Source organism: Chiloscyllium plagiosum, chromosome 5 (assembly GCF_004010195.1).
Source record: "Chiloscyllium plagiosum isolate BGI_BamShark_2017 chromosome 5, ASM401019v2, whole genome shotgun sequence".
NCBI lineage: Eukaryota > Metazoa > Chordata > Chondrichthyes > Orectolobiformes > Hemiscylliidae > Chiloscyllium > Chiloscyllium plagiosum.
The window spans coordinates 72,328,145-72,400,233 of NC_057714.1; the positions used below are offsets into that span (position 1 = coordinate 72,328,145).

The window sequence follows — 72,089 nt, forward strand, 5'->3', positions numbered from 1 at the left end:
ACCTAGGGAAAGTGAGCACTGCAGATGCTGGAGATCAGAACTGAAAATGTGTTGCTGGAAAAGCGCAGCAGGTCAGGCAGCATCCAAGGAGCAGGAGAATCGACGTTTCAGGCATGAGCCCTTCTTCAGGAATGGCCAAAGAAGGGCCCATGCCCGAAACATCGATTCTCCTGCTCCTTGGATGCTGCCTGACCTGCTGTGCTTTTCCAGCAACACATTTTCAGCTAATTATAACACCTACCAAACTCAAGTTTCTACTTAAATGATCCCTTCCGATTTCTTTTAATGGACCCTGTGGACAATTTTACAATTGTTTTGTGAGTTTTCACGTATTATCGTTTCATAATTCTGAGGGCCTAAATTTTCTCAGTTTTAACAGCTTGAATACTTCCATTAAAGATCTCTCCGCTTGGAAACCGTTCTACTGAAGTGACTGGTTCCTCTGATCAGAACTAAAATAAAATTAATTTCCGCTGCTAGGAGAAACTATTCCATCTTCCAATCTAAAGTCCAGATTCTTCTGACGTAACTTGGAACTTGCTGTTCTGAAGTCAAAACTAAACAAATTGCCATTATGTGCTTAATCTTCCTGTTCTAAATACAATGTTCCTGAAGAAGGGCTTATGCCCGAAATGTCGATTCTCCTGTTCCTTGGATGCTGCCTGACCTGCTGCGCTTTTCCAGCAACACATTTTCAGCTCTAAATACAACATTATAAACATTTAATCCAATAAAACAGCAAGAGTCTGGTAGGCTGTGAACTGAAGTTACATGCCTTCTGATCAATGATTTATTTAGGTTACTGTTCTAAAATGACTTTGACTTGTTAAACAAACCTTACAGAACTGCTAAAACAGTTTGTCTCTATTTTAAAATCCACCTTCTCAGAGTGATGGTAATGATAAATAATGGTACGCAATAACATTGCAAGGTTTGTGAAGGTTATAAAAAGGAATATTGTAAAAAGGAAAGAGTAAGAGAAATGTAAAAAACGAAAAGGAAAAAATAAACATAAGTAAATGTTCGTTCGCTCAACAGTTCATCAGTTACAGTCAGAAATAGGGGAAATTATAATGGGGAACAAAATTTGACCTGCTTTTACAAAGGAGGATGCAAATAACATTCCAAAGTATGAGGGAACTCAAGATCAAGTGAAAGGGTGGATCTAATTGAAATCAGTATTGTAGGGAAATGCTGTTGAGAAAATTGATGGTATTAAAGACTGATAAATTCACCAGGGCCTGATAACCTACGTCCCAAAGTATTTAAGAAAGTGGCCCTAGAAATAGTGGATGGATTGATATTCATCTTTCAAAATTCTAGAGGCTCTGGAACAGTTCCTATGGATTGGCGTGTAGCTATTGTAATCCCACAATTTTAAAACAAGAGTGAAACAGAGTTACAGGCAAGTTAGCCTGACATTGGTATTGGGGGAAATGCTTGATTTCATTATAGAAGATTTTACAACAGAACACTTGGAAATCAGTCACAAGATTGGACAGAGTCAGCATGGGTCAATCATAAAAGCGAAATCATGCTTGACAAATCCAATGGAATTTTTTAAGGATATAACTAGTATGGTTGATAAGGGGAAGCCAGTGGATGTGGTTTACTTGGACTTTCAAAAGCTTTTGATACTGTTCCATATGAGAGTCTAGTATGTTATATTAAGGCAAATGGGTTTGGGAATAGGGTTCTGACATGGACAGGATACTGGTCAGCAGACAGAAGTAATTTTCCAAGTGGCAGGTACTGACTAGTGAGATAACACAAGGACCAATGCTTGGACCCCGGCTATTCATAATATATATTAATCAGTGGATGAGAGAACTAAATGTAATGTCTATAAATTTGCAGATGACACAAAACTGGGTGGGAGGTGAGCTGTGAGGAGGATGTCGAGATGTTTCAGTGTGATTTAGACAAGTTTACTGAGTGGGCAAATGCATGGTAGATGATGTACAGTGTGGATAAATGTAAAGTTATCCACTTTATTAACAAAAGCATGAGGAAGATTATTATCTGTATGGTGATAGTTTGGGAAAGAGGGGTTGCAACGGTCTGGGTGTTCTTGCACACCAGTCACTGAAAGTAAGAAGTTGAGCTTTTGTGGTACAGTGGTACAAACCAGTCTTTGAGTCATAAGGCCCATGTTCAAGTCCCATCTGTTCCAGGGGTATGTTGGTCTGAACAGGTTTATTAAAAATATCTGCAGATGAAGTAAACTTTGCAGAAAGCAATTGGTATGTTGGCCTTCATGATGAGTGGACTGAAGTACAGGAGCAGGGATGTCTTGCTCTCTATGGCCTTGGTGAAATCGCACATAAGAACCAGGAGCAGGAGTAGGCAAGTGCCCCTTGACCCTGCTTCGCTATTCAATGGCTGACCTCATCTCAGACTCAACTCCATTTTCTGGCCTCCTCCCCTTACCACCTGGAGTATTTTTTGAACATTATTCATTATTGGAATTCGGGCATTTCTGGCTGGGCCACCATTTATTGCCCATCATAGTTACCCTTGAGAAGGTGGTGCTGAGCTGCCTTCTTGAACCACTGAAGTCCCTGTGCTGTAGATAGGCCCACAATGCTGTGGGGGAGGAAATTCCAGGACTTTGACCCAGTGACACTGAAGGAATGGCAATATATTTCCAAGTCAGTGGATTGAAGGGGAACTTGCAAGTGGTATTGTTCCTCTCTATCTGCCGCCTTCTAAGTGTAAGTGGTTGTGGGTTTGGGAGATGCTACTAAGGATCTTTGGCAAATTTCTGCACTGCATCTTGTAAATAGTACACATTGCTGCTACTGAACATCAGTAGTTGAGAGAGTAGACATTTGTGAATGTAGTGCCAGTCAAGCAGGTTACTTTAGCCTGGATCATGTCACTATTGAGTGTTGTTGGAGCTATGCCCATCCAGGCAATTGGGGATTATTCTGTCACATTCCTGATTTGTGCCTTGTAAATGGTGGACAGACTTTGGGGAGTCAGGAGGTGAGTTACTCACTATAGACTGGTACAAAAAGAGAAGTCACATGGTATCAGAGGTGAACTGGATACAGAACTGGCTTAGTCATTGGAGACAGGTGGTAACAGTGGAAGGATAATTTTCAGAATGGAGGGTTGTGACTAGTGGTGTTTGGGACCTCTGCTGCTCATGGTCTACATATGTGATTTGGAGGAAAATATGGCTGGTCTAATTTGTAAGTTTGCAGACTATACAAAGGTAGGTGGAGTTGTGAATAGTGAGGAGGATTGTCAGAAGATACAATAGGCAATAGATCAGTTGGAGGCATGGGCTGAAAAATGGTGGATGGAGTTTAATCTGGACAAATAGGTCGTGATGCATTTTGGAAGGTCAATTGTAGATGGAAATTATACAGCGAATGGCAGAACCTTTAAGAGTATTGATCTGCAGAGGGATCTGGGTGTGCAGGTCCACAGATCACTGAAGGTGGCATCAGTAGATAAGGCCTGTGGCATGCTTGCCTACATTGGAAAGGGCATTGAGTGTAAGGATAGGCAAGTTATGTTACACTTGGAATATTGCGTACAGTTCTGGTCACTATATTACCAAAAGGACGTGGATGCTTTGGACAGGGTACAGAAGAAGTTTACCAGGATGTTGCCTTGTGTGAGGGATTTTAGCTATGAAGAAAGGTTGGATAGACTGGGTCTATTTTCATTAGAATGCAGGAGGCTGAGCTGTGCCCTGATAGAAGTTTAAATGATTGGGGATGGAATGGAATGTATGAGTCATTTTCCTCCGGTGGAGGGGTCAATTACTAGGGAACACAGGTTTAGGGTGCGAGGGGGAATGTTAAAAGGAATGTGCAAGGCCACCCATTCCTCTGTTTGGGAGCTTTGCACCGAGCATAGCAGTTCTGCATTCTGTGTTTTTTTTGTTTTTGCTTTTTTTTTTATCTATTAGTTATTTGCTTATTTATTGGTGTTGCTTTGCACAGTGTTAGGGTTTGTTTTGTATTATATGGTAGGTTAGTAGTTAGTAGACAGTCGTATTGTAATTTGAGTTTTTTTTCTTTTTATTAAACTGATATTTGTTATTGATTGTATCTTTCAATATTTGTATATGTTTGTAAAGTTAAAAAAATTGCTAATAAATATATTTATTCAAAAGAAAGGAATGTGCACGGCAAGTTTTTCACACACACAATGCCTGGAACATGCTGCCAGAAGAGGTGGTGGAAGCAGACACTCTTGTAGCATTCAAGAAACACTTGGACAAATACAAGCCGAGGAAGGGAATAGAGGGATAAGGATCCTGTAAATGAAGACAGTTTTAGTATGAAAGGGCAAACTGTGTTGGCGCAGGCCTGGAGGGCGGAAGGGCCTGACTTGGTGTGTGCTGTACTTTCTTTTGTTCTTTAAGCCTCTGACCTACCCTTGTAGCCACTGTTTATATGATGTTCAGTTTCAAGTCAGTGGTAACCCCTAGGATGTTGATTATGGGCATTCAGTGATGGTCACGTCATTGAATTTCAAGGTGTGGTGGTTAGACTGTGTCTGATTGGAGATGGTCATTGCCTGGCATTACTTGGTGTTGTGAATGTTACTTGCCACTTTTCACCCCAAATTTGGATATTGTCCATATCTTTTTGAATTTGAACATGGACTGTTTCAGTGTCTGAGGAGTCACAAAGGATTTGATTAGATTACTTACAGTGTGGAAACAGGCCCTTCAGCCCAACAAGTCCACACCGACCCTCCGAAGAACAACCCACCCAGACCCCTTTACCTAACACTATGGGCAATTTAACATGGCCAATTCACCTGACCTGCACATTTTATTTTTGGACTGTGGGAGGAAACCCACGCAGCACTCGGAGGAAACCCACGCAGACACGGGGAGAATGTGCAAACTCCACACAGATAGTTGCCTGAAGTGGGAATTGAACCCAGGTCTCTGGCGCTGTGAGGCAGCAGTGCTAACCACTGTGCCACCATGCCACCCCAATACTGAACATTGTGCACTTCTATGTAGTTTTGATCTCCTTGTCTGAGGAAGGATGTTCTAGCTTTGAAGGAAGTGCAACAAAGATTTATCAGACTGATTTCTGGGATGACAGGACTGATGTATGAAGAGAGACTGGATAAGTTAGGACTATATTCACTGGAGTTCAGAAGAATGAGAGGATGGTGGCTCATAGAGATTGATTAAATTCCAATGGGACAAGACAAGAAGGATGTTCCCAAAGACTGGGGAGTCCAGAACCAGGGATCAGAATGTAAGGATATGAGAATAGTGGAGTAGGTCAAAGGGCTGAATGGCCTGCTCCTGCACCAATTTTGTATGGGCCACCAACATTTTGTCAATAAACCCTGATACCACTGCGATTAAAAACAAAACCTCAGGGAATTTTTTAAGCAGTATAATTTTACATTTGCATGAATTTTATTATAATTTAAACTATTAATCAAACTTTTTAAGGATGTTAAAAATTGCTGTTATCTTGCTGCAAATAAATGTCTTATGCAAAATAGTAAAAACCAAAATGAGATGATGATTCAGTCATTAGTGAGAACTCTGTAGTTGAACTTCATTGGCAAGCGTGAGAATTCTTTCCAGTCCCTCCTCGATGAACCTTCATGTCGCAACCAGTGGGACATGCCCATTAGAGTAAAAAAATAACAAAACATAACCCATCCATTCAAGAAAGGAGGGAGACAGAAAACAGGAAATTACAGACCAGTTAGCTTGTCATCTGTTGTGGGAAAGGTGTTAGAATCAATCATAATGGAGGTTATAACTGGACATGTGGAACTACTTAAGATAATCAGAACGTGCCAGCATGGTTTTGTAAAATTGAAATCATATTTCGCCAATTTATTGGAATTTTCTGAAAGAGTAATGTGCAGTGTGGATAAAGGCAGTCTCTTGATCAACTGTACTTAGCTTTTCAGGCGTCAAATGGCCTCTTTCTATGCTGAGGTTGCCTATGATTTGAGTTCATCAGAGCAAACTATTACTATATTTATGTCAGATGCCTTACTATGAGTACCAGTTTTCTGTTATAGCAGTGTGGAAACATTATGCTAATGATTTTAGTGATCATCCCACAAAATCTTTGTTTTATTAGCTCACACAGGCCATGCTCAAATAGGGTACTTTTCCAAAACACAAAGCAATATGCCACCTGTAAGCCATCATTTTGCAATTGGGTAACACTTGCTGCACAGTCCTGAATGCACTAATAGCTGTATGAACAACTAATTTAAGATAATCAAACTTGCAATGTGACTCATTTAGTGATATGCAAGAAGTGATATGCATTCATGTGTAGGGGTCCCTTTACAAACAAGAGGACCATATTTAAGCTTTGTGCCTTTTTGAATTACCAGAAGCTTGGGAGCTTATCATTTCCTGCAGCTTTCTCCTTAGCAACGCCTTCATTAACCAAGGTTGATTTATCAGCTTGTTTTCACTCTTTTCGCTTATGGTATAAATTGTTGTGATCATTTGAAATTCAGCAATCTTACGTTTGCTGTGATGATTGTAAGACAAAATGTTCTAGTAATATGTCTCTCTTTTCAGTAATATTTAAGTTCTTTATGATGAAGGGGCTGGTTGTTGTAAATGGTAATTTTCTCCTTATTTTATCTAAATTTGCTGACAGAAGTCCTGGAGGGGAAACTGGGGCCAGAAAGAAGAAGAAAAAGCAGAAAAAGAAGAAAGAGAAGCCTAGTTCTGCGAGCACCAAGTCAGATTCTGCCTCTGATTCACAGGAAATCAAAGTTCAACAGCCCGCTTCAAAAGTGAAGTCATATTTTTAATGTCTTACTAACTTCTTTAAAATGTATTCAGAAAAGTAAAATATGCTTGATTTCTTTAGTAAATGTGCCTTTAACTATGCTTAATGTGAGCACAATTTGCTAAACCTCAAATTCCTGCTCGTTTTCTTTGTTTCCATGTAAATGGACCAATGCTTAAAACGTGAGATAATTTATTTACTAGTTTGCTCCTGAGATGACTGCTAGTGTAGAAGCTGTACACATTAATAGCAGGCTTCTTTGACAGCATGGTTTGGTATTGACCTGATATTTCTCGGTTGAATTTGCTGCCAGGGCTACCTTGAGCATTTTCGTTTCCGATTTCATTCAATTTTGTCAGTACCTTTATGTACCAAACAATAATATAACTTTTTGGACTGATGCTCAGTCATCATCTGTCAGAGTACTATTAGATGTAGAATTTGATCATTTCTTCTGAAACAAATGAAGCATCTTTAAATTAGTTGTTACATTTTGCAGGCATAACTTTGTAGCAAGCTCTTTAAGCCCCAAGTGATCATTTTTCTTCAATTGTTGAAGTATTTATGTTTACAGATGTTTTTGTTTAAGTTGTATATATTCCCATTTTCACTCTTGAACCACACCATGTGCGCACTGAAATGACTGTGACCATGTGTCTAAATGGTTCTTTCTAAATTTAGATTTGAGCAGGTTTTTTTAATTTTACCCCTGCTGAACTTGGAATATGATGGTTTGTGAGATGATTTCAGATCTTTTTTGTACCTTTTCTTTCAGCAAGACACTTTTTTTTCCCAGTCTGATTCAAAATCTATTTCCAAGAAATATTTTCCTTATTGAAATTTTCACTTTGCTGGTGAGAAGTCTGTTGAGAAATAGTTTTTGAGCTGTACTGTACCTAAATCATGTTCTAACCTGAGGTCACCATCAAGTTCCTGCCTTCTCAATTTCATCCCTTCACCTGAGGCATGGTGACCTCCAGGTTAAACCACCACCAGTCATCTCTCGGCATTGAGAGAGCAGCAACATGGTCCTCTGGGACTGTAGCAACTTTACCGCAATCATTGCAGGAAAATGTAAAATGAGATGGACTAATTATAGCAAATTTCCTGAACTGAGAAGTTTATGTTGTTACTCTTTTTTTTAAACAATGCGCAATGCTAAACTCTTAATAGGTGACTTGGAGTCATACAACAAAAAAAAGACCCTTCGGTCCAACTCATCTGCGCCAACCAGATATCCCAATCTGACTTAGTCCCATTTGCCAGCATTTGGAACATATCCATCTAACCCCTTCCTATTCATATACCCATCCGGATGCCCTTTAAATGATGTAATTGTACCAGTCTCTACAACTTCCTCTTACAGCTCGTCCCATTCACGCACCATCCTCTCCATGAAAAAGTTGCCCCTCAGATCCTTTTTAAATCTTTCCCCTCTCACATTAAACCTATGCCCTCTAGTTTTGGACTGCCTCACCCTAAGAAAAAGACCTTGGCTATTCAACCTATCAATGCCCCCCATTTGTAGGTCATTTTAAAGCTGTACAAATAACTGCTGGAAGAATGGAAACTTCTTGAAAGATGTGTCAATATTCATCACAATCAGCAGCCTTTATTTTTAGTTGTCATTCAGTTTCCTTTTCCTCCTTTTTGATTAATGCTGTGTATGGTTTACGGGTCTCAAAAATCACTTTATTTATTGATAGGCTCCTTCCAGATGTAAGAGCCAAAGCAGTGAATCCCAGAAGCCTACTTCCAGGCTTTAACGATGCACAGTCTATTTTTATTCAGTAATTTCTGGGCTGGTCCGGTTTACCAGTTTCATTCTCCTATCATATCTTGTATCATGTGTAGTAGTGCAATGGAGAAGTAATGCAACATGTGAGCTCCTCAGCCCAGGAGTCTGGAGCTTGTCTCTCTGCTTTCTTTTTTCCTCTTCCTATGATTTTTAAAAGATGCTTCCATTTATTATGGTACCTTCCCTTCTTTTAACAACTTCAGCGGAAGGCATCTTCTCCGGTCCAGGCCCAGCAACAATGTGGCTTCCAGCGGCCCAGAATGGCAGTTTAAGCCTGTTGGGTGGTCTCCTGGTGTGGCGGTCTTGTCAGGGATGGGCGGTCTTGGCCTGGCATGGAGGTCCTGTCCCAACATGGAGGTCTTTGGTGGCTTATGGGTATTCCAGCAGCCCAATATGAAAGTCTTGTCCCAGCACGAGGTCTCATCCATGTTTTGGAGGTGCTTCTGTATCTTCCAGCGGCCCAGCATGGAGGTCTCAGCTCGGCCCTGAGTGGTGATTTCGACCTGGTTTTCCAGCATACCCCAAATTCAGTAGCTGTTTATCGAACTGTGGTGAACGTTTTCTTGTTACTTGCTGTTCGTGACTTCAGTTATTAATTTGGGCATCGTAGTATGGCGACTTCAAAAACTTTTCACTGCATTTTGAATGCCTGGACTGTGTACAAGGTTTTTTTTAACATCAGAATTTTGAGGAACCAACCAGAGGAACAGGTCATCCTTGATTTGGCTTTGTGTACTGATAAAGGGTTAATTAATAATCTTTTGTGATAGGTTCTTGAGGAATAATTGACCATAACACAATAGAACTCATCATTATGACAGAAAGTGAAGTCATCAAATCTGAAACTAGAATTCTTAGGTCTTAAAAAAACGTACCAAGGCACGAAGGATTACACTGGCTGGGATACATTGTGTAACTTAATTAAAAGGCATGACAGAGGATAAGCAATAATTAATAGTTATTGAACAAAAGTGTGCATTGTAACCGTTAGACATTCTTTTCAAGAGAAAGAACACAACAGGAAAAGTTGCCCAACCATGGCTAACAAAAGAAATTGATGATACTATTATATTGAAACATGATTTGTAGTTGTTGGAAAAAGTAGGAATCCTGAGGAAAAACAACAAGAGAGGGGTCCCTAGACTTGAAACGTTAACTCTGCTATCTCTCCACAGATGTTGTCAGACCTGTTGAATTTTCTCCAGCAATTTCTGTTTTTGTTTCAGATCTTCAACATCCACAGTTTTTTGTTTTACTGTAGCAATCCTGAAGACTGGGAGCAGTTTAGGATTCAGCAAAGATTGAGAGTAGAAAAATACAGTGTGTGAATAAACTTGCAAGGAATGTAAAAGCAACTTGTAAAAGTTTCTGAAAGTGTATAAAAAGGAAGAGAAATGAAGGTCCCTGACAATCTGAAACAGGAAAATTGATAATGAAGAACAAGGAAATGGCACAGAAATTAAACCACTTTAGTTCTGGCTTCATAGATTAGAACCCTGATAACTTCACAGATGCTAGAGAAACAAGGCTCTGTTGGGAAGGAGGAATTGAAGGAGACTAATATTAAATAAAGTAAGTGGAGAAATTAAAGGGACTGAAAGCTGATAAATTCCCAGATCCAAAAAATTTACAACCTAGTGTGCCAAAGGAGGTTGTCAAAGAAATAGTGGATGCATTAATTGTAATCTTCCAAAATTCTGTAGATTTTGGAATAGCCCTAGCAGATTGGAGGTGGCAAGTGTAACCCCACCGTTTAAAAAATAAAGTTGGGAGGAAAGCAGAAATTTATAGATTCATTTACATCAGCAGTAGGGAAAGTGTTGAACTCTATATAACAGAGGTTGTGATGGTAGAATATCATGGAAAATGTCACTGGTATTACACAAAGACAGCAAGGATTTACGATAGTGAAATTATGTTTGGCAAACCTTAATGGTGTGCTTTTCAGGATGCAACTAGCAGAATAGATGAAAAGTGTTTGTGGTATATTTGAATTTTAGAAAGTGTTTGGTAAAGTTCTGCATAGGAAGTTAGTGTACATAATTAAAGTAGATGGGATTGGTGGTAATATACTGGCATGATTAAGAATTAGTTAACAGACAGGAGTTGAGAATTGGAATAAATGGGCCATTTTCAGTGTGGAAGGTAGCTGATGGATCAGCACTCGGGTTCCCTTCTCTCAATGTATATCAATATTTTGGACCTACCAGTTTGTTGACCACAGAAAAGTTGATTCAATTGTGAGTTGTGGGGAAGATGTAAAGAGGTTTTTACATCAATTTCGACAAGTTGAGTGAGTGAGAAAATTATATTGATAATTGTGGTGATGTCCACTTTGGTAGGAGAAACAGAATCCTTAATTGTCTAGAGAGCATTTAAGAGTCAACCACTTTGTAGATCTGGAGTTGCATATACACCAGACCAGGTAAAGATGGCAGATTTCCTTCCTGAAAGGACATTAATGATATATGACAACTGACAGTGATCACATAGCCACCATTAGACTAGCCATTTATTTCAGATTTTTACTGATTTCTGATTTCACTGTTTGCCATGGTAAGATTTGTACTCATGTCCACAATATTAACCTGAAGTTCTGGATTGCTTGTCTAGTGACAGTACCATTATTCCACCATCTCTCCTGTGCTGAAAGATTGGGTAAATTTGATGTGCACAGGGACCTGGGTGTCCTTGTACAGTGGTGACTGAAAACAAGCATGTCAGGTGCAGCAAGCTATTAGGAAATGGTTCTTTTGCTTTCATTCCAAGATGTTTTAGTAGGGGATCAAAAAAGTCTTGGTGCATTTGTATAGTGCCTTGAAAGCCCATGCTTGTAATATTAAGTGCAAGTTTGATCTGTTTACTGAAGAAAAGTTGTACTTGCCAAAGAGGGAATACAATGAACTTTCACAAACTGATACCTAGAATGGTAAGTTAGTCATATGATGTGAGTTTGGATCTATATTCACTGGAGTTTAGAATAATGAAAGGGTATATAATTGAACCACGTAAAAAAAAAATCTAGTGGACAGACTTGATGCAGAAATGATTTGGTTAAGGATTTGAGACCATGTTCCCAGGAAATAAGGTAGACCATTTTGGACTGAGTTCCGGAGAATTTTCTTCAGTCAGAAGGTGCTGAACCTGTGGAATTCTGTACCGGAGGAGGCTTTGGAAGCCGTATTGCTGTTTGATTTCTAAAGGCTAAAGGTGGCGATGAGCATGACATTGAGCTAGAAAGTCAGCAATCATCATGCTGAATGGCAAAGTGGTAAATAGCTTACTCTTGCTCCTGTTTTCTATGTTAAGAACTACATTTTGATTCTGGTGTGATGTGGGCTGTTGCATTGATTTTTCTGCCACTATGAAGCAGATTGTTCAACAAACTGGAATTTCACCAGGACACTGGTGATATTATTTACATGAACTGCACCCTGGAAAATTTATCAGACTCAAATATAGGCCTTTGGAGTGGATAGAACCCACACTTCACCAAAGATGTGCTGAAGTTCTGCCCGTTGATCCCTCAGAGTGGATTTGTCACTAGCTGTTTGGTATTATTAGCCTCTTAATCCTTCAAGCTTTATTTATTTTTTCCTTTATAATACTCAACTTTTTTATTTGTATCTTGCAAAATGTATAGTAATTATAAGAGAATACTAGTAGAATATTTAAAACATTTACTGCGACAGTTGGTACTACAACTGACTTTAGAGTGGGTATGTTATTAAGTATCAAGCAGGCAAATACTCCAAACCTAATGCAGACTAAATGTTATCTTCAGCCCCGTTTGAACAATTTACTCATTTTGGTGCCCTTTACAAAATAGAATCTCTGTAATTTTGCGCACTGATGCGTCATTTCAGTATGTCAAAATCCTTTGTTAGATGGGCCGATAGGCTGAGAAGTGGCAGATGTAGCTTAGTTTAGAAAAATGCAAGATGCTGCAGTTTGGAAAGACAAATCAGAGCAGGACTTATACACTTAATGATAAGGTCCTAGGGAGTTTTGCAGAACAAACAGACCTTGGAGTGCAGGTTCATAGCTCCTTGAAAGTAGAGTCGTAGGTAGAAAGGATAATGAAGAAGGCGTTTAGTATGCTTTCCTTTATTGATCGGAGCAGTGAGTACAGGAGTTGGGAGGTCATGTTAGGGCTGTACAGGACATTGGTTAGGCCACTGTTGGAATATTGCATGCAGTTCTGGTCTCCATCCTATCAAAAGATGTTGTGAAAGTTGAAAGGGTCCAGAAAAGATTTACAAGGATGTTGCCAAGATTGGAAGATTTGAGCTATAGGGAGAGGCTGAATAGTCAGGGCTGTTTTCCCTGGAGCATCAAAGGCTGAGGGGTGACCTAATGGAGGTTTTAAAAATCATGAGGGGCATCGATAGGATAAATAGACAAAGTAATATCCCTGGGGTTGGGGAGTCCAGAACTAGAGGGTTTAGGGTGAGAGGAGAAAGATATAAAAGGGACCTAAAGGTAAACTTTTTCACGCAGTGGGTGGTGCGTATATGGAATGAGTTGCGAGAAGAAGTGGTGATGGCTGGTACTATTACAACATTTAAAAGGCATCTGGATGGGTATATGAATAGGGTTTGGAGGGATATGTGCCAAGTGCTGGCAAATGGGACTGGATTAGGTTAGGATACCTGGTCGGCATGGACAAGTTGGACGGAAGGGTCTGTTTCCGTGCTGTACATCTCTATGACTCTCTTCAGTAAATGAAGAAAAGAAATCATTGTTAAAGTAATGCTGATTTTCTTTTTTATTTGTTTATGGGATGTAGGTGTTGATAGTAAGGCCAGCGTATATTACCCATTTCTGCCTTCTTGAACCACTGTAGTCTGTACTATACTATAGGACATTAGACAGAGATATCCAAGATTTCAGTCTGGTGACAGTGAAACAATGGCAATAGTCAGAATTAAAAATCACACAACACCAGGTTATAGTCCAACAGGTTTATATGGAAGTACAAGCTTTTGGAGCATTGCTCCTTCGTCAGATAGCCAGCAGGGCAGAATCATAGGACACAGAATTTATAGTAAAAAAAAAAATCAAAGTGTGTTACAACTGATGCGATGTACTGAACGCACCTAGAATGCTGTTTAGTCTTTAATCACTTAGAATGGGTTGCTGGTTTTGATTCATTAAAATGTAAATCCCAGAAGTTCTTTCAAGTCACATACCCGAGATAACTTAAGGTTTTATAAAAAAGGTGAATCTCAGCTCAGACAGTGCATTAAAGGTGTGAGTTTAGAGTCTGTCTGTATTCCAACCTTGAGTCAGACTGCTTCTATTTCCAAAGTAAGAATTATAAAATGTCACATGAACTGATTGTTTACAGATTGTGTGCTTGCTGAACAAAATAGAATGTATCTGCAAATATAAATCTGCAAATGCACATTCACCTCATAGACTTATATGTTTGGGTTATAAGCTGGCAAGTTTGTTTTCAGCTCAATAAGCAAACATAAAACCTGAACCTCAACCTGAGCTACAAATCTTCTCAAAAATTGCAAAAACTTGTATGTGTGCCTGCGTGCATGCATGAGAGGGAGAGAATGTGTGAGCGTGTGCGTGCTTGATAGAATGTGTGCACGTAGGTGACGGAGTATATGCCTGTGGCGGGGGCGTGTGTATGTATGTATGTATGTCTGAGAGTGCATGTGTTTGAGAGTGGGTCCACGTGAGTGTGATTGTGTATAGGAGTTTGTGAGAATATAGTATAGTGGAATCACCTGTAGTGTGGCATGAACCCAAGATCCCAGTTGAGGCCGTCCTCATGAGTACTGAACTTGGCTGCGAACAACATTGGCTGAGTCACATGAGTACCTGCGACTCACATGGTAGGTGGTGTCCACACATGTAATGGTTGTATCCATTGTCGACACTCTGACACATCTTGCAGTGGTTGTATCGTGTTATGGTTGATGTCCTGAAGGCTGGGCAGTTTGCTGCAAGCAGTGGTCAGTTTAAGATTTGGCAGTTGTTTTAAAGGCGAGAAGTAGAGGTGTTGGAAAGATCTTGGCGAGGTGCTCTTCCTTATCGATAATGTGTTGAAGCTGTGAAGAACATGGAGAAGTTTCTCCGCTCCTCGGAAGTACAGGACAATGAAGGGTACCCTATTGGTTGTATCTCTTGTCTGCCTCCTAAGGAGGTCATTACAGTTTCTCGCTGTAGCATGTCAGAACCGGCCAAAGTTGTCTATGTCATAAGCTGCAGGCAAGGATGCCCTGAGGCATGGTACCTTGGCAAGACCAACAGGTATTACAACAATGGATGAATGGACACCACACAACTATCACCAGAGAGGGATGTTCCCTCCAGTCAGGGACCACTTCAGTGGTCAAGGACATTTGGCCTTAGATCTTTGGCTGACCATCCTCCAAGGTGGACTTTGGGATAGGCAACAATGCAGAGTTGGTGAGCAGAGGCTGATAGCCAAATTCGGTACCCATGAGGACGGCCTCAACCAGGATCTTGGGTTCATGTCACACTGCAGGTGACCCTACTGTACTATGCACACACACATAAGCACACATACACATGCACTCCTACACACGATCACACTCACACTCGTGCAGACTCTCTCTCTCTGAGACACACACTCCCACACTCAAGCACACACCCTGTCACAGGTATATACTCTGTCACACGCGCATGCATATACTCTCATGCCACACATGCACTCGCATACTCTCTCTCCTCTCTCACAAGAATACTCCATCACATGCGCATGCACACACTCTCATGCTACACACACACACTCACATACTCCCTGACTCTCCCTCTGCCTCACAAGCATGCACACACATGTACGTCTATGGGGTAAATTATGCATTTGCAGATTTGTATTTGAAGATTCATTGTATTTTGTTCAAAAAGCACACAGTCTGCAGGCAGTCAGTCCAGGTGGCATTTTATAAATTCCTACTTTATAAATAGTCTGACTCAAGGTTGGAATACACACAGACTCTAATCTCACAGCTTTAATGCATTGTCTGAGCTGAGATGTCACCATTTTTATAAAATCTTAAGTTATCTCAGGAATGTGACTTGAAAGAAGTTCTGGGATTAAAATATTAATGAATCAAAACCTGCAACCCATTCTAAGTGATTAAAGACTTAACAGCATTCCAGGTGTGTTCAATACATCGCATCAGTTGTATGACATTTTGATTTTTGCTGTAAATTCTGTGTCTTATGATTCTGCCTCACTAGCTACCTGATGAAGGAGGAATGCACCAAAAGCTTGTACTTCCACATAAACCTGTTGGACTGTAATCTGATGTTGAGTGATTTTTAACTTTGTCCACCTCAGTCCAAAACTGGTAGCTCCACGTAAAAGTCAGAATGGAATACAGCTCGAAGAGGAACTTGTTGATGATGTTCCCATGCACCTCAAATCCTTTTTTCTTCTTGGTGATAGAGCTTGCATGTTTGAAAGCTATTTTTGGAGAAATCTTGGTGGTTGCTGCAGCGCATCTCCTAGAACATATGGCAACTATGACAGACTAATGATGGAGGAAGTATATGTTTAAGGTGAAGAAACATTAACATTGGCATTTGCTCCAAATTATGTGACAAGTTTGTGCATTATCAACACAGATAGGAATATTTTAGGCACATTGTTCAGTCTATTATAGACTTGGATTTATGCACTGGTGATTTTCTGTTGAAACCATAAAATGTTTTTCAGCACTATTCTGTCATTTCTATAGGACCCTATTTCTGGTTTTGGCATTGTAGTAGCTTCATGTAAGCAAGTTAATTCTGAAGTTTTAAAATATAAAGCTACTAGCATCCCCAGTATTCTCTCTTACCACGGCTGCTGAAATATACATAGATGAGCAGATTTTCTCCATGTAATTTCTACCAGGGTGGCAGGGGGAGGTAACATAGTTAAAACTTGACCAATACATCACCTAACCTCTGGAGTACACTTTAGTGAAGAATGGGGATAGAGAAAACGTTTTAGTTCGAACAGAACAGGAGAACGTCTCCTTGCCCTGCTGTCCAGTGTTGCCAAGGTCAATTGTAGAATTATATTTCTGTTTTGAGTAGGAGCATCTATTGCAGGTAGAAATTAAAAGTTTAACTTCCTAGATTATTTGGGCCATTAAGTGATTCCCATTATGAAGGTGGATCTGAATGAGGTCTGGTCAAAGTGGATTCTGTACTCGTCTATGTTGACTCCATTGCTGTTTATTTTCACCAGTGATTTAAATTATGACATTAGTGTAAGTATTTGTAAATTTGCAGATAGCATGAAAATGTATGCACAATTACGTTAACAAAGACAAAATTAGTAGAGTGAATGTTTGTTTAGATAACAAGTTACTGTGGTGTTGCCATAGTTCTATAGTGCCATTAATTTAGGAAAATGTCCAAAATGCTGGACTTCTTTTTTAAAAAACATCTGTTTTTTTTAAAACTGATGTTCTTTCTCATTAGAATCCCTCCGTTCCAATGCAAAAGCTTCAGGACATTCAAAGAGCAATGGAATTGCTTACAGCATGCCAAGGCCCTGGCAAGAGTCTGGAGGAGGCCAGTCAACACAGATACCACTTCTGGGACACCCAACCGGTACCCAAACTTAGTACGTTTAACAATATTCTGACTGACCACAGTACATGTACATGTAGAAGTCTTAGTTGTTGTGAGGGGTATTACTTCAGCATAGGAGCCCTTGTAGTAAAGGAAGGATTCCTAAGTGACTCCTGTATTTTGTTGCTGAAGACAAGTTGTTAACAACATGAGGTTCCTTAATACATAGTTCAGAGAAAAATTCAAAATCCATCATGACTATTTGAGGATCTGAATTCAGGTTTTAAAAAGTTGATTTTAAAATTAACTAGCTCCAGTAAAAGTGAAGCAAAGTTTGATTCTTGTAAGAGACCAGTTGGTTTGCTGAAGTATTTTAGAGAAGAAAACTTTCCTCTTTTGGCCTATGTGTAATTTCAATCTCTCATTGATGTGGTTGACTCTTAACTAACTCTAAATTGACATGGCAAGCCACTCCGTTATTTCCATCTTCAACTAGATTTGGGCAGTAAATGCTAGTGTTGGTGAAAATGCTCAGATATTGACAATGATTTTAGAAAAGAATGGCATCAAAATAACAATTATTTGAAAAAAAAGATTGATATTGGTCAAATATTGCTTGTCATTATAATTTTTTTTAAGATGTAGAAACAGGTTTTTATGTAATTTTTTGTATTTTTATATTAAAATGGTTTCATGAGGAGAAAAGCTCCTAGTTTAGGGAAACAAAACAAAATCATTGTACATTAACTGAATAGCAATAGATTCCAAGTCCTATAATAGCAAAAGAAAATTCTCTGATGTCAATTTGATAAACAGCGTTTTATTTTCAACTAATGTTTCAGTTCTGATCACTATATTCTGTCTTTCAATCAAATCTCAAATTTGTTATACGACCATTGATGTTTGCAAGGTAGGAAAGCAACTATGCCAATTTGTTTAGTCTTGATTTGGCGATGCCAGTGTTGGACTGGAGTGTACAAAGTTAAAAATCACACAATACCAGGTTATAGTCCAAAGGTTTAATTGGAAGCACACTAGCTTTCGGAGTGTCGCCCCTTCATCAGGTGGTAGAGTCCTCCACAACCACCTGATGAAGGAGCAGCATTCCGAAAACTAGTGTGCTTCCAATTAAACCTGTTGGACCAAAACCTGGTGTTGTGTGATTTTTAACTTGTTTAGTCTGTGTGCTATCATTTCTCCAGAAATTTTAGTACCAAGAGAGCCCAGTACTATCCCCATATCATATATTTTCCTTTTAAATACTTATTTTCTTTTCTTACAATGGTTACTGCCTCAGTCATGCTCTATGGCAAAGCATCACATGTTCCAATGGCCTGTTTAAGCAACATAACTTTTCCTTAAGCTTTTCTCATTTTCATATTGACAATTCTAAATTGATTGTCTTCATCACAATTTCTCCTTCTCTGTTCAATATATTAAAACAATTCATACATTTAGTCTTCTGTGCATCAGTAGAAATAGCACCAGTATTTCAAGATTCTCCTCATAACTGTAAATGTATTCTTCGTTCCAGGAATCACTCTGTTTAATTTACATTGTAATTTCTGCATATCCCCGTGCACTATTTACAACGATATTAGAAGTCACATGACACTAGCTTAGAGTCCAACAGGTTTATTTGAAATCACAAGCTTTCAGAGAGCTGTTCCTTCATCAGGTAAAGTGAAATTTCACCTGACAAAGGAGCAGCACTTTGATAGCTTGTGAATGCAAATAAAACTGTTGGAATCTAACCTGGTGTCATGTTACTTCGGACCTTACCCACCCTAGTCCAACATCGGCACCTCCATAACATGTACAACAATTGAGGTAAACAAGATAATGAGAGGAATGGATAGAGTCAATAGCCAGAGACTTTTCCCCAGGGCAGGATGGACTGGTACGAGGGGTCATAGTTTTAAGATATTAGGAGAAATGTGTAGAGGGGACGTAAGAGGTAGGTTCTTTACGCAGAGAGGTGTGAATGCATGGAATGCGTTGCCAGCTGTGGTGGTGGAAGCAGAGTCATTAGGGACATTTAAGCGATTGATGGACATGCACATGGATAGAAGTGAGTTGAGGGGTGCATAGGTTAAGTTATTTTATTTTGCATTAGGATTAACCCTCGGCACAACATTGTGGGCTAAAGGGCCTGTTCCGTGCTGTACTTCTCTATGTTCTAATGTCAAATGTGCAAACTGAAATTATTGAAATCTAATGTTGATTCTATAACTATAGCTGTATAAGGAACTCTCTGTTTCTGATGACCTTTAGGGAAGGATGTATGCCATCTTTATCTCCTCGTGCCTGTGTGTGATTCCAGACTTTTAGCAATATATTTGACTCTTGAATGTTCTCTGAAATGGCCCAGCAAGCCACTCAGTTGTATCCAACCACATAGGACGTCTTACTATGCTGGATACACAGCATTGTCCATGGCAACTCCAATCACGTCAATCATGCAAAACCCTCTTTGGTAACATCTGGGAGCTTATGATAACATTGGGGCAGTGTCCCATGGACAAGTTAAGCAACAGCGTAACATAGTTATTTTTACAAAGATAGTTTGTGCAGTGAGTATCCCAAACACTGCCACTATAATCCTCGTATGTCCTACCACCAGGATAAATTTACCAAAGGTGGCAGAATAAAGGCTTATATTTGGGAGGGAGCAGCCCCAGGGTGGCACAGTGATTAGCACTGCTGCCTCACAGCGCCAGAGACCCGGGTTCATTTCCCACCTCAAGCGACTGTCTGTGTGGAGTTTGCACATTCTCCCCATGTCTGTGTGGGTTTCCTCCAGGTGCTCCGGTTTCCTCCCACAGTCCAAAAATGTGCAGATTAGGTGAATTGGCCATGCTAAATTGCCCATAGTGTTAGGTGAAGGGGTAAATGTAGGGGAATGGGTCTGGGTGGGTTGCTCTTCGGAGGGTCGGTGTGCACTTGTTGGCCCGCAGGACCTGTTTCCACGCTGTAGGTAATCTAATCTAATCTACTCTAGATTCCTCCTCATTGTCTCTGGATCCCATGAAGCCTCATGGCATTATGTCACAAATACATTTAAAAAAAAGCTGCTAAATAGAACAGATTTTAAACTGGTTTAGCAACTGATCACCAGACATCCATGGGGTGCTTTGAGCAGTCAATAGTAACAGAATTGAATGAAGCAGTTGAATGCTGCATGACCTGGCAAATCTTCTCTATCATTGCTGTCAAGCCAGAGAACAGTGTGGCTGAATGAAGAATGCTGGAGGACATGCCAGGAGGAACACTGGATCTAAAAATGCTACAGCATGGAGCTACTTACAAACCAAATAACAAAAGCAGCATGTGATAAGTAAGCTTAGTGTTCTCAAAACCAGAAGATCAAATCAAAGCTGCTTGGCTGACAAGTGGCAAATAACATTCTCACCACACAAATGCCAGGCCATCTCCAATAAGAGACAGTCTGACTACTGTCCTTGACAGGTGTGATATTTCGGAAACCTCCACTATCGACATCTTGGGGGTTACCATTGGCCAGAAACTCAACTGGTTTTGTGATATTAAATAGAGTGGCTGCAAGATCAGGTCAGAGGTTAAGAATACTGTGGTGAGTAACTCACCTCCTGACTCTCCCAAGTCTGTCCTCCATCTACAAGGCAAGAGTGTGATGGAACACTTCCCACTTGCCTATATCACATGGACTGCAGCGGTTTAAGAAGGTAGCTCACCACCACATTCTCGAGGACAACTGGGGACAAGTAATAAATACTGGCTAGCCATCAATCCCCACATCCCATGAGTGAATAAAAAATGTCCTGCCAGCCATTAATATGGTGGATGGCGTAAAGATCTTGTCTTTGTTTTTCTATATTTTTAATGTGGACTGAAATAAGAAAAGAACCATTTTACAAACCAAGGATTAATGGTAGATTGCAGCGTATTTTGAAAGCAAATAGTCTGAGACTCATTGCAAACATAATTTAAATTGAAGTGTTGTCTGTTGTTGAGCTGAAGCCAAACGGATGTATAAAAATGAAGCTTTGTGTGGCAACAGAAAGCTGATTCATCTACTGACTAGTCACCAGTAGCAATGATTTCAGGCCTTCTGCCAACAACTGTGTGTTTGGTTTTCCGCTAGTTGAACAGCTTGGGACTATGAATAATATAGAGAGAAGCCATCAGACCTCCACTAATTCCCTCTGTTCGCTGCAGTAAAAGTTATTTTAATTAATAAGTCCTCTTATAATTACATTTTATAAATATGAAATAGTCCCCTATGTTTCCTGCAAACCAGTGAAAGCTTCAAGGAAGGGAAGATTGCGAAGCAGCATTCTGACCAGTGCAAGAATCATTTCAGTGACCTTGTAAACAGAAATCACTGAATTGCCTTCCTATTCCTTCCCTCCATTCATAAGGATATTTTGTGTGGGTGTGTATGTGTAAGGGGGACTTACATATGAACAAACCAACAGGATATTCAACTCTGCCAATTGAGCCTGCTCGACCATTCAATGGCTGATCTGATTTTAACCTCCACTCAACATTCCTGCATACCATCAATATTCTTTTATCTCTTTGAGAATCAAGTATATCTACCACTGCTTTAAAAAAATTAAAGATTTTACATTCACTGCCTTTTGAGGAAGGGAATTCCAAAAATTCAAACATCACAGCTCAGATATGGGAAAATTGTCCTGCAGTCAACATTACAGTGAAGCATTCTAAAAAAGTTACTTATCGTTAGTTCTTGTTGAGTCAAAAAAAACGCATCACACAGTCTCTATTTTTATTGGCTGATATTGGAAAGGGAGGATGTGCAGCCTAATCATAACCTTATCACAGGCAGGAAGCTCAAATCAAATATCAGATGCTTGTTTCATCAGAAGTGAATATTGTTTATTAGTTTAAGCCTGTTATCAAGTTTTTAACATGGTAGACATGTTGGCACTACAGTTAATACATAAAATGCAACGTCATTAACTGATAGCTAAATAAATAATTAAAAACTCACTAAGAACGGCAGTACAGGTTGTATGTCAAAAGCTACAGTATGATGGAGTTGAAGGACACTTGGGACTGGTATTCTTGTGAACAGCATAATTAGAGAAGTAGAGCAGGCTAACTCATGGGGGCAAGAGCCCAAATTTTAGAAGTTGATGTGAATAAGTTGAGGGGAATGGCCACAGAGAAAGGAATCAATGTGGGAAATGACAAACCGACAATGACAGGAAGGGACAGAGAATATAGATCCAAGAGCAAATCAGATAACTAGATGTTACAAAAATAACAGAAGCACAAAACTTAAGGCACTGTATTTGAATTCAAAACAAAACAGATGTATCAGTAGTATAAATTGATATAAATAAGTATGATGTAGCGACTGTTACTGCAGTGTGGCTGCAAGACGAGCTAGAATGCGATCTGAATATTGAAGTGCATGTGATGTTTAGGAAGGGCATGAAGCTAGGAAAGGGTGCAGAATTGGCTTTGTTAAATAAGGATGACATTAGCACAATAGAGAGGGATGAATTAAACTCAGGAAACCAGGATATAGAAGCAATCTGGGTAGAGATGAGGATTGATAAAGGCAACAGGTCACTTGTGGAAGTTGTGCATAGGCCCCTAACAGTACCACATGGTAGGAAAATGTATCAAGGAAGGAATAATGAAAGTTTATCAAAAGCATACAGTGATTATCTTTGGGGATTTTAACCTATATGTAGGAAGGAATCAGATGAGAAAAAATAGTCTATGTGAGGAATTCATTTAATGTTTTCAAGACAATTTCTGAGACCTGGATGTTATAGTACCAACCAGAGAGAAGGGTATGAATAGACCTGGCTTTTGACTAATGAGATAGGATTAATTATGACCTCATAGTGAAAACACCCAAGCATGGTAGTGACCCTAATATGATTGAATTTTCCATGCCATTGAAGGGAGAGAGTGTGTGTCTAAGAGTACCATTATGAATTTTTAAAAGGGCAATAATGAGAGAATGAAAGCAGCACTTAATCACCAGTGAACTGGTAGTTTAGGTTAGAGGATAGGTAAATAGCAATGCAGTGTTTTGAAATGTGCAATTGTCCATTTTGGCAGAAAGAATAAAAAATAAGCATATTATCTTAAATGGACAAAGTTAAAAATCACACAACACCAGGTTTTAGTCCAGCAGGTTTATTTGGAAGCATTAGCTTTCAGAGCGCTGCGCCTTCATCAGGTGGTTGTGGCGGCACTCCAAAAGCTCGTGCTTCCAAATAAACCTGTTGGACTATAACCTGGTGCTGTGTGATTTTTAACTTCGTTCATCCCAGTCCAACACCATCTCCAAGACATACCTTAAATTATAAATGGATGCAGAGAGATCTAGGTCACCTGGTGCATGAATCACAGAAGGTTCATATGCAGGTGCAGCAAATAATCAAGAAAGCTAACTGGATGTTATTTTTTATTGCAAGGGGAATTAATGTAAGAGTAGAGAGGAATGCTATACTGTACTGGTCACCATCCCTATTGAAGGTTGTCAGTGCTTTGGAAGAAGTTCAGAGAAGAGTAACTAAACTAATACCTGAAATAAGCAGATTGCCTTCTGATGAGAGGCTAGACAGGTTGGGCCTGTATCCTTTGATTTAGAAATGTCAGAGATGACTTAATTAAAACAAATAAGATTCTGAGGGGACTTGAATGTAGAAAGTTTGCTTTCTCTTGTTGGTGAATATAGATCTAGTGGTCAGAGTTTCAGAATAGGAGGTTGCCCATTTAAATTAAGATAGTGAGGGTTGTGAATCTATGCAGGTCTATAAGAGAGTTTACTAATTAAAACTAATTTCCTCAGATAGTTATTTGGCAAAAGTTAAATTGTTTACCTTTAGCTACATTTTAATGATGTGGAATAAATAGTAATTTTTGTCAAGTGCAAAAACTTAGCCTTTGCTTTCTATCAACCTGGGTGTCAAAAACATAAATTTAGGCATTCTACGTACTTTTTCTGATTGTTAACTTTCGTGACAATCTCTGAATAATGGGATGAGATTTCAGCAAACAACCCCACTGAGGCATAACAGAAGTCAAATGACTAACAGGAGAAGGAGATTGCACTGGTATCATCCTCAGCAAAAGGGGAACCCAAGCACCATGATGCACTAGACAAGAATGAGGCATTTGCAATGACCTTCAACCAGAATTGACAAATGAATGATTCACCATAACCTTTACCTGAGGTCCCTAGGATGCCTTTAGCCACTCCCTGTGATATTGGGAAGCTGCTGAAGGCATTGGATACTGCAAAGGCTCGTAGCCTTGACAGTGTTTCAGTTTAGCTGCAGCATCAGCATTACTTGGCAATATGGAAATTTGTTCAAGTATGCCATGACACAGATAAGCAGGACAAATCCAGTTACCAATTACCACCCCATCAGTTTATTCCCACTGATCAGGAAGGACTACTTGCTTAGTAATTGCTGCTTTAATTGGTTCATCCAGTGCCTATTTATTCCTGAACTTATTATATTCTTGATCCATGAAGGTTCATTTTCACACGTTTCGTCACCATACTAGGTGACATCTTCAGTGAGCCTCCAGATGAAGCACTGCTGATGATTCCTGCTTTTTATTTATATGTTTGGGTTTCTTTGGGTTGGTAATGTCATTTCCTGTGGTGATGTCATTTCCTGTCCTTTTTCTCAGAAATGGGATTTGTTGATAGAGTTCCGGTTGGAATGTCATGCTTCTAGAAATTCTCGTGTGTGTCTCTGTTCGACTTGTCCCAAGATGGATGTGTTGTCCCAGTCGAAGTGGTGTCCTTCCTTATCTGGATGTAAGAGACAAGAATCCCTAAAAACGTGGCATTCCAACTGGAACTCTATTAACAAACACATTGAGTTGGGCCCCATTTACCACCCCCTGAGAAAAAGAACAGGAAATGATATCACTGTAGGAAATGACATCACCAACCCAAATAAATCCAAACACATAAATAGAAAGCAGGAATCATCAGTGCTTCATCCTGAGGCTCACTGAAGAGGTTACCTAGTATGGTGACGAAACATCTGAAAATGAACCCTCCAGCACAGCGAGCAAACCTTCATACAGAACCTCAACCTGACCTACAGATCTTCTTAAAACTCACTAGTCTTGATCCAAACATAGGCAAACAGTTGAACTCAAGAGGGAGGTAAAAGTGACTGCAGTTGAGTATGGCACCAAGGACCCTTGCAAAACTGGAGTCAGTGAGAATTGGAGAGAAATGTCTCCACTCATTGTGGAGTTATACCAAGTACAAAGAAGATGGTCATGGTTATTGGAGATCACTCGTCTCAATCCCAGGGCATCACTGCGTGAGTTCCTAGGCTCAGTTATTTTCAGCTTCATCAAAGAACTTCCCACCGTCACAAGGTCAGGAGGTAGAATGGTCACTAATGTTAGCAGTGTTCAGCACCATTCACAACAGCTCAGATACCGAAGCATTGTGTTCATGTGCTGCAAAAACCTGAATTAAATTCAGGCTTGTGCTCAGAAGTGGCAAATAAGATTCATGTAAAGCAAGTACCAGAAATGACCATCTCCAAAAGGAGAGAATCTAACTATCCTCAATTGACATTCAAAGGCATTTCCATCGGTAAATCCCTCACCATCAAAATCTTGGATGTTAGAACTGATCAGAAACTGAACTGGACCAGACATCTAAACACTGTGCTGTCAAGAGCAAGTTGGAAGGTAGGAATTCTTCAACAAATAAGTCACTTTCTATCTTCCCTATGCCTGTCCAATATCTTAGAGACTCAAAACAGGAGTTCACAGAATGTTATCCACTTGCTTGGATGGGTGCAGCTCCCACAGCATTCAAAATAAAGGACATCACCCAGGACAAAGCAGCCCACTTGACTGACACCTTATCCACCACTTTCAATATCTACTGCCTTCACCACAGATACCACAGTAGCAGCATTGTACAGTATCTGCAAGGTGCACTGCACCAACTAATCAAACACCTTTGGCAGTGCCTTCTAAATCAGAAACCTTGGCCACATCGATTGACAAAGGCAACAGATGCATGGAGGCAGCACTGCCCTCAGGTACCTCTCCAAGCCACACTTACTAACTGACTTGGAACTGTCTCACTCTTTGTTCACTGTCACTGGGTCAAAATCGTGGAACTCCCTCCCTGACAGCATTGTGAATATACCTTGCCACCATAAACCCTGCCATGAACTGTAGCAGTTTAAGAAGGTAGCTCACCAGCAACATGTACATTTCGTTAATATTTTTTAAAAGTAGGTAAAACAGCAAAAATAAAACTTGTCACTATTCTAACTCACTTAGAATTGAATGTAGTGTAGTGCTACTGTTAATGCAGCTCAATACTTGGTCTCCTTTATTAACTAGAATTTTGTATGTTTTGGCTTTCGGGGAATGGTTTATCAGCATTTTTACATTGTTTATTCGATCCTTACATTTTAAAGTATGACAATATCAAAGTTATTTTATTATGATTTAATATTAATGCGTGAAGCTCAGTAAAGTAAGATATATTTGTCTAAATACTTGGTGAATTTATGTGTCAGTTTCTATGTTCAGTTCCCCACAGCTTCATGAGCTATGTAGAATTGGAAATATAAATAGCTACTTATAATTCTACAAGATTTATAAATAGTAGACAAATAGTAGTAAACTTCCTTTGATAAGGTCCTAATTGGAAGAATGGATCAAAAGGTAGGATGGTCCATGTGATTCAAGGCAACAATTTGGACGTAAACATAGAAGGTATGATTAGTAGGTGTGCAGATGACACACAAATTTATGGTGGTGTTGATAGTGAGCAACATAGTCTCAGGCTACAGTGTGATATTGATCAGCTAATAAATTGGGCAGAGGAAATTCAATTGTGATAAGTGGGAGATCATCACCTTGGGATGTCTAATAAGTGAATGATATACACAATGAATAGAACGTACCAAGAGAGAAACAAAGGACATTGGTGTGCAAGTACATAGAACCCTGAAGGTGCCAGCCCAGGTAGGCAGAGTGGTGAAGAAGGCATATGGGATGCTTACCTTCATGAGCTGCAGCATAGAATATGGGAGCAAGGAAGTCTTGGTACAACTTTATAAAACATTGGTCATGCAACAGATGGAATATTGTGCACATCTGGTCACTACACTATCATAAGGACGTGATTGCACTGGAGAAGTTGCAAAGACAATTCACCAGGATGTTCTCTGGGATGGAAAGCCTCAGTTGTGATGGGAGACTAGATAGGTTGAATTTGGTTTCCTTGGAGAAGTGGAGGATGAGGACGGATCTGATTTGTCTGTGCCATCACAATTTTGTGTATCTCAGAGTAGATTGTGAGAATCTCTTACCCATAGCAAATGTGCCTAAGACCAGAGGGCATAAGCTTAAGGTGAGGATCAAGTGGTTTAGGGGAGATCTGAGGGAAAGAAAAAACCTTCATTCAGAGAGTGTAAATAAATGGAACATGCTACCTGAGAAGGTGGAGGTAGGTGCTCTCGGAACATTTTGAGAAGCATCTGGGTGAGCACTTAAAATACCAGGGCTTAGTGGGCTATGGACCAAGAGCAAGTAAATGGAATTGTAGTTTTGTGTTTATTGGTCAGCATAGATATGGTGGGCTATGTCTATGACTGTGTAGCTCTGTGAGATTCTAAAATTTAAATTACTTAATTTCATGAAATTGTGTGTGTACGAGGAAAACAGTGGGCAGAATTGACTTCTCATACTTCTGGACTTCAACAAAATTGTGTCTGCACATTGACTGCTTAGGTTAATGAAATAACTCCCTTGGTTGCAGCATTGTAGACTGGCACAGTTACTAATGTGATTTACTTGTTTGATTTAGAGTGCCAGTTTTAGTACGGAGCAAGATGGAAGGTGGTAGAAGGAGGAAATGGCACTTGAGTGTCTCAGTTTTTCAATTGGAAATAAAAAAGCATAAACAGTTTGGGAAATTTTGCAGAACCCACCAGTTTGAATTGTTTATATTTAAAGGAGAATAAGTTTCAAAGCTAATTGATTGGGATATTCGTACCAAATAACATCTCAATTTAATTTTATGACTTTACAACTAGTCATAAAAATTATTGTTGACCTAGTCTGTCTCCTCTATCTAAACATGATTGAATTATGTTAGCATCTACATTGCATTACTGGTACTTTATGCCTGCAGTGAATTTATAAAAGAGAGTTCTCTGTTTTGGTCCCTGCAGATGAGGTTGTGACAACTCATGGTTCTATTGAACCAGATAAAGAGAATATTCGTCAAGAGCCATATTCATTGCCTCATGGCTTCATGTGGGATACTCTGGATATGGGCAGTTCTGAAGAGGTTTGTAATTCAAATATTTTACATTTGTACAAAATAATTGATAGTTTGTTCTATTTTTCTTATAAATAGAACTTTTTAACAAAAGTTCAGTTTCCATATTATTTGTACATTATCCTCCCCTTTCCTTGTTCCCAGCTGAGAAAACAGGGCAATGTGGGAAATTTACTTGATCTCTTCCATTAGCTGGGAGGGGAGTGGGGCTTGGAATTGTAGTGAGCTAGTCTTGGAGGAAGTGTTGAACACAATCTGAATCCACTCCAGTTTGTTGAGAGGAAAGTCCTTTCTTTCTGCCTGGAAAAACCTTGTTCAGATATTTCTTAAACAACCTGTACAAAGATGTAATGACATACCTCAAGAGCTGGTGGTACTTGAATCCAGGCTTCCTGGCTCAGATGTAGGGGGACTACCACTGCACCACAAGAACCCCAAGTTTCCTGCTCAAATGATTTTGAGAAATTCAACTTACATGCCAGAAAATGAGAGCCCTCCACTAAATCGAAGCTGTCTTGGGGGTAATTGATATAGGAAATTAAAATCAAACCCTTATTAAATTGGTGGATGTGATGTATATGCACTTCAATAATTCATTCAACAAGGTTCCCCAGGGGAGACTGGTTGGCAAGGTTAGACCTCATTGAATTTCAAGGAGAACTAGTCATTTGGATACAGAACTGGCTCAAAGGTAAAAGACAGAGGGTGGCGGTGGAGGGTTGTTTTTCCAGAATGGAGGGCTGTGACCATTGGAGTGCCACAAGGATCGGTGCTAGGTCCACTACTTTTCATCATTTATATAAATGATTTGGATGTGAGCATAAGAGGTATAGTTAGCAAGTTTGCTGATGACACCATAATTGGAGGTGTAGTGGACAGTGAAGAAGGTCGTCTCAGATTACAACAGGATCTTGATCAGATGGGCCAATGGGCTGAGAACTGGCAGATGGAGTTTAATTTAGATAAATGTGAGGTGCTGAATTTTAGGAAAGCAATCTTAGCAGCACTGATACAGTTAATGGTAACAACCTCGGGAGTGTTGCTGAACAAAAAGACCTTGGAGTGCAGGTTCATAGCTTCTTGAAAGTGGAGTCGCAGGTAGAAAGGATAGCGAAGAAGGTATTTTATATGCTTTCCTTTATTGGTCAGAGTATTGAGTACAGGAGTTGGGAGGTCATGTTGCGGCTGTACAGGACTTTGGTTAGGCCACTGTTGAAATATTGCATGCTGTTTTGGTCTCCTTCCTATTGGAAAGATGTTGTGAAACTTGAAAGGGTTCAGAAAAGATTTACAAGGATGTTGCCAGGGTTGGAGAATTTGAGCTATAGGGAGAGGCTGAACAGGCTGGGGCTGTTTTCCCTGGAGTATTGGAGGCTGAGGGGTGACCTTATAGTTTAAACCTCATGGTTTATTAAATCATGAGGGCATGGATAGGATAAACAGACAAAGTCTTTTCCAGGGGGTGGGGAGTCCAGAACTAGAGTGCATAGATTTAGGGTGAGAGGGGAAAGATAATAAAAGAGACCTCAGGGGCAACTGTTTCATGCAGAGGGTGGAACGTGTATGGAATGAGCTGCCAGAGGAAGTGGTGAAGGCTAGTACAATTGCAATATTTAAAAGGCATCTGGATGGGTATATGAATAGGAAGGATTTGGAGGGATATGGGTCAGATCCTGACAGGTGGCACTAGATTGGGTTGGGATATCTGGCATGGAAGAGTTGAACCAAAGGGTATGTTTCCGTGCTGTACATCTCTATAACACTATATAGGTGAAGTTGGATCAAAATTTGCAGCATACGTTTAGAATTGTATATAGTAATACCTAAGAGTAGTTTGTAACATTATTTCAAGAAACATCATAGCCTATATATTGTGGCCGTCCTGAATCAGATTGGAACTGTCCAATTTTGTCCTTTATCTGCTTCAACTAAAGAAGTTGATTTGATCATTAAACTCATTACTGTTTGTGGAATTTATTATAAACCAATTGCACTGCTGCATTTCCCTATATTACAACAGTAACTCCCTTCAAAATACTTTACTGGGTTCCAACAAAATTTAAGATGTGGTGGTTCTGGTGTTTGACTGCAATGGTACTGCTAACAAAATTAAGTGATAGTGATAATGACTAGGGACTTGCTGTCGTAAGCGTGGTGGAAGCAGAGGCAATCAATGATTTCAGAAAGGAAATTCGATGGCTACTTTAAGGAAATAAACTTGCAGGTATACAGGTTAGCGTAGAGCAATGGATCGATGCTGGATTGCCAATTTTAAAAAGTCAGTCTGAGATATCAGTCATCTGCTATTAAAAGCCGATTAGGTGCCCATTTCTCTCATTTGTACAGTAACTACAATTGACTTGTTATAAAGTCACACCAAGTCTACATTTTGATTTTTATTCTAGGAAATATTATTCCATTTCACGTTTTAAATAAAATCTAAACTTGACGTACAGTTTCTGACGAGTGTTAGAGTTATTGGGTGTTAAAATGTTTCACAGAGTTTTGAAATTGAACACTTGGTTACTGACATGAAGCATAAATTTTTTTTTGGAACTGAGCTTTACTGGAATGTTCTTGCTTTCAGCTGAAAGAATTATATACATTGCTCAATGAAAATTATGTGGAGGATGATGACAATATGTTTAGATTTGATTACTCTCCTCAGTTTTTGCAGTGGTGAGTACACAATTCTAGTTACTGATGCCTTTTGGAAATTTTATTTTAATTTGATATTAATTGGGATTGTTAATCTAAAAGTTGCATGTTCTTTCAGGGCACTTCGTCCTCCAGGCTGGTTACCACAGTGGCACTGTGGAGTTCGTGTATCTTCAAATAGAAAATTAGTAGGATTCATTAGTGCAATTCCTGCCAATATTCGTATTTATGAAACGTAGGTTCTCCTATTTTATTTGTTTCAAATGTCTTTAAATTGTTTCACTGATTATTATGTCTGTTTTCACATGTGTGAGCTCTGATAGTGGTGCTCACGTCAATCTGCTACAATTATGTTGCTGGCAAGCTCTCTTTGGCATTGGAGATTTGACTTTAGTTGCAAAAAGGATGGATTACAAAAGTAAGGAAGTCTTGCTACACTGTACAGGGCATTGGTGGGATCACATCTGGTGTACTGTGTACAGCTTTCATCGCCTTTCTTAAGCACTGATGTATACTTGCTTTGGAAGCAGTTCAGACAAGATTCATTGGGCTGATCCATGGGATAAAGGGATAATCTTATGCAGAGAGGTTGGGCCTAAATTCATTTGCATTTTATACAATTAGAGATGATCTTATTTGAAATATAAGATTCTGAGGGGCATAAGAGAGAATCGTTGCCCTGGTTAGGGAATCTAAAACTAGGGGCACAATTTAAAGATGCTGATTCTCAAAGGTGGAGGGATTTCATCTTTCAGAGTGTTACCATTCTTGAGAATTCTCTTCCTTTGAGAGCAGTGGAGCTGAGGCCATGGAATATGTTCAGGTCTGAGTTCAGTAGATTTTCAATTGATGAGAGCTATTGAGTAAAGGCAAGAAAGTGGTGGTAAGGCTGCAATCTTATTGAGTGTGGAGCAGGTTTGATGATATGATTGGCCTGTTCATGTTCCTATTTCTTGTAATCTTAGTATTATGATTTTAATTACTGTATTCCTAATGCTTCAGTGCAGCTTTGTACCAAATTCAGGCCACAGTCAGTTTGTGACAGCATTCACCCAGCTGACAAAAGTCCTTCATTAATAAATGAACTGCATTTTCTTGCAATATTGTTTCTAAACGCAATTAAATACCAATACCACTTGAACATACCTGGACTTGGGGTCGCATATAAAATAATCACCTTGCCAAACTTCATTTCAATCTTCATGTAATAGGCTGGGTTTTTTTAAAATGTGTATGAATAATAATTTTAAAATTGCTTGTTAATGTTGAACAGCTTTGTTACATTAGGTCACATTTTGCAGTTTGGCTAACATGGCAACTGTAACCATATTGTTGCTACTAGCAACAACGTTATTATCTTACAATTGCCAGTATGCAACACATGAATGCATTTTAAATAAGTTATAAGTCATGTAAGTCATTTTAATTCAATGGAAAGAATAATTGTTTTTTGATTACAATGCTAATCTGTACAATACCTATGAATTAGTTTTCATTGGCAGTACAGTTGTCTAGTTGGTATTTATGATGAGATGTGCAGTGATTTCCATTTTCCTGGAAAGAAAGCATGAAGTGAATATTTTAATTCCGTGCATTAATCCTATTTTTACTAGTCGACACCTGCAAATCATTTTGAAGTGAGGTATCCCTATTATGACAGTACAATAAAACTGTTCCCATCTAATCCCTCTGTTGCTATATCCATCATCTTTCATATCATCCCTATCTTCCCAATTTCATGCTTCCCTTGCATCTGCCCTTCCCATGCTACCTCCCCTCCCACCTAGTCCCATGTCAAACCTCCACCCTTTCATGCTACCCAGCACCTCCAGTGCTGTCTATTTTACCCATCCTTCCCAGTTCAACCAGCAAGGGTACAGTGAAAACAGTGTAACAATAAGTCATCTGCTACTGAGGAATGTTTTAGAAATGATAGATCAGGACAAAATTAACAGTCAAATGGACAAATTCAGTTTAATTAAGGAAAGCCAGCATAGACTTATTAAGATCAAATCATATTAAACTAATTAATTTTTAATAAAGTAATAGAGAATGGATGGGGTAATATGGTTGTCTGGAATACATGGATGTCATAAAGATATTTAGTAAAGTACCACATGACTGACTTGTGAGAAAATTTTGAATTTTGTGGTGTAAGAGGAACAAAAGCAACATCAACATGAAATTGGCTGAGTGGCAAGAAAAAATTTAATGCAGAGAATTGTGGAGTGATTGGAGTGACTGCACTTTGATTGGAAGAGCATGAAGAGGCAATGTATAACAAAGGGTAAAGTTCTCAGGGTGCAAGAGCAGAGGGTCTTCAGGATATGCAGGTTCACATTGTTGAAGGTGACATGGCAGGTTGAGTGGTTCACAAACTGTCCAGGATAATGGGGATTATAAATGGGGCATAGGAGAGAAAGCAAAAAAGTTAAGATAAACCTGTATAAAGCATTGACTCAGTTTCGGCTGGAGTACTAAGTCAAGTTTTAAGCACTACACTTTATTAATGACATTAAGACATTCAAGAATGTGCAAAGAAGATTCATAAGAGTGGTTCAAGAGAAGAGAAACTTTAGTTGCATGGATAGATTAGGATTAACTGGGGTTATTCTCATTGGAAAAGAGAAGCTTAATGGGATATTTGATAGAAGTGTTTGGAATCATGCAGTGTGGAGAGAATAGGTAGAAAGAAACTGTTTCCATTGGCTGGAGAATTGAGAACATAGGACACTAATCTAGGGAGATTGGTTAAAAAAAAAGCAATGATGTCGTGAAGAAAATTTTTGTACCTCAATGTGTAGTTGAAGGTCTGTGTTGCAGTGTCTAAATGTAGTAAAAATAGATTTAATCATGTCTTTCAAAAGAGAACTGGGTAATTGTCTGAAGAGAAAACATTTACTGTCATATGGGGAAAAGGCAGGAGAATGGGGTGAACTCAGTTGGTCTTTCAGTAAACTAGCACAGGTATGATGGACTGAATAGCCTCCTATGCTGCTGTATCCATTTTATTATATATAATGGTGCCACACTGAGTATTTCCCCTGAGGAATATAGTCGGGCACGGTGAAATAAAAATGTATATTATATGCTGAAACTTTTATTCAAATATTTATCATAACAGTGATGAAGGCACTAAGAATATTTACGGGTCTGTTTCCTATTACTTTATTTTTATGTTAGATGCATAATTTAGTGTTTTCTAATTATTTCTGTCAGCGAGAAGAAGATGGTTGAAATTAATTTTCTTTGTGTGCACAAGAAGCTGCGGTCAAAACGTGTTGCTCCAGTTTTAATCCGTGAAATTACACGAAGAGTGAATTTGGAAGGGATCTTTCAAGCAGTGTACACAGCAGGAGTGGTTCTTCCAAAACCTGTAGCGACATGCAGGTAGTATGCTATTGTTGTTGAAAAAATTACACTTCATAAATTGACAATAAGTGATACATCAGCATATTTATTAGAGCTAATATAATGATTGTTGTTAAACTTTTTTGTCTGTATACAAGTCATTGATTTTATTTTCAGTATTTTAGTAATAAGTGATGGATTTAACGTCAAAGCAATTAGAAGTGAATTACTTTCTAAAGTTCAGCAGTCGCTATGTAGACAAATTCATCCATTCTTTACCAGTAGTCCCACAAACAGACAAGATGTGAATAAACTAATTTGTTTTTAAGTACAGATGTTAATTGGTGTGGGAGAGAGGGATATGGTGAGGCTGGATCAGATGCTGTTTGGAGGGTCAGTGTGGACTTGATGGGTGGAATGGCCTGCATCCATGTTAAAGGAATTCTTTGATGATTCTATGATTTACTGCTCTCACCACTCAGCAGTTGTGATCAGGTTTTAAACTTAATTTTCTTAATTAGAAAAACTGATCCTATAATTCTTTCAGGCTGTATTTAGTTTGCCGTTAATGTTCTTGGAAGTTTGTGATCCATTGCATTGATGCTAAGCTACCAATGAATATTATTTATGTTTAATACTGCTGTTATATTCAAAGGTATTGGCATCGATCTCTAAACCCTAGAAAGCTGGTAGAAGTGAAGTTCTCTCATCTCAGCAGAAACATGACTTTACAGAGAACTATGAAGCTGTACAGGTTACCAGATGTAAGCACCACAAACCACATCCTTCCTAAAATAGATACTGTGGAAATAGTGAGGCCCTTTTCTAATTTACTACTTAATGCCCCTTTCCTAAGGTATTTATTTCAGTGAGAGAAAAATTAGGCCAATTAGGTCTGCAATACTTGGTAATTTGTCCATTTTAAATTGTATTTTATACTACAGTATTTGTTTTGTCAAACTATTGGGTAGAATAATTCCTTGTCACTGAAATAATTACCTTATAAAGCATATGCAGTGGCGTAGTTGTTGGAAAGTTAGTTTTGAAACTAAATATTAACATTATGCTAGTTGTCATTGATGGCTATGCTCGTATTGCTACAGCTTTGGGTTTAAATAAGTTTCATGGTATGAAGGGAAGCCATGCAGCATTTTGGGTAGAAGTAGCAATACCAAATTCTGTTTATCACAATGACAATTCTATTATCTCTTTTCTGCTAGACTCCCAAAACAACTGGTTTGAGGCCAATGGAGCAAAAGGACATGAAAAAAGTACAAGAGCTGCTCTTCAATTACCTGAAGCAATTTGAGCTTGCTCCAGTGATGAATGAGGAAGAAGTAGTCCACTGGTTGTTGCCCCGTGAAAACATTATTGATACTTACGTGGTAGAGGTAATGCAATTGTATTGTTTGTCTGCATGTGTAGTGACTTTCTGTTTTGAAAACAAAATAGGATAAACTTTTCATTTACTCCTCCATTCCTTGACAGTCAGCTAAACCAACCAAGAAAAATAGTCATGTCGATCAAAAGCCTTATATGAAATTTAATCCAAGGATCAATCATTTTCTTTAAGGGGTAAGGAAAGATAAACAGGAACAAAACAGAAATTGGACCTGAAGCATTAACTCTGCTTTCTCTCAAAGCTATTGCCAAACCGACTGAGTATTTGCAAATTTCTGTTTTTGTTTCAGATTTCCAGCATTGACATTTTTGTTTTGTTTTTCAGGGTTTCTTTTAAGAAAAACTTTCTAAAAGTGAATCAGAATTTTTTTGTTGAATTGGGTACTTTGTTTTAAAAACTTGTATATTATATACTTATAATAAAGAATATGTTGTAAGGTAGTCTTATTGTGCATCACAGGTATAGAGTATTATAGATTCATAAAAGAATTTATTCAGAGTTTGATTTGTTTCAAAAATTTAGGCACTGCTTGAACTCATGCTGAGGATACTGGCAGAAAAGGAAGCTATGTTGCTGAACACCATTTGACAAAGGAATACACTCATGGCAACATACTTTAAAAGCATTTGATACAAAATGTAGAATATTCTTGTTCGAGAATTTGCTGTTTTTCACCATCCTACTAGTTTTACACAGTGATGGGAGGAATGCACTCATAATTAAGCCCTGCCTGTTGAACAGGATTGTGGTGATAGTGTCTGGAAGTTATGATTCTGAGAATATGACTGTTGTTTGACTAGTCTTTGGAACAGCTGTCCTAATTTTTGTGTTTTCATTCAGATGTTGGTAAAAAGGATTTGGCAGATTCAGTGGGGCTGTGATTTGCATTATTATTTCCTGTCGATTCCAGGGTCTGTCTGAGTCCATTTCTTTCTTTAGAGTTTGTAACAGTTGATACAACTGAGTGACTTGCTACACCATTTCAGAGAGCAATTGAGAGTCAATCATATTGCTTCATCTTGAACACTACAGTAGTGTGACTAAGAAACGAACTCAAGATATTTGGGTAATCTTTGTCAGCTAGTGACAAATTATCAGGAGGTGGGCAAGATAACTGAGCTAGTTGCCTGGTGCAGTTGGGGACCTGATTGATCCCTCACTTCTGTGGATGAAATGCACTACTGAAATGAAAAATGCCTCCTGTTTGCAATATGACAATTAGAGGCCAAAAGAGAAAATGCTGGAAAATCTCAGCAGGTCTGGCAGCATCTGTAAGGAGAGAAAAGAGCTGACGTTTCGAGTCTAACTGACCCTTTGTAGCTTTGACAAAGGGTCAGTTAGACTCGAAACGTCAGCTCTTTTCTCTCCTTACAGATGCTGCTAGACCTGCTGAAATTTTCCAGCATTTTCTCTTTTGGTTTCAGATTCCAGTATCTGCAGTAATTTGCTTTTATGACAATTAGGAGGTTGGCAGTCAGAACCTGCTGCATAATTTAACCCTTAGAACCTATTCTTTTGAATGTACATTGCACACTTTCAACAAGATCAATTCATCTTTCCTGTCAAAAGGAATCTGACAAAGGTTCTACACAACTGCAAAATGACTTATTCCTTTTTATATTCCACACTCATTGAGATAATTCCATTAGCCCTGAGTACCTTTGTACCTGTTTGCTGACCTTTCATGATTTGTGTATTTGCTCTCCCAAATTACCTTGCAAACAGTTGAACTCTGTTTGCTCACTGACTTAACCTGTCTAGTCCTAGTGTCTGTTGGCATGGTGATGGTGTCCCTACATCCTGGTTCAAATACCCTATTGTTGTATCGAAAAGGATGGATTAAAATAACTATCTGTCTAGTCCCGTGTAACTTTCTGCCCCATCTTTCCTACTTAGTGTCGCTCTTAACTTGATATTTGCAAACTTCAACAAGTAAACACTCCATTATTTTATTCAGTTCATGAATTAATAATATAAAGAATAGATTATTGGAAAACACTCCTCGTCTATTGCTATCAATTACAATTCAGATGCTGTATCTCCACTTTTCCCAACCGATTCTGGTGATAGAATAGAGAATTTTAAGGGAAAATTAAAAAGTTTATTTTTAAAAGTGAAGTTAGCTTAAAAAAACAACACAGCATGTGTAGCTGATTACAGCCTGAGAATGTAGAATCCAGTATCATGAAAATTTTGGAAATTAATGTTTAAATGTTAATACTATTTTCCATATTTCAAATCCCTGCATGCTGTCCAGCAAGTAACTGACCAGCTGTGTTGTCTATTAACATTACCTTTCAAGCACCACGAAGGCGTTTAAGTTTCCTTCCCTCCCTCTGCTAATAACTAATTGGGAATTGAGAATCAGAGTGATTCATTGTCCGGGAAACATGAGAAAAAGGTGGTGTTTCTTTAAATATCTTAGTTTCTTAACATATTTCTTCATCAAATTGCCTGTCTATGTGGCAGCATGATATGTTCATGCCCGGTTCCCATGCTGCTTTACATTTCTGAGCTAATGGTACTCCCATAGAAGTGAAGCTGGCTTAATCTTTAATCAACCTGTTATCTACCCTTCTACAAATTGCTTCACACTATTGTTCAATTAAGTTTTAGATATGAATATTTTCAGTCTTTTAAAAAGTAAACGTAGAATAGGTCTTTTAGAAATGTAGGTAATAGATCTTAACAATGTTGGTAAGGCTGGGTATTTGATCTTTTGTCTGCATTTATGTGCTTCTCTTTTTTATACATGTTAACTCTTGTTCATGATTGTTAAGATTAGTGAAAGGTTACCTGTGGGTGACATCAGGAAATCGTTCATGCAAAGTGTTCATTGTATGGAAGCAACTACTAAATAAAATAGCAGAGATGAAAATCCTGGAGGCATTAGGTACTGTACTACGAAGAGGTAGTATGGTTTTTGGATGCCTGAATTTGAAAGGGTTGGATTAATTAGTTTTACAGCTATCTGTTTGCGATTGACAGTATCCAGTCAAATAAGGCAGGTGCAGGAGGTCATTGGGACTAAATTCAAATGAGTTGTTCTGACATCGTATACTCAGTGGTGAGGCTAATTCTGGAATATGGGGTGTCCCTACCTTAATAAAGATTGAGATGCTTTAGAAGAGGTTCTAAGAAATGTTCACAATGATTTCATGCCTTATGCACACTAATTTGTAAAGAGACACTGAACTTATTAAATTGAGTTTCACTGGAAAAAGGACTGAGCTAAGACTTGTATATGCCTTCCAAATAATAGAGTATAGTTGAAGTGAAATTAAACAAGTTTTGAATTAGAATACACCATAGTTTGTATGTTAGAGTCTAAATTTGGTTCAAACTACTTTGATTTTTAACATTTTGACAATTGGCCTTCTTAAACAACTATTTATTTTCTTTCAGGGTGCTAATGGCGAGCTGACAGACTTTGTGAGCTTCTACACTTTACCTTCCACAGTTATGCATCATCCCGTCCACAAGAATCTTAAGGCTGCCTATTCCTTTTATAACGTTCACACCGAAACCCCATTAATTGATCTTATGAATGATGCACTAATAATTGCAAAATCGGTAAACTTTTTTTGTTATTGCATCTCTTGAAGTGTACACATAATAGCTACAGCATAATAAAATCACTCATGATTAACTGAGTTACAAAGATGTTTTGAACGCAATCATTAGGTTTAGCATGAATTGTTTGTGTGGGTTGTTTTCAAGAATGTTCTAGTAAATTGAAGTGATGTAATCAATAGTGTTTGTTTCTGGAATAAATAACGAGGTGAAATATATGTTTGAATTAGCTGTAATTAAACATGGTCTCTATTTGACAGCTGCATTTTGATGTATACCCTGCTGACTCATACATGGCTAAAACTTCTAACTGTAGTTTTTGGGAAACATTTTTTAATGTAGCTTAATACATGAAGGAGCAGAGTTAAAATTTGACCTTTAAGTATTTGAAGACTAATGGGGGAAGTAGAATGTGGAATGCAAGTGCATCTTAAAGTTGAAACACATTGACTTTCTTTGGGTTTCCATTTTAGACATCCTCAAGATAACACAAATTCTGACTGCTATGGTTTGAAGATACCTATACATTCATACTTAATTGCTATAAACATCTGCTCACTCAATACATTAGTGTTACGGAAGTTGGTGTCTATGATTAGAGAAGAAGCGGCACGGTGGCACATTGGTTAGCACTGCTGCCTCACGGTGCCAGAGACCCGGGTTCAATTCCCTCCTCGGGCGACAGACTGTGTGGAGTTTGTACATTCTCCCCGTGTCTGCATGGGTTTCCTCCGGGTGCTCCGGTTTCCTCCCACAGTCCAAAGATGTGCAGGTTAGGTGAATTGGCCATCCTAAATTGCCCGTAGTGTTAGGTCAAGGAGTAAATGTAGGGGAGGGGGTCTGGGTGGGTTGCGCTTCGGCGAGTCGGTGTGGACTTGTTGGGCCGAAGGGCCTGTTTCCACACTGTAAGTAATCTAATCTAATTCAGAGTATTCAGAGTAGTTTCTAAAAAAGAGGTGCACTGTGTTTCAATAGTCAGGTGACAGTCATAAAATTTAGAAACCCCTGAATCTGCTCACCAATTCAGACGAGCTTGAGGCTGATGAAGAATGATGTGCATTTTAACAGAAGTATTGCACTTATGTGAGATGATGCATGATTAAGCTGTTATCCTATCCTATCCTTTAATTAGTAGCTTGCTGGCAACCACTGTCTAGATAAATACACAAAAGAATAGCTGTTTAAGTGAGCTTTGAGCGTGTAGCAAATGCATGCTTGGCACAATAGGACTGCTGCCTGGTAAGAGTCAGCATTTTCAGTACAAGGGTATAATTTTATGCTTGTAAGATATGTAATTTTAATTTAATCTTTACAGTCCAGGAAAGTATTTAACTTCGGTAATCATATTGACTGACTGTTTCCTTAGAATAATGTTAGTAATACAGAATGAGAAAGGCCTGTTTAGAAAGCAGGAGATAGAAAATTATTCTCTTATCCATTCAAGAATGAGATATTTTCAAGCTCAAGTTGAAACGCAGAAACTCAGAGTCATAGAGATGTACTGCATGGAAACGGACCCTTCGGTCCAACTTGTCCATGCCAACCAGAAATCCCTAGTCCCATCTGCCAGAACCTGGCCCATATCCCTCTAAACCCTTCCTATTCACGTACCCATCCAGATGCCTTTTAAATGTTGCAATTGTACTAGCCTACACCACTTCCTCTGGCAACCCATTCCATACACGTACCACCCTCTGCCTGGAAAGGTTGCCCCTTAAGTCTCTTTTGAATCTTTCCCCTCTCACCCTAATCCTATGCCCTCTAGTTCTGGACTCCCCCACCCCAGGGAAAAGACCTTGCCTATTTCCCCTATTCATGCCCCTCATGATTTTATAAACTTCTATAAGGTCACCCCTCAGCCTTCGACAGTCCAGGAAAAACAGCCCTAGCCTATTCAAGCTCTCCCTATAGCTCAAATCCTCCAACCCTGGCAATATCCTTGTAAATCTTTTCTGAACCCTTTCATGTTTCACAACATCCTTCAGATAGGAAGACCAGATTGCACGCAATATTCCAAAAGTGGCCGAACTAATGTCCTGTACAGCCGCAACATGTACTCCCACCTCCTGTACTCAATACTCTGACCAATAAAAGAAAGCAGTATTATTGTCATGATTTTATTCTGATCTCCAGTTCTGTATTTTGTTCTCTGCTTTCTTCCTGCACGCGACTATTTCTGGACTATTAGCAGCTCTCATTGTCGTCTGTTAAACAGTTATTTATCAATATATTTTAAAAGTTGTGCTGTTCTTGTTTGGCAAGTGAAGTTATTCAGGTACCATGCAAGAAAATTCTTTACCAAGGAAATAATTTTTGATGGTTTTCTGGTGCTATCAACCCCACTTTTTTTTCCTGATAAATATTCCATTTTCCTTTTACAGAAAGGATTTGATGTGTTGAATGCACTTGATCTGATGGAAAACAAAACATTCCTAGAAAAATTAAAATTTGGCATAGGTGATGGTAACTTACAGTACTATTTGTACAATTGGAGGTGCCCAGACATGGAACCGGAAAAGGTGAGAAACATTTATATCTAAATTATAAACACTGAGGCTACTTGTTCTTGGACCTGCACTACCCTTTCTTTGTTTCTTTCATGGGATATAGGTATTGCTTGCAAGACAATTAAGAGTCAACCATGTTACTATCTGTCTGAAGTCACATGTAGGCCAAATCGCATATAGATAGTACATTTCTTTCCCTGAAGGTAGTTACTGAACCAGATAGGTTTTACAGCATCCAAAGATTGTTTAATGGCACCATTATTGAGACCAGCTTTCATGTTTCAGCTTTTTTTTTATTGATTGATTTTAAATTCTGTGGTAGGATTTGAAGCCATGGACCCCACACTATTTGCCTGGTCTTCTCGTTTTCTAGTCTCCCATGATCTCCTCTTCCAAATGCGAGCAATCATTCACTTTATCAGAAGGATAATTTTTCTGATTGCGCTTTCATTTTGCAAGTGCACTAGGGCAGCCAATTTCAGTCATCCAAATACTTAGATGGTTGTGTTTTATTGCCAGCATTGGACTTCAGACCCAGGTTCAGAGTGCAGCGATAGGAATTTCCTAATTCTGCATAATTAACCAAGGTAACCTGGGAGTTTGGATGTTCATTCCAGGCTGGTGGAGTTCCCCAGGAGCTGGGCTGAATAAACCTGGAAGGAGAGTGGAAGCTTCTGACTGTCAGTGGGAACTAGACACAGCATTGTGTGGTTAAGATTGTTAGGAAAATTCATGCAACCAAAGCCAGCATTCGCCCCTCATACACTATCTATCTCAGGTGTACACTTCCCATGCTCCATCCACGCTAACCTATGCCACCCAACGCTCTGAATCCACTTTCCTTGAACCCCATACCAAGCCATGGCCCTAGTCATTCCTATGGCCCTTAATAACCCCTATCCCAACCCTGACTCTCCACCCAAGCTTTCATACTAATTTACCAAGTCACCACCATGTCCAAAATGCAGGAGCCATGCTGAAATAAAATACCCATTGATTACTTCACTATTTTAAAAAGCACACATTGATTTTTTTTCAAATTCAGTATATTGAAATTTCCTCAGTTACTCTCGTCTGAAACACATTCACATTCCGCGTTCTTTGACTGTTCAACAGCTCGAGTAGGTTTATGGACTTTTTAAGTATGTTCCTGAGTATTAGAGTAATCTCCCTAGTATTTGGTGCACGTAGGGAATGGGAGTTGCCAATTAGCTGAATCTGCTGGTTACATGAGAAACACTACTGGCAGCTAGGAAAAGCTCATCCCACCACGACCACGACCACGAGATGGATGTATGTTTTAAAAATGACTGCTGATAAATACCGTCAGCAAGGTTTTGATTAAAACAGGAGAGGGAGAGGGGCAACCAAACAATCTGTTCCCAGAGCAAGGAGTCCTGGAGCTGAGATGACTGACCTCCAGTAACCCCACCTACCTTCCTTTTATGCCCGTTAGGACTCCAACAAGTAAAATGTCCCTGTGTCTCCCCCTCCCACACAGACACACACAAAACCTAGAATCCTATTAACTCAAATTTTGCTAGACTGCCTTGATACCACATGGTCAAAGGCACCCTTGATGTCAAAGTCAATCTCCCCACCATCTCCGGAATTCAGCTCTTTTGTCCATGTTTGAATTAAGGTTGTCATGAGGTCAGCAGTTTAGGGTCCAGGTGGAACACATACTGAATGTTATTGAGCAGGTTGGCTGCTTGATTGTATTTCAAGCTATTTCTTCCAGCCCTTGCAGTGTAGGGTAGATCGTAAATCAGGATATTACGTTACAAGTTCTAAGGATAATACAATTTGGGTGTTGGGATGAGTTTCTTTAATCTTCATATAGGCTGGGCAAACTGAATTTGTGACAGCAATGTTGGGGACAAAATTCATAAAAAATCTCAAAATCATTTACTTAATAACCTTTCACTGGCAACTCACTGGGAAGAAGAGATAATAAAATAACAGAATTTTATATTGGGTTTGGCAGTGATCTAATTAAATACTGAATTCAAATCTTAAATCTAATCAAAGCAATCTATGAAGATCTGAGGGATGAGATAGTTAAGGTAGATTGTGAAACTAGATTTTTAAAATATGATGGCAGATAGGTGATGGTAAGTTTTAGAAGAATTATGCATTTCTTTGAGGATTAAACCACCAATCAAGGGATGATCCAACCATGGCTAATGAGACATTAAAAGAATATTAGATGAAAGGAAGAGACTTGTAATACTTCCAAACATATTAGTGAACCTGAGGATTCAGTTGATTGAAAAAGTAAACAAAAGCTGACAAACTGACAAAAAATGAGATTCAACTTGTAAAACATGTAAAAACTTCTCCCTCCATTTTACGTTAGCTACCTAGAGATTAATGAAAGTAAACATCATGGAAGTTAAAAAAACCTCGCAAGAACTGTAACAAACACTACATTGGACAAACAGGGAGAAAACTAACTACCAGGATATCAACTAGCCACAAAAAGACGTGACCCTCTCTCACTAGTATCCTTATATACAGATGAAGAAGGACACCACTTCGATTGGGACAACGCAACCATCCTAGGACAAGCCAAACAGAGACATGCACGAGAATTTCTAGAAGCATGGCATTCCAATCAGAACTCTATCAACAAACACATTGACTTGGATCCCATTGACCATCCCCTGAGAAAAAGAACAGAAAATGATGTCACCACAGAAAATGACATGGCCAACACTAGGAAACACAAACATATAAATAGAAAGCGGGCTACACCATCAGTGCTTCATCCAGAGGCTCACTGAAGATGTTACCTAGTATGGCGACGAAATATCTGAAAATGAACCTTCCAGCTCAGCGAACAAACCTGCATCCAGAACCTCAACCTGAGCTACAGTCTTAAAGGCAGAGATAGTAATTGGAATGAGGAATATGGAAGTGTCAGATATTAAACAAATATTTTGGATTTGTCTGAAAGTTTGAAAAAAGTGATGTAGCGATCATGAAAACTAAGGATCCATTCAAAGTAGGAACTTAGGATAGTATATTAATAGAGAAATAGGACTGGAGAAATTAATGGAACTCAGCCAACAAGTACCTTGGTCATGATGTCCTGCACCCTAGAACTTTAAAAGGGATAGCTACAGAAGTAGTATTTGCCTTGTTTTCAATCTTGCCAAATTCTGTAAATTCTAAAACAATTTGTGGAAATTGGGCGGTAGTAAACTCAATGCCATTATTTGAGAAGGGAGGCAGGGATCAAAATGTGAACTATAGGTCATGTGGCCTGACATCAGCAGTAAGAAACATGCTAGAAAATATTATTGGGTCATGATAACAAGGTACTTAATAGTTTGTATCTTTGGGCAAAGTCAACACATAGTATTGAGGAGCGTCAGATTTGATAACTCTAGATTTTGTCTGAGGAGGTGGCTGTAAGGGTGTGTCACAGGATCCATTGATATAATCTATTTGAATTTTCAAAAATTATACTAGTGGTAATTAGATAAAATTAAGGCGATTGGGATTGAGGGTAATATAACTCACATTGATTTAGGTTTAGTTAACCAACAGTAAACAGACTAGGAATAACAGGTTATTTTCAGATTAACAGGTTATAACTATTGGGGTGTTACAAGGAACATTGGGTTGAACTATTTACAAGCTATATTAATGACTTGGATAAGAAACTAGAGTATTAATATGTTCACATGTGCGGCTGATAAGAATTTCAGTGGGAATGTATGCTGTGAGATGGACATAAAGAAGCCAGGAAAGTACTCAGAGATTTTTATTTTTTAAATGTGATATGCACATTTCTGGCAAGTCTGATATTTGTTGGCCTTCTATAATTAGCCTGGTCTGAGTGTATTCCAGTAGACCATTGGAAAAGGCAGTTAACCAGTCAACCAGATGGCTGTGCATCTGGAGTAATTTGTGTAATTTCAGACCTCGTAAGGATAGCTGATAGCCTTCCCTAAAAGCCATTAGTGAATGAGATGAGATTTTATCCGAATCTATAGTTTCATGGTCATTATTCATGAGACTAGCTTTTATTTCCAAATGTACTCATTGAATTTGAATTTTGATCAGAAGTTCTGATTAAATTGGATTGAATTTATTGTCACGTGTACCGAGGTGCGGTGAAAAGCTTTGACTTGTGAGCATTTCAGGCAGATCCTAGCATTAAATAGCATAGATAAGTAAATAATAGGTAAACAGTGGCAAAAACAAAAACACAGGGACAAGCGAATGTTAAGAGTCTGAGAGTCCATTCAGCGTTCTAATAACAGTAGGGTAGAAACTGTTACCAAACCAGCTGGTGCATGTGATCAGGCATCTGTACCTTCTCCCTGATGGTAGAGGTTGTAGAAAAACATTGCCAAGTGGGATGGATCTTTGAGAATGCTGGCGGCCTTTCCTTGACAATGGGCTTCGTGGATGGATTCTATACATGGGAGGTTAGCCTTTGTGATTATCTGGGCCAAGTTCACCGTCTGTAACCATTTCCGATCTTGAGTGGTACAGTTGCCATACCAGGTAGTGATACATCAAGACAGTATGCTCTTGATGGTGCACTTATAAAGGTTGGCAAGGGTATTTGCTGTCATGCCAGATTTCCTTGAAGAGACGTTGTTGGGCCTTTGTAAACCAATGCGTTCACATGAAAGGTCCAAGAAAGCTTGTTGTGGATGATCATTTTCAGAAGCTTGACACTCTCCACTCGTTCCACCTCTGTGCAGTTAATGTGTTGGGGGGCATGAATAACACCCTGCCAAAAGTCAATAATGAGTTCCTTGCTTTTGCTGGCATTGAGAACTAGTTTGTTCTCAGTGCACCATTTTTCCAGGTCTTCCACCTCCTGTCTGTAGTCTGAGTCACTGAACTGGAAATATTAACTCTGCTTTCTTCCCACAGATGCTGCAAGATCTGCTGAGTTTCTCCAGCAATTTCTGTTTTTGTTTCAGATCTCCAGCATCCTCAGTTCTTTGTTTTAAATTACTCTGAACATTTGCCACTTTATTCATAATAACTTTTAAAGCATACACCTGGTTCTACTTTCTTGACCTTTTAAAACAAAGCTACCTTCTGCCAAGTAAAACTCAAGTTTCAATGATATTCATGTTTAATTATCAAATTTTTGAACTGTTGAGCTCAAATTTCTACAGCCTTTTCCAAAGCTTATATATCTTCCCCCTGCTTTACTGAATGTTTTGAATTTTGTTTCTTGCAGGTTGGTCTAGTGCTACAGTAGAACACCACTACTGCTGTTGAAGTCTCTTCATTGAAGCCCAGGATCCAATATCATGCCTTTGTTCAGTGACAGTATTCTACTAGCTCAACAGAGAATTCTGTAAAAGGAGCTATAGTTGCAACCATGTTTTGCTTGCAACAGAATGGAGACAATTAATTCTTTATTTAGGATTTGATTTGTTGTGCAGTAAAGTGTTGCATTATTCTATGGTGTTTCTTGGGAATTGGAACCACTATGAATGTTACTTTTTAATTATTTGCAACCTAAATAAGATTTTTCATCAATGCCTAAAATGATTTTGAATGCACTTTTGTTAATTTCAAGAGGCTAATCTACATTTAGACATTCATGAAGAACACGTTGCTGCTACATGAGGTAATGAGGAACTGGAGGCTTCTTCTGCAGAATGACAACTCAGTCTTTTGTACAAATAAAGTGCAGTAGTAATTGTGAAGAATATTGTTATATTCACTGGGTGGTCTTGTACTGCCAGACAGATTTATATTTATTGAACGGTGTTTTTTTAAGTGTTCACTATAGGAATATTGAAAGGCCTATAGTGCAAGCTAATTTTTATCCATTTGTCATGTTTGTAATAGAAAGTGGGAATTTTTGCAATAACTCGATAGTGCAAATTCAGAATTTCCAGCAATGCAAGTACATTGGAAAATGTCCCAGTCTATTCCATATGCATCTGCAATGTCAACAATGCAGTCTGGCTGCTCATTGGTAGTGTTCATGGCTTGTTTGTGAAAGAGGCCACATTCCCCATGTTTTTGTGTAAAGTTGGGGCGAAGCTTTGTCACTGTTAGTTTCTAAGCTTTTTTTTAAAATGCCACCTGGCGTGGCCCGATAGAAGTGGTAAAAGTGCTCACTTTACAATTCATAGATCAGGAATTGATGTCTTGGAGCTGCTGACATTTGAGATGGGTGCCTGGTTTTGTGACTAAATTTCAGATCTGGGCAAACCACAACTGAAGTTAACAGAGTTGGTAGCAGTTAAGAGTAGCTTAAGGCTGCATGTCAAAGCAATCTCGCAGATACATGTAGATTTAAAATATTAAAACAATCATGATGGATGAGAAATTTTCTCTTGCCAAATCTCTTTTTCATTCTCTACATATGAACATTGGCTATTTCATTTTCTCCAGATATCTTGATAATGGAGTCAGATATGTTTTTTTAAGCGTAAATGCACATGTGAATACCTGACAATGAGACTAAATCAAAGGGAAGTTGTTTTTTTTTAAATGAAAGCTGAAAGCTTTGTTCCATGTTGTGTTTTGCACAAGTTATGTTGAGAAGAAGGATATGGGGCTTGTTTGTTAAAGCATGTTTAGCTGTTGAGCTTAAAACTTCGCCTGGTCAAATGACGGGTTGTGTACAGTTTACTATTATTGCTATGCATGCTTCACTGAAAAGGCCCCCAATGTGTGCTAAAAATGACCTATTCCTAAATCAGTTCTGGAATGGTTTAAATGTTGCCAGAGAAAGAATGTACTTTTCTGATTTTAGTAATGTTTGAGGTCACCAGCATGACTGTTTGATGTCTGAATTAATAAACGTCATTACAACTTTGCTATTACTTGTGCATGCTTTCATTCCTTCAATTAATGAGTTTTTTTGACACTTTTATTTTCTCTCAGAATATACAAGTTTTAGATAGTTGAAAACATTAGTCATTCTATCAGAAAAGCCTAATTTTGACAGCATGTGTATATATTTCCAAATGGATGGATGTTTCACTTTTTTTTCTAGGTCTCCACCTTCTAATAACTTGTTTTACTGGAGAACATATAATTCTCTGAGTGAGCTAACTTTAAGCAATTTGAGTCACTTGTTGCAATCATCCCTGCTTGTCCCTCCTCATTTGATCCCAACAAATTTTTTTTGGAAAAGATATACTTGCCAATTCAGTGAATGTGTAACTGTTTACATGTTGTGATCATATAGAAGACACAATCAGTCAGATTTCATTGTTGTAAAAAAGGCAAGTTTTACTGTATTTAACTTAATCTAAGTAAAATTATGAAGAAAAATTCCAATTTCTTTCTCTCTCTCAACATCTTTGGTGGTCTTTCAGGTTCAAAGATGACTTGCTTCCACCCAGGGTGAAATGTTGGGTTCTGCGGTGGTTGAATAATCTGATACTGGAGCCTCAAACTCTGCCCCAGGTGTTGTTTGAGGCAAGGGGGAGGGGGTGAGACTCTCTGGATTCTACATGCCCTTTCCGCTGCTCACACTTGGCTTCCACGTGCTCCACTCAGTGGTTGCTGCCTTCACTGGCACTTCACCATTTTGTGCATTCTAGGCCAAGCGATGGCAATGTTTCAATGCGGATTTTGTATTTGCTTAGGAAGGCTTTCAGGTGTTGCATTTTCATCTGCATTCCTAGTGAATCCTTAGTCATTGCAGAACTCGGAGTATTGCACTTGTGTTATGCATGCAGATAATGTGGGCTGCCCATCACAACTGGTCAAATGGACCTAAATACTGGAGATATTGGTCTGAGAGAGGACTATCTCACTGGTACACCTGTTTGCCAGTAGATTAGAAGTGTACCAAGGTGGAGGTAGTTATAGCTCTGCAGGGTTTTGAGGTGTCTGCTGTACAAGGTCTATGTTTCTCATGTATATAGGAGAGTGGGGACTATGCTGCTCTGTAGACCATGAGCTTAATGGCAGGTTTGAGGTTTTGGACTTTGAACATGATTCCTGAGGCATCTAAAGGCTGCCCTGGTACATTTGGGTTAATATTGGATTTCATTGTCAACATCTGCTCACAGTGAGAGAAAACTACTGAGATAAGGGAAATGATTCATGTTGTCTAGGCCTAGGATCTTGCTGTGGATTTTGATGGTGGGGTAGGCTGTGTGTGTGACAGGACTAGTCTGGTAGAGTACCTTTTACTTCTGGATATTTAATCTGAAGCTCATTTTCTAAAATGCCTTGCTCAATTTGTTGTTGATGGTTTGTAGCTAGGTCTCTGAGTGTGCACACAGGCTAGCGTCTGGCCTGGAAATGTCAACGGTTAAACGGTTTCCCACTCCGTGTAGGTTAGCTCCACTCTGGCCAGGAACTTCATGGACCGTTGCAACAAGGAAGATTTGGAAAGAGCATTCATGCAGCACTGCTTGACCCAGTTTGCATATCTATTGTGTCTGATGGATCCATTGGTGAGAATCTCAGGATTCATATCATGAAGCAGAGAATAGTGACAACCTCCTGCAAACAGTCAAATTCGAGACAGATTTTCCACAATCTCCCTCAGTTTTAAGTAAAGAACTTTTTTTAAAAAAACCTCTAACGTTTCTATCTCTGAGTCAATGTTTGTATTTGCAGAATCTGATAAAAGTGGGACAATAAATTAACCAATTCAGAGACAGTGCAACAGTAAAGGGGTATTTGACTCAAAAGCTTGTGACTTGGCTGGCTTCTGACTGATCTCAGTCCTGTTGCTATTGGCATCAAGATACCTTGATGGTGTAGCTGGATAGGTTCTGTTTCACTGAAGGTGGCAGCTGTTGGATTGAATACTTTTTTTAAAAAGAGCAGGAAAATCGACGTTTCGGGACAAAGCCCTTCATCAAGAATGAAGGGCTTTGTCCCGAAGCATTAATTTTCCTGCTCCATGGCTGCTGCCTGACCTGCTGTGCTTTCCAGCACCACTCTAAACTTGACTCTGATCTCCAGCCTCTGCAGTACCCCCTATCGCCTCCTTTTTTTAAAAAAAACATTATAGCAGTTAGACAGTTAAAATCAGAGCCAGTGTTTGAAATTTAAGTTGTCTGGAGAGGGAGAGAAACCACTCATTGCTTTGTTCCTTCTGCAACTCCGCTGTTGTACCATTCTAGAACAAATACTTTAGTAAACACACACCAGGCTAGATCACTTGTCACATGATCTCTTTCAAACTGATCAATGATCTAAATAGGGTCATGGATAGTGTAGACCTGATATTGCAATACGTAATGAGATTATGTCTGAACATATTTATAGCCAGAGTATCATTGTTCAAGTGATTATGACTAATGGATCACCTCAAGCAGTTGTATACCCAGACGATTAGATGATTTGCTAATGGTGTAAGAAATAGTCCCCACTCTGTCCTTTTGTTCTTGGTTTAGCTTTTCCAGACAAGAATTAGAATGTTGAAGGTAAGGTGATGCAATTCTGAAACCATCTTTGACTATGATCTGTATTAACTGGAGTGTGGCTTGAGTGTTTTTAAACTATTCAATGTGTTTCCAACCAGAAAAACCAAAAATCAGAATTGGTCTTTTTTTTCCCAGCTAATTTGTGACATTGAGATTAGAAAATTGAGAAGAATCGTGGACATCAACCAGCAACTTTGCATGTTTCAATGAAGTTTCTATTTTATTGTTCCATTTTATTTTTGCCAAGAGGTGCGAGGGAGGAGCGAAGGAATTCTGGGAAGGTGAGTCTAACCGTTTAAAAGACTTACCTCAGGCATCGGGGTCTCCATTTGCTGAGAGGTGTGAAGGAATTCTGGAAAGTTATTAAGTGGGTGAGTTCTAAACCAGAAACCCTACACCATAGGGCCGCCCTCCCACCCACCACCTCTAAGCTTACCAAGAGTCTGTAAACTAGGTAAGTTTTCAGATTTCTGTTTTTTTTTCTTCTCTTCCCTTGTTTAGTTCTGTGCGGGCTATCAGAATAGGGGGATATGGATGTTAAGGCAGTTGCATGTCCCTCCTGCAGAATGTGGCAGGTGAGAGACACTTCAAATGTCTCTGCCGACTACATCTGCGGGAAGTACACCCAACTCCAGCTCCTCGAAAACCGAGTTAGGGAGCGAGAGCTGGAGCTGAATGAACTACAGATCATCTGGGAGGCCTAGGGGGAAATTGAGAGGATGTACAGGGAGGTGGTCACTCCCCAGTCACAGGGTAAGGACAGCTGGGTTACTGTCGGGGAGGAAAGGGAACCAACGGTCAGAGCAGGGATCCCCTGTGGCTGTTCCCCTCAACAATAAGTATACCACTTTGGATACTGCTGGTGGGGACAGCCTACCAGGGGAAAACCATAGTTGTCAGGTCTCTGGCACTGTGGCTCAGAAGGGAAGGGGGGGAAAATAGAAAAGCGCTACTGGTAGGGGACTCAATAGACGGATTGACAGGAGATTTTGTGGTCAGGAACGGGATTCCTGAAAGGTATGTTGCCTCCCTGGTGCCAGGGTCTAGGATGTTGCTGATCGGGTTTACAAGATTCTGAAGGGGGAGGGGGAGCAGCCAGAAATCATGGTACATATTGACACCAATGAAGAAGGGCTTATGCCCGAAACGTCGATTCTCCTGTTCCCTGGATGCTGCCTGACCTGCTGCGCTTTTCCAGCAACACATTTTCAGCTCTGATCTCCAGCATCTGCAGACCTCACTTTCTCACCAATGATATAGCCAGGAAAGGGATTGAGGATCTGAAAAGTGACTTCAGAGAGTTAGGTTGGAAGCTGAAGAGCAGGACACGTAGAGTAGTGATCTCAGATCCTCTCAATTTCTCTGGTGCCACAAGATAGTGAGATGAGGAACAGTCAGCAAATGCAGCTTAACATATGGCTGCGAGGCTGGTGCAGGAGGGAAGGCTTCAGATACCTAGACTGTTGGGATACCTTCTAGGGAAGGTGGGACCTGTACATGTAGGATGGGTTGCACCTGAACTGGAGGGGCACAAATGTCCTGGGTGGGAGATTTGCTCGTGTGATTCATGTGGGTTAAACTAGCGGGGGGGGGGGGAGGAATCAGAGCCACATGTCTGAGAGGGGATCCATTGCAGACAGGATAGTGATAGATTCAATATATCCTTTCAGGAAGGTTTCTCACGTGATGAAACAAAGGGATCGGTTAAAGTGTGTCTGCTTTAATGCAAGGAGTGTCCGAAATAAGAGTGACGAACTTAGAGTATAGATCAGTACTTGGGTCTATGATGTTATGGCCATAACAGAGACCTGGGTTTCACAGGGGCAGGAATGGTTGCTTGATGTTCCAGGGTTTAGAACGTTTAGAAAGAACAGGGAGGGTGGAAAAAGAGATGGGGGTGTAGCATTGCTAATCAGAGAGTGCATCACAGCTACAGAAGTGAAGGTTGTTGAGGAAGGTTTGTCTACTGAGTCAGTATGGGTGCAAGGGAACAGCCACTGCATTGGGGGTTTTCTACAGACCACCTCTGAGGTGGGCAGATTCTGGAAAAATGCAAAAGTAGCAGGTTACGAGTGATTTCAACTTCCCCAATATCGACTGGAACCTCCTTAGTGCAGATGGTTTGGATGGAGCTGTTTTTGTCAGGTGTGTTCAGGAGGGTTTCCTTATTCAGTATATAGACAGACCGACGAGGCTAGAGGCCATTTTGGATTTGGTGCTCTGCAACGAGCCAGGACAGATGTCAGATCTCGTGGTGGGAGAACACTTTGGTGACAGTGATCACAACTGCCTCACATTTAACATAGCCTTGGAGAGTGAAAGGAGCAGTTACTGAGGGAAGATATTTAATTGGGGAAAAGGAAATTATGATGCTATCAGACAGGAGTTGGGAAGTACAGACTGGGAGCAATTGTTCCACAGAAAGGGCACAGCAGACATGTGGAGACTATTTAAGGAGCAGTTGTTGCGAGTGATGCACAAATTTGTTCCTCTGAGACAGGTAAGATTAAGGAACCTTAGATGACAAGAACAGAGGAACTTCTCATCAAAAGGAAGAAGGCAGCTTACGTAAGGTGGAGGAAGCAAGGATCTAGCACAGCTTTAGAGGCTTGGTAGAAAGGAGCTCAGAATTGAACTGAGGAGAGCCAGGAGGGGGCACGAAAAAGACTTGGTAAGAAGGATTAGGGAGAACCCAAAGACATTTTACTCGTACATGAGGAATAAGAGAATGATCAGGAAGAAGGTAGGGCCGATCAGGGATAACGGAGGGAACTGGTGCGTGGAGTCTGAGCAGATAGGGAAAGCCCTAAATGAGTTTTTTGCTTCGGTTTTCACCAAGAAAAGGGAACTTGTTGTAAATGAAAACTTAGAGGAGCTGGGATACAGTCTTGACCAGATCAAGATTGATGAGGTTGATGTGCTGGAAATTTTGGCAAACATTAAGATTGATAAGTCCCCAGGGCCAGACCAGATTTATCCCAGGCTGCTCCAGGAAGCGAGAAAGGAGGTTGCAAAGCTGCTGGTGAGGATATTTGCCTCCTCACTCTCCACAGGAGTCGTACCGGAGGATTGGAAGGAGGCAAATGTTGTTCCTCTTTTCAAGAAGGGTAATAGGGAAATTCCTGGCAATTACAGACCAGTCAGTCTTACGTCTGTGGTCAGCAAAGTTTTGAAAACAATTCTGAGGGATAGGATTTATGACTATTTGGCAAAGCATAGTGTAATTAAAGGCAGTCAGCATGGCTTTGTGAGGGGCAGATCATGCCTCACGAATCTTATTGAGTTCTTTGAGGAGGTGTCAAGACAAGTCGACGACGGTCAAGCAGTAGATGTGTATATGGATTTCAGCAAGGCATTTGGTAGGCTCATTCATAAAGTCAGGAAGTATGGGATACAGGGAGATTCGGCTATCTGGATTCAGAATTGGCTGGTTGACGGAAGACAGAGAGTGGTTGTAGATGGAAAGTATTCTGCCTGGTGGATAGTGTTGAGTGGAGTCCTGCAGGGCTCTGTTCTTGGGCCTCTGCTCTTTGTAGTTTTTATAAATGACTTGGATGAGAAGGTTGGGGGATGGGTTAGTAAATTTGCAGATGACACAAAGATTGGAGGTGTCGTCGATAGTATCGAGGACTACTGCAGGCTGCAGTGCGACACAGACTGGATGCAGAGCTGAGCTGAGCTGAGAAATGGCAGATGGAGTTCTACTTGGATAAATATGAAGTGATGCATTTTGGAAGGTGAACTCGAATGCTGAATTTAAGATTAAAGACAGGATTCTTAGCAGTGTGGAGGAACAGAGGGATCTGGGTATGCAAGTACATAGATCCCTCAAAGTTGTCACCCAAGTGGATAGGGTTGTTCAGAAAGCAAATGGTGTTTTGGCTTTCATTAACAGGGGGATCGAGTTTAAGAGCCGTGAGGTTTTGCTGCAGCTCTACAAGTCCCTGGTGAGACCACACTTGGGATATTGTGTCCAGTTCTGGTCGCCCTACTACAGGAAAGATACAGAGGCTTTGAAGAGGGGGCAAAGGTTTACCAGGATGCTGCCTGGACTGGAGGGCTTGCCTTTTGAAGAAAGGTTGAATAAGCTCAAACTTTTCTCTCTGGAGAGGAGGAGGCCTGATAGAGGTGTACAAAATAATGAGAGGAATAGATAGAATCAATAGCCAGAGATTTTTCCCCAGGGCAGGATTGACTGGTATGAGAAGTCAGAGTTTGAAAATATTGGGAGGAAGGTATAAAGGAGGCATCAGAGGTAGGTTCTTTACGCAGAGAGTTGTGAATGCATGGAATGCATTACCAGCTGTGGTGGTGGTAGCAGAGTCATTGGGGACATTTAAGCAACTGCTGGACATGCACATGGATAATAGTGAGTCGAGGGGTGCATAGGTTAAGTTACTATATTTTACGTTAGGATTAAATCTCGGCACAACATCGTGGGCCAAAGGGCCTGTTCTGTGCTGTACTTTTCTATGTTCTATAAAACGTATTGAAAAATAATTTTCCGTAAGTTAGATGAGAGCACTATCGTAATTTATGTAAGTAAACTCAGTCAGAAGCCAGGGATCTGACCACACCTTCAGTTAACTTAGTGCTAAATTCTGGAATTTTTGTTTGTACTGCTCCACCTTAATTTCATCATTTTAGGGCACTCAAACCATACACATATCTTAACATGGCTCAAATACAGAGGAGATAGCAGATTGAAAACAGCATGAACACATCAGTATAATGCAGTGAGCATGTGACATACCCACTACCCACTCAGTGAATAGGTAGCTTTGTGGCACATCACAGTGTTTAGATATAGCACCCAAAACCTCTCCCAGAATACAATGCACATTGTAACTCTACTGCATCAGAGAAGTACAAGGCATCAGAAACACCTGTTTCACTCTCAAATGAACCCAATTTAAAGTGGTTCAGGGTTTCAATCAATCACCTCAAAAGCTACTCTGTTCAGGCCCTCTATCTCTAGATTGAATATAGAGAATCAGCTTTTTATAGTTTCTCTCTCTAGCCATTCCTCCACTTACAAAGCCTCACATTTTCCCATATTATATTTCATCTGCCAATTTATGCCCACACAACTTCTGTATATCCCTCTGTACACACTCATGTCATGATCACCACTTACCTTCCCATCTAGTTTTGTCAAACTTGGTGATAGTAAATTTACTGCCCTCATCCATGTCATTGATACTGTAAATAATGGTACCCTGCACTGATCCCGATGGCACACCACTAGTTAGTTTGCCATTCTGAAAGTGTACCATTTATCTCAAATCTTCCTTTTATATAGTTAGCCAATCATCTATCCATGCTAACAGAACATAGAAACGTACAGCATAGAACAGGCCTTTCGGCCCATGATGATGTGCTGAGGATTATTCCTAATCTAAAATAAAATAACCTAACCTAACCTACGCACCCCTCAATTCATTGCTGTCCATGTGCATGTCCAGTAGTCGCTTAAATGTCTCTAATGCCTCTGCTTCCACCACCACAGCTGGCAACGCATTCCACACATTCACAATTTCTGCTAAAGAACCTACCTCTGACATCTCTATACCTTCCTCCTAATATCTTAAAACTATGACCCCTCGTGCCAGTCAATCCAGTCCTGGGGAAATGTCTCTGGCTATTGACACTATCTATGCCTCTCATTATCTCGTATACCTTAATCAGGTCACCTCTCTTCCTCCTTCTCTCCAGAGAGAATAGTCCCAGCTTAGCTAACCTCAAGCCCTCCAGTCCAGGCAGCATCCTGGTAAAACTTCTTTGCACCCGCTCCAAAGCCTCCGTATCTTTTCTATAATAGGGCGACCAGAACTGGACACAATATTCCAAGTGTGGTTTCACCAGTGACTTGTAGAGCTGTAGCAAAACCTCGCAGCTCTTAAACTCAATACTCCTTTTGATGAAAGCCAAAACACCATATGCTTTCTTAACAACTTGGGTGGCAACTTTGAGGGATCTATGCACTTGAACACCAAGATCCCTCCATTCTGCCAAGAATCCTGTCTTTAATCCTATATTCAGCATTCAAGTTCGAACTTCCAAAGTGCATCACTTCACATTTTTCCAGGTTGAACTCCATCTGCCATTTCTCAGCCCAGCTCTGCGTCCTGTCTATGTCGCACTGCAGCCTGCAATAGTCCTTGATATTATCCACAGCACCTCCAACCTTTGTGTCATCAGTAAATTTACTAACCCACCTCTCAACCTCCTCATCAAAGTCATTTATAAAAACTACAAAGTGCAGAGGCCCAGGAACAGAGCCCTGCGGGACCCCACTCATCACTGACCACCAGGCAGAATACTTTCCATCTACAACCACTCTCTGCCTTATGTCAGCCAACCAATTCTAAATCCAGACAGCCAAATCTCCCTGTACCCCATACCTCCTGACTTTATGAATGAGCCTACCATGGGGAACCTTATCAAATGCCTTCCTGAAATCCATATACACCACATCCACTGTTCAACCTTCGTCGACCTGTCGCATCACCTCCTCAAAGAACTCAATAAGTTTTGTGACGCATGACCTGCCCCTCACAAAGCCATGCTGATAGCGCGACTAAAGGCAATGTTTTTCCAAATACCCATAAATCCTATTCCTCAGAATTCTTTTCAAAACTTTGCTGACCACAGATGTAAGACTGACTGGTCTGTAATTGCCAGGGATTTCCCTATTCCCCTTTTTGAAAAGAGGAACATTTGCCTCCCTCTAATCCTCCAGTACAACTCCTGTGGAGAGTGAGGAAGCAAAGATCTTCACCAATGCCTTAGCAACCTCCTTTCTCACTTCCTAGAGCAGCCTAAAATAAATCTGGTCTGGCCCTGGAGACTTATCAATCTTAATGTTTGCCAAAGTTTCCAGCACATCAACTTCACCAATCTTGATCTGGTCAAGCCTGTTTCCCAGCTCCTCAAAGTTCTCATTCACAACAAGGTCCCTTTCCTTCGTGAAAACCAAAGCATAAAACTCATTTAGAGCTCCCCCTATCTGCTCAGACTCCACGCACAAGTTCCCTACGCTATCCCTGACTGACCCTATCTTCTCCCTGATCATTCTTTTATTCCTCACATATGTATAAATGCCTTTGGGTTCTCCCTAATCCTTCCTGGCAAGCCTTTTTGTGCCCCATCCTGGCTTTCCTTAGTCCATTTCTGAGCTCCTTTCTAGCAAGCCTGTAATCCTCTAAAGCTGTGCTAGATCCTTGATTCCTTCACCTTACGGAAACTGCCTTCTTTCTTTTGACGAGAAGCACCTCTGTTCTTGTCATCCAAGGCTCCTTAATCTTACCCCTTCTTGCCTGTCTCAGAGGAACAAATTTGTGCTTCACTCACAACTGCTCCTTAAACAGTCTCCACATGTCTGTTGTGCCCTTTCTGTGGAACAATTGCTCCCAATCTGTACTTCCCAATTCCTGTCTGATAGCATCATAATTTTGTATTCCCCAATTAAACATCTTCCCTTGGTAACTGCTCCCTTCCCTCTCCAAGACTATGGTAACTGTGAGGCAGTAGTGGTCACTTTCACCAAAGTGCTCTCCCACTGTGAGATCTGACACCCGTCCAACCTCATTGCTGAGCACCAAATCCAAAATGGCCTCTCCCCTCATCAGCCTGTCTACATACTGAGTAAGGAAACCCTCCTGAACACACCTGACAAAAACGGCTCCATCCAAACCATCTGCATGAAGGAGGTTCCAGTCGATATTGGGAAAGTTGAAGTTACCCATAACAACAACTCTGCTACATCTGCATTTTTCCAAATTCTGCCGGCCTATGAGATCTTCAATCTCCCTACTGCTATTAGGGGGTCTGTAGAAAACCCCCAATGAGGCGGCTGTTCCCTTGCTGTTCCTAACTTCAACCCACACTGACTCAGTAGAAAAACCTTCCTCGACAACTTTCATTCCTGTAGCTGTGATGCACTCCCTGATTAGCAATGCTACACCCCCTCCTCTTTTTCCACCCTCACTGTTCTTTTTAAACGTTTTAAACCCCGGAACAGCTAACAACCATTCCTGCCCCTGTGAAATCCACGTCTCCGTTATGGCCACAACATCACAGCCCCAAGTACTGATTCATGCTCTAAGTGCATCACTTTTATTTCTGACACTCCTAGTGTTAAAGCAGACATACATTAACTGAACCCTTTGTTCCATCACATGAATAACATTCTCGATAGATTCACTACATCTTATCACTTTCTCATATATAACTACCCCTCTCTCAAATATGTAGCCTCTGATTCCCACCCCCTGACAAACTAGTTTAAACCCCCCCAAACCAAACGAGCAAATCTCCCACCCAGGACATTTGTGCCTCTCCAGTTCAGGTGTGACCTGTCCTTCATGTACAGGTCCCACCTTCCCTAGAAAGTATCCCAATGGTCTATGTATCTGAAGCCCTACCTCCTGCACCAGCCTTGCAGCCACGTGTTAAGCTGCAATCACTGACTGTTCCTCACCTCATTATCTCGTGGCACCAGTAGCAAACCTGAGATCACTTCTCGACTTGTCCTGCTCTTCAGATTCCAACCTCTCTATAGTCACTTTTCAGATTCTCAATCCCTTTCCTGGCTATGTCATTGGTGCCAATATGTAAACGATCTCTGGCTGCTCACCCCCGCCCCCCCCTTCAGAATCCTGTAAACCCAATCAGCGACATCCCGGATCCTGGCACCGGAGAGGTAACACACCTTCTGGGAGTCCCGTTCCTGACCACAACATCTCCTGTCAATCCGTCTAACTGGTGAGTCCCCTATCACTAGCGCTTTTCTATTCCCACTGTCCCTTCTGAGCCACAGTGCCAGGCTCAGTGTCAGAGACCCTCACAACTATGGCTATCCCCTGGCAGGCCATCCCCACCAGCAGTATCCAAAACGGTATACTTATTGCTGAGGGGAACAGCCACATGGGATCCCTGCCCTGACTGTCCATTCACTTTCCTCGCCCAGCTGTCCTTATCCTGTGTCTGAGGAGTGACCATCTCCCTGTACATCCTTTCAATGTCCCCCCAGCCTCCTGGATGATCCGCAGTTCATCCAGCTCCAGTTCCCTAACTCTGTTTTCGAGGAGCTGGAGTTGGGTGCACTTCCCACAAATGTGATCGGCAGAGACATGTGCCGTGTCTCTCACCTGCCATATTCTGCAGCAGGAACATGTAACTGCCCTAACAGCCATACCCCTCTCATCTGAAAGCCCACACAGAACTAAACAAGGAAGAGAAGAAGAAAAATTAGAAAACCTAAAAAGTTACCGGAGTTTACAGACTCTTAGTAAGGTTAGAGGAGGTGGGTGGGAGGGAGGCCATATGGTGTAGGGTCTTGGGTTTACATCTCACCCACTTAAAAACTTCCCGGCAGCCCTCACTTCTCTCCGCCCTCTGTCCTCATCACTCTGTTCAAAATGGAGGCACAAATTTTGAGTTAAGTCCCTTTTTAAGTAGGAAAAACTGACTTACCTGGCAGCCCTCGTTTCTCTCCTCGCCAATCTGTTCAAAATGGAGTATACTAACACTAATATACTACCTGTACTTCCATGGGCTCTTAGATGCCTTACATGCAGTACAGGAAGTTCTCTGATAACACTGTCGCATTCCAGCACAACCTTGCAAAGAAAAAGCCAAAATGCTGACCAGATATCCCAACCCAATCTAGTCCCACCTGACAGCACCCGGTCCATATCCCTCCAAACCCTTCCTATTCATATACCCATCCACATGCCCTTTAAATGTTGCAATCATACCAGCCTCCACCACTTCCTTTGGCAGCTCATTCCATGCACGTATCATCCTCTGTGTGAAAACGTTGCCTCTTAGGTCTCTTCTATATCTTTCCCCTCTCACCTTAAACCTATGCCCTCTAGTTCTGGACTCCCCCACCCCAGAGAAAAGACTTTGTCTATTTATCCTATCTGTGCCCCTCATGATTTCATAAACCTCTATAATGTCACCTCTCCAACCCTCCAAGGAAAACAGCCCTAGCCTATTCAACCTCTCCCTATAGCTCAAATATTCCAACCCTGGCAACATCCTTGTAAATATTTTCTGAACCCTTTCAAGTTTCACAACATCCTTCCGATAGGAAGACCAGATTTGCACGCAATATTCCAAAAGTGGCCTAACCAATGTCTTGTATAGCCACAACATGACCTCCCAATTCCTGTACTCAATACTCTGACCAAGAAAGGAAAGCAAACCAAACGCCTTCACTATCCTAGCTACCTGTGACTCCACTTTCAAGGAGCTATGAATCTGCATTCCAAGGTCTCTTTGTCAGCAGCACTCCCTAGGACCTTACCATTAAGTGTATAAGTCCTGCTAAGATTTGCTTTCCCAAAATGCAGCACCTCGTATGTATCTAAATTAAACTCCATCTGCCACTCGTCAGCCCATTGGTATCTTGACCAGATGGGCCATTGTTATCTGAGGTAAGCTTCTTCGCTTGAGGATCTAAAATCTGGATTTAGGCTGCTATCAGGAGCAACCATTTAATACATGCTTTTACTAACTACAAAATGGCTTCTTAATGCATGAAACATAAAGTAGCATAATAAAATGGCTTCAGGCTGTAAATTAACACTATGTTTAAACAATGGCTTCTCAACCTGCTAAAGCCTGCATTCCTGCCTTGCTGAGCTAACTGAATCAAAGATAAAGCAGAATGGATCCTTCACAATATGGAATTAACTAAGCTACATAGGACATTACTAACCATCGTAGCTTACCTTGAAATGCTGGTGCAAAGAGATAATGTGTGGAAAATAACACTGGTTCCCAGGAAATATCATTGGGTTAACCCGCTGTCCATTATGTCATTTTTTACACTTTATTGGATTTACTCTGTAATTAAGGCTGTACTATTTCTTAAGAAAATATAAAAATTGTCTTTGTTCAAAGTGAATTGCACAGTTTCTCCAAGGAACATAGAAGCTTTTAATCTCTGTGTTGTTGGACAAACCTGTGCCCGGCCATTACTAATTAAACTGTGAAATCTTGCTGAAGCAGTCCATACTCCTGTTGTTTATTTGACTGATCATGGAACCAAGAGACCCTTCCCGGGAGGGGTTGAGATCTTCACGCTGTCCATTACACCTCCAATTGTCACTTCCTCAAAGAATTCTAAAACATTTATCAGATATGACTTTCCTTTCATGAAGCCATGTTGACTCCACTCAATTATATGTGTTTTTGTGTGCTTTTTTCCCAGCACCATGTCACGTGTGCAGGTGTCGGACACAGTGAAGAACAACAGGTGTGTATATCTTTATTTATATACCACACCTGGAAGGAAGGAAACACCATAGTGACCAGTGACAAGCAGTGTCACTGGTCAAAGGGCAATGCTGTGTGATCAAAAAGTGAAGGGGAGGGCGGGGTTTAAATCAAAATAGAGTTGGAGGGGGAAATAAGACACTCCACTCCCTGTGGTGATGAGATAATGGCTTTTCTGATCACAAACTCATGAATGGGCCTAAACCCACCACTGTACAGCGCCCTTTTACCAGAGATTAGGTAAATCAAAAAGATTTGAAGAACAGGTAAAACTAAAGATTTTAAAAGTGAATAATGCATTAGCAGCACAAGTGATGTCCTCCACAAACAGGGTGCTGCCATCATGGTCAAAGTTACAAATCTCAGAACAAGGTCATCACCAGAAGGTCAGTCATACAGCTGGTGATTCAACTATTGGAAAACACTCGCTCAACAATCCTGATAGTGTAATTCTAAGCACAAACAACCATTTTAAGTTTCAGTCTGGTTCACAATGAGACTCATTTACATGTAGAAGCTACATACAGGGCTTTATTTTGCAAACAGAGAGAATATGTTCACACATTATGCCTCTTCAATTAACAAATGCTTGAAGGGACAGTCATTCCTTGGTGCATTCCCCATTGAACACCTTGAACTACCAACTTTAAATAAATCTTTTGATAGCACCAAGGAACAGTTAGCTTTCTCCATGGCAATATCTCTACAATCATAAGGCCATAGTAGGCCATTCAGCCTAATAAAATCTGATAATATCAATAATATTATTACTGATCTTATAATTCTCAACTTCTGCCTTTTTTCCATAATCTTTGATTCCTTGGCTGACTACAAATCTATCACAGCCTTGAATATACTTGATGACCTGGCCTTAACAGATCTCAGCGGTAAAGAATTTCGCAGGTTCACAACCTTCAAGAGAAGAAATTCCTCTTCATCTCTATCGAAAAAGTGCAATCCTTTATTCTCAGGTTATGCTCTGATCGTAGACCATCCCACAATGGGAACCAACGGCTCCACATCTACCCTGTAAAGTCCTACAACGATCTTGCATGTTTCAATAAGGTCACTTCTTATTCTAAATTCCACTGAGTTTAGACCCAATCTATTCAACTTCTCCTGAAAGTCCCTCTAAAAAACCCGGTGACAACCAAGTAATCATTTTCTGGACAGCCTCCAATGCCAGTAATTACTTACTTAGATGAGGGGCAAACCCATCAACAGTATTCCAGCTGTGTCCACCTGGTTTCTTCTCAACTTTATACTGCATTTCGTTTGAAATAAAGCCCAACATCTGGTCAGCATGGACAGGTTGGACCGAAGGGTCTGTTTCCATGCTGTACATCTCTATGACTCTATGATTCCATATTACCCACTGAACTTGAATTCTGGCTTTTGTGCTTCATGGACAAGGACTCCCAACAAATGATGGTCGAGCCAGCAATGCACGAATCTTTTAATATTAATTAAACTGTAAAATCTTGTTGTTATTATTATAGTTCTACCCTGATGACCATCAGAATAAAGCAATGTCTCTTTTCTTTCAGCAATACTCAAGTTCTGTACTGCCCAGCAATTATACAATTATAAAACCAATCCATCAAATGGCTAGGATTCTTTGTTCAAAACCTGTCAACTTCCTTCCTAATAGCACTGTGGATATAGCTGTATATAATAATTTTGCAGCAGTTTAAGAAGACAACTCAACACCACCTCTCAAGGACAGCTAGGAATGGGTCACAAATGCTAACCTTATCAGTCACGCTTAGATCCCATGTAGGACTTAAAATAAAAGAGTAACACAATTTTAAATCTGCTTGTTTTAACAAGCTGGTATATTAAATATTTAAGAACTTTGACAAGTCAGTCTTTATTCCATCCCTTTATAATCTGAAATTTACAACAGTTCTGATGAAGAATCGACACCTTCGACTGATCTTTTCAGTCAACAGATACTAACCAAAAAATGAGTTGTATACATTTAAGTTTCCACAATCTGATGTTTACTTATTTTTCTTATTCTTTTTTGGCTTTCGAATTTTATTTGGATTTGGAACTATCTTCTTTACTTTCAGAGGCAGCAATGTCACCCCTATTGCTTTGCTCGTTGGAGTATCATTTGATGACACTTCATTGAATTTACGCTTTTGACTTTGGGGAAGCGCAGTCTCCGTTACTTCAAGCTTTGGAATTTCACCAGTGCAATCTTCCACATTTGTGTCCAGTTCTTCAGCATTTACAACTACCTTACTTTGCTGTATCCATGAAACATTTAAAGGAGGTACTTGTGGAGTAATAGCATTAACCGTCTCAGTAAAAGCTTCTGAATTCTTTTTAAATCCCAATGCAAGTACAGATTTCAGACCAAGCACTGGTGCCACTGTTTCACTCAGGTGGGGAACTTGGCATGCAGGGACCTGCCGGCTCACGCTCAATTGGATGAGATGATGAGTCATCAAAGGGGGTTTCACTGATTTACACACCAGAACCAAACACAACATATCTCTCTCCAAAGCCCGAGTAACCTCGTTGATCCCAATTGCCAACTGTTTCCTAAGCTCCACATTAGTCCATCCTTGTTTAGGTTCTTGAATGCTGATCATCACATGCTCTTCCTTCAATTCTTTGACCTCTTCAGTCTCCTGTTGATCTTCACTTTCTCCAATATTCCCTTCCATATTTCTCTCTGCTTGACTTCTTGATGCCGTGGAAGGTTTTGGTTTCCTGGGCTTTACAATAGGTTCAACTTTGCATAAGCCAGTCTCTTGAAATGCTTTTGTTAGATTTTCCAGGATAAATGTCATGATATTCCTTTCCAAGGGTATCCATTCTATACTGTAAGGATTGTTGAATGAAGTCTTAACAGATGGAAGCCTTGCTTTCCGTACCCCTTTTCCTTTTGCAACTTGGGCTGGACTTTCCATGTTTTCATTTACCACAAGTAGGAAACAATGTTCAAAACTCTTGCCAACCTGTAAAAGACACACAAGCACCTTAGCAAAGCAGGTCAACTAAAAGACTATAATCATTGACCAAACCAAACTGGAATCACAGTTTAAGCAACCCTCAAGCTTTTAGCCTGCAAGATCTACCAGCATTTCTCTCCAACACTAAGCCAGCAATCATTGCAGCTGTGGCAGCAAACAAAACACTTCTACCACAACGGAGGAGAAAGTGAGGTCTGCAGATGCTGGAGATCAGAGCTGAAAATGTGTTGCTGGAAAAGCGCAGCAGGTCAGGCAGCATCCAAGGAACAGGAGAATCGACGTTTCGGGCATAAGGGCTTATGCCCGAAACGTCGATTCTCCTGTTCCCTGGATGCTGCCTGACCTGCTGCGCTTTTCCAGCAACACATTTTCACCTCTACCACAACAGCAGTTAAAATGTTCTTGAAAAAGATTAAAGTTTTTGTGATTGATTATATTCTCTCTGATCAATCCGTATGATTTCCCAATGTCTGCCCTAAATTAGCCCTTTCTTTGATTAAACTTGTTACCAATTTTTAAATCTACAGTTAGTTTAATATAAGCCTTTCCTATAGTCAAATAAATTTGTAAGTATCCATGAATACCTCTTCAGTGAACAGAGTAAGATTCTCCATCATCTCCTCAATTTGTTCCTGTTGGTCGGCATCAATCCCTTAGCTCTTCTCTACACTGTCTTCTGACTTGCTCTTTTAATTAGGTTTGCTATTCAGGAACTGTGGAATTTATGACAACCAGCACCCAGCATTATTGGAGATCAAAATGCATTCTATTGCTTCATTGTGCAGTTCAACATCCGATGAGGTATGTTAATTGCTGCTATACACTGATTCGATATATTCAGCACTAGAACTGAACAGAGTTCATTATTTTCTCTTTCGCACATGTTGCACTTTACACAACCACATGAAACTTCATCTGGCATTCTTCTGCCAACTTGTATATCTTTTTCAGTTATTTCTTAGCTGGTCTTTCCAATTTCACTGTCTTTCCAAGATTAATCATATTTGCAGAGGATATCAATTTGCATCAAGTCTCTGAAATAGAAACTGTAAGCTGAGGCATTTCACTCAATACTTCCACCACCAAATGTCCAGATATGACTGCTTTATTAATACGTTTCTTATATGTTCTTGTGATTTCCCCTAAATCTTCATTGCTTTGAGTTTAATTAATTGCCTTTTACAATAAAGTTTGTTAAAAGCATTTTGGAAGATAAAGTAATCACATAGTATTGGTAAAGGTAACATTACCATAGTCCCAGAGGACCATAGGGATGCTGTCTTATTCGAGAGAGATGTCTGGTGATGAGTTTAATCAGAGGGTGACCATACCTCAGGCAAGGATCAAGATTGAGAAGGCAGAACTATATTGGTAACCTCAGCCCTTGTAAGAATTGACACCCCACCCCCATTGTAACCAAGCCATTCAGCCAACGGAGCTAACTGACTCCAAAGCATGTTATATGGCTTACTAAAATCCAATTGGGTAATCACTGCCAGGGTCAAGCAGAATTTAGCCATTGTTCTAAATAACCATTTGACTTCATAATTGGTTCTACTTTCTATTGAAAAGAAGTAAAATTAACAGGTCGAGAGTGGTTAGTGTCTGTTTTGTCCACAGCCGTGTGACCTTGTCTGAACTGTTTTCAATGCAAACCTCTTGCTCAAGTAAGAAAGCTGTTGGACACAACAGTCTCGGGGCAGTTTCACCGATGTGTTGTACAAGTAAAGCCACACTTCTCTAATTCTCCGAACCTCTTACAAAAGAAAGGCTGACATTTCATTTATCTTCCAAATTAGTTGTTGTAAGCTGCTTATTGTAATTCATGTACAAGGACACTCATATTCCCAGTAGCACAACATTCTGCAGTCTGTCTCCAATTAAGTAATATTCTGCTTTTTCCAAACTTCCTGCTAAAGTGGACAACCATGCATTTTCCCCACAGTGTACTGCATCTGCTTAATTCATGGTCAGTCATTTAATCTATTTATATGACTTTGCCGATTATCTGTTTCTTCCTCAAAACATGCTTTCCTACCCATCTGTCCATCATCTTCAATTTTGGCTGGAGTACAGATGACTCCTCAAACTAAATTATTCGTATAGGTTGCAAATAGTTGACACTCCAGCAGTGAATCCTGTAATACTCTTAATTTTTGCAGTTTGCCAATCTGAAAATGATCCATGTATTTTGATTCTTGGTTTCCTGCCTGTTGGCCAGTCATCTCTGACATCTCATTGAAAATCTAAATACATTACATCTACTGGCTCCACTTTTTCCAGTTTCTAGTTACATTCTCAAAGAGATCCACTGAGTCTGCCAACTCACAATTTCCCATGAATAAAACCACATTGATTCTCATAGACTTATGTTTCGAGCACAGAACAAGGCCATATATTGGGTTTACGCCGTAGAACACACTAGTGTTAAGATCATCAATAAATATCTAACTACACCATTCCACTGTACAGAATTGGCACATAACCCTGAAGTTTATGGCAAAGCAAGTGAATATCTAAATAATCTCCATAATTCTAGAGGACCACAGGGCTGCTCTTGCTTTAGAAAGAGGCAACGACTGGTGCTTTACCTGAGGGTCACCATGCCTCAGGCAAAGGGAGAGGTTGAGAAGGAGGAACCTTCATGGTAATCTCTCCTGGTACAGGAATTGAACCTATGCTATTGGTGTCACTCTGCATCACAAACAAGCTGACCAGCTGACTGAGTGAACCAATAAACAAATCTTCAAATAGTGTTTAAGGGTTACAAGAGTTCCTGACTTAATCGCCTTTTCTGGCAGTAAGATCGAGACTCTCACCACCCTCAGTGAAAAGAATTCTCTTCAACTCTCCTCTTAACCTTATATCTATGCCCCAATGACTGACCCTCCACTAAGGACAAAGATTTCCTTCCTAAGCACTCTGTCATGCCCCACATAATCTTGTACACTTCCATTAAGTCCTCTCTCAAATGTTGTTGCTCCAAGGAAATCAATAATAGCCTATCCAATCTTTTCTCCTAGCTCAGACCCTCCATTTCCAGGCAGTGTAATCTCCTCTGCTCCCTCTCTAATGCAATCACATCCCTCCTATAACATGGTGACCAAAACTGAAAACAGTCCTCGAGTTGAGACCTAACCACAACAGTCTCCACAAATACAACCAGGAAATTTTGCACCAAAAATCTTTATTCACTCATGCAACAGACCATGAATAGACAGACACAGTACAGCAAGGCATAGATATTAGAAAGCGACAAACACAAAAAATGAAAAAAACTAGACCTGAAGGAAAAAACTAGACAAACTTACATAAAGTAACAACACTGACAACACAGAAGCATGGATAAAAAAAACTTATCTGACCAACCCTTAACAGACATGAGAAAGCCATCTTAGTAAGAGGATTAAATTAAAACTTCCAGGATACGGACAAGAAAGATTTCTTAGCAGCATTAGAAACAACACTAAAAGACAACCAACTCATAGAAGAAACCCAGCAAATTATCAGATAAGTAGTTGCACCAACATTAAGCAGAAAAAAGGAAGGAAACACACTCAATACACAAGAAAGGAAAGCACTGGAAAGACTAAAAAAAGATAAAAACATTGTTATTCTACCTGCAGACAAGGACGCTTGACAGTCATTCTAAATCGAAGAGACTACATTGAAAAAGCGAATGCACTACTTGCAGATACCAACATTTACCAACTATTGGCCATAGATCCAACCCCACAACTAGAGAACCGAATCACAGCACTACTCAAAAAACTTCAGAAATCTGGAGAAATAAATAAGACTGACTTTCAAAAAAATGAAAACAGACGGATCCAACACACCACGCTTCTACAGATTACGCAAAATTCACAAATCAGGAGCCCCCCTCAGACCCATAGTCTCACTACCTGGAACACCAACTTACAGATTGGCCAAGGAGCTAAACCAAAGACTAAAACACTCAGTAAAAGGCTCACACCATTCCATCCACTCCACCCAAGAATTCCTGAAGACCAAAGACACTAAGATAGAAGAGGATGAAATAATGGTCTCCTTTGATGTAACAGCCCTGTTTACATCAATCAGCATTAACCTAGCCAAGGAAACACTGACTACATATTAGAAGACCCAAAGACACATACACCAAACACTACCAACTTCATCAGCAAGGACAGTATTGTTAAGCTAGTGGACCAATGCCTTACCATCCACTTCACCTTCAACAACAAAAGCTACAGACAAACCAACGGAACAACCATTGGGTTTTCGATATCAGGGTTCTTAGCAGAGGCAGTAATGTAGAGACTTGAACAAACAGCTTTGCCAACCATCCAACCCAAACTTTGGGTCCGCTGGATGACACCTTTGTCATCACTAAACGAAACAAATTAGAGGAAACCTTCAAGACCATCAATAAAACCCTTACTGGCATAAAATTCACTAATGAGAAGGAAAACAACAAGAAACTGCCATTCCTAGATGTCACAGTAGAGCGAACAGCCAATGGGGAACATCAAACCAGTGTCTACAGGAAAACAACACATACAGACCAAATATTGAACTACAGAAGCAATCATCCCAACATCCACAAATGAAACTGCATCAGAACATTATTTTAATGAGCCAATACACACTGCAGCACAGAGAAACTGCGCAGAACAGAGGAAAATCACCTATACCCTGTATTCAAAAAGAATGGGTACCCAATGAATACAGTTCGCTGATTTCTCAGCAACAAATCCAAACAAGCAGACAAAACACATCCAGAAACCCTTGCCACTCTCCCCTACATCAAAGACATCTCGGAAATGACTACCAGACTATTCAGATCCCTTGGCATCATGGTAGCCCACAAATCCACGAACACACTAAAACAGCAGCTATTGAACTTGAAAGACCCTATACAGACAACAAGCAAAACTAAATTACAAAATACCGTGCAAGAACTGTAATAAACAGTACTTTGGACAAATAGGCAGAAAACCAACCACCAGGATACATTAACATCAACTAGCCACACAATGACATGACCCTCTCTCACCAATATCCTTACATACAGATAAGGAAGGACACCACTTCAACTGGGACAACACATCCATCCTAGGACAAGCCAAACAGAGACACGCACGAGAATTCCTAGAAGAATGGCATTCCAACCGGAATTCTATCAACAAACACATCAAGTTAAACACCATCTACCACCCCCTGACAAAAAGAACAGAAAATGACATCACCACAGGAAATGGCATCACCAACCCATAGAAGCCCAAACATGTAAACAGAAAGCAGGAATCAGCAGCACTGCTTCACCTGGAGGCCCACTGAAAATATTACCTAATAAGGTGATGAAACGTTTGGAAATGAATGTTCAGCTCAGCGAGCAAGCCTGCATCCAGAACCTCCTCCTGAGCTACAAATCCTCTTAAAACTCACTAAGACCTAACCAGCATTAAATATATTTCCAAAAGATCTTAAAGATACAGGAGCAGAATTAGGCCATTCAGCCCAATGACTCTGCTCCACCATTAGATCAGGTGGAGATTAGATCAGATATAAACCCTGTTCTTAACAATCAAGAACCTATCTTAAAAACACTCAGTGGCTTTATTGACGTATTCAAAAATCATGCACAATTTTGACAGAGTAAAGGAGGCTATTCCATTTCCACTACATGGTATGTCAGTAACTGGGATCACAATTTTTGGATTGTCAGCAAGAGAGCTAGGCATGAGAGGAAGAGAAACTTCTTTACTCAGAGAGTTGTTAGGATTTGGAATGTGCTGCCTGGGAGGGTAGTGGAGGCGGATTCCATGGGAGGTTTCAAATGAAAGCTAAGTATATGTTTAAAGTGACGAAGTTTGAGGACTGGGAGTTAGGGCTGGGTTAGTGGGATGATCTGGGTAACTCTTTCACAGAGTGTGAGTGGGGAACAGAGCATAACTAAAACATTCATTATGAGTGAGAGACTGAGTATGAATTAGTTACGGAGTATAAGCAAGATAATAAGTGTGAGCTAGATATTCAGTATGAACGAGAGAGTGAGCGTTGTGAAACTTTCAACGAGAATTCATGATTGAGTATAAGCTAGAGATTGAGTGTCATCAAAATGGGACTAGTTCAGTTTAGGATACCTGGTTAGTATGGACAAGTTGGACCGAAGAGTCTGTTTCCGTGCTGTATGTCTCTATGATTCGGCCTCCACAACCCTCTGGGCCATGAGTTCCATAGATTAATCACCCTCTGACTGAAGAAATTCCTCATCTCAGGTCTAAATGGTTCTCCCTTCACTTTGTGGCTGTACCCTCAGGTCCTACTGTCTCCTACAACTGGAAACATCTTAACCACATCCACACTATACAGGCCACACTATACAATCTGTAAATTTCAATCAGATTCCCCCTCATCCTTCTTAGAGACCTAGAGTCCTCAATCGCTCCTCATATGACAAGCTCTTCATTCCAGGATCAGTCTTGTGAATTGCCTCTATACCCCTCCAAC

The 72,089-nt window shown here is 40.1% G+C and overlaps 2 protein-coding genes across 3 annotated transcripts in view; one reads left to right on the forward strand and one right to left on the reverse strand.

The window, feature by feature from the left end:
• The first annotated feature begins 6,507 nt into the window (after nt 1-6,507).
• Nucleotides 6,508-48,747, forward strand: nmt2 (N-myristoyltransferase 2). 2 transcript variants are annotated; one of them, XM_043690326.1, is made up of 11 exons: nt 6,508-6,768; nt 17,023-17,167; nt 28,316-28,444; nt 31,023-31,114; nt 31,212-31,328; nt 34,313-34,483; nt 35,100-35,208; nt 35,665-35,835; nt 39,252-39,419; nt 41,801-41,938; nt 47,142-48,747. In XM_043690326.1, exons 1-11 carry the CDS (start codon nt 6,590-6,592, stop codon nt 47,160-47,162), a joined length of 1,440 nt encoding a protein of 479 aa, XP_043546261.1. In that variant the 5' UTR covers nt 6,508-6,589; the 3' UTR covers nt 47,163-48,747. The 2 variants fall into 2 exon arrangements, with proteins under 2 accessions (XP_043546261.1, XP_043546260.1); XM_043690325.1 differs by having other exon boundaries at nt 6,553-6,768; nt 28,326-28,444.
• Nucleotides 48,748-63,125: 14,378 nt separating this feature from the next.
• Nucleotides 63,126-72,089, reverse strand: part of rpp38 (ribonuclease P/MRP 38 subunit) — a 16,241-nt gene continuing 7,277 nt past the window's right edge. The window contains exon 2 of the mRNA XM_043690327.1: nt 63,126-65,579. Coding sequence (XP_043546262.1) covers nt 64,611-65,531 — 921 coding nt within the window. The 5' untranslated portion in view covers nt 65,532-65,579 and the 3' untranslated portion in view covers nt 63,126-64,610. The remainder of the gene's footprint in view (nt 65,580-72,089) is intronic.

Coding starts and splice junctions, on each gene's coding strand:
- nmt2 (XM_043690325.1), top strand. CDS start 6,565: ATGATGAAGGGGCTGGTTGTTGTAAATGGTAATTTTCTCCTTATTTTA. Junction 6,769..17,022: donor TTCAACAGCCCGCTTCAAAA/GTGAAGTCATAT, acceptor CTTTCTCATTAG/AATCCCTCCGTTCCAATGCA. Junction 35,836..39,251: donor TTGATACTTACGTGGTAGAG/GTAATGCAATTG, acceptor ATTTTCTTTCAG/GGTGCTAATGGCGAGCTGAC.